This window comes from Ipomoea nil, unplaced genomic scaffold, assembly GCF_001879475.1.
Source record: "Ipomoea nil cultivar Tokyo-kokei standard unplaced genomic scaffold, Asagao_1.1 scaffold0176, whole genome shotgun sequence".
NCBI classification, from domain to species: domain Eukaryota; kingdom Viridiplantae; phylum Streptophyta; class Magnoliopsida; order Solanales; family Convolvulaceae; genus Ipomoea; species Ipomoea nil.
Genome location: NW_017616604.1, coordinates 791,526 through 852,473, shown reverse-complemented (window position 1 = coordinate 852,473; position 60,948 = coordinate 791,526). Strand labels below are relative to the sequence as shown.

Here is a 60,948-nt window from a genome sequence, read left to right as displayed (position 1 = left end):
GGTTTTCATTAAAATAGTTAAAAGGATATAATTTGGTACATGATTCCTTAAATTATTACCATGATTAATTAATAGATTGATCCTTGGTTCAACGAATCTGGACCTTAATCCCTTTTCAGATAAAAATATAAAATAAAGAAAGTGGGCCCTTTTACCATTCAGATTCTAATTACGATTTCCTAGATCTATATATAGGGAATTAGAAAGCATTTAGAACTCTTCCCACCCATATCACTCGAAATTCCCCAAGAGACCAAGCCAAGGAATTCCCCGTCACCAAACCTAGGGAAAGATCAATTGGAGGAGAACCCTTGGAGAAGGACCTTAGGAGTTAAGGAATATTTAATTAAGGATAAGAGGTAACCCATGTCTTACAAAACCTATTTTCCTTGCTATATCTTATTTATTGGCTCCCTTGATAATCGTATGTGTGATCTTGTAATTATGCTTTGATAGAGCTCGTCTTAGGGTTTATGTTATGATTGCTTGATAATCTTGATGTTCTTGATTTTCGTAAGTGTTTATATGCATGATCTTGGGTTTAAGCATGTTTAAAGCTTTTCATTAAGGTTTTATATGATAGCATCTTGATGTTCTTGAGGTTCTTAATGTTCTTGAAATACTATGTGTTTATTCTTGAGTCTTGGGATGATTAGAGCTTGGGTTTAGGACTTAATTATGTTGTTTCTTGGATTATTCTTGATGTTCAAGTCCATATTGTTGTTGTTGAGTGTTGGGAGGTGTTTGGACTTGAATTTGAGTATAATGGATGAATTCCCGAGATGGGAAAGATAGCCAAGGAACACGTTCCAGCGGGTAGTCGGTGGGGGGACGAACCCCCACTCGACCACCCGCCGGAAAATGGGCCTTGTTCCAGCGGGGGTTGGACCACCCGCCGGAAGTCCCGCTGGAACATGGCAGCCCACCGGCGAGAGGTCGTCCTCCCGTTGTACCGCTCGCTGGTACGGCCGGTGCGTTGTGTTATTTTTCCCCATTGGTCGTTTCCCCGTGCCCCGTTATGTCTCTTTGATGTTTGTGAGTTTAGCATGAAGTCTTAAATGTCGTAATGTGATTTGTAAGTCGAGTCTAAGCATGTGGTCTAAACTGGTGTTGTGTGAATTATGTTATTCCCCGTAGGTTGCATGTTTAGGTTGATACCCCGTGTCGTTATGAGTTTATTCGTATGTTGTACCCCTTCCCTGGTTACCCTCTTATTGATATTATGGTTGAGTCTTGATTGTTATGCACATGGTGATGGAAATAGATGAGATTGGTGGAAAAGATATGTTGGAGGCATTGGCACTGCGAGTGCTTGATCATTGTGCTATAGGCACATATCACTTGATTATTGTGCTATAGGCACAGATCATGTTGTGTATTGGCACTACCAGTGCTTGATCATTGTGCTATAGGCACAGATCACTTAATTATTGTGTTGTAGGCACATATCATGTTGTGTATTGGCACTGCGAGTGCTTGATTATTGTGCTATAGGCACAGATCACTTGATTATTGTGCTATAGGCACAGATCATGTTGTGTAATGGCACTGCGAGTGCTGAGAGATCGGTGGGATGTTGGAGGTCATGTTGGAGGGGAGCATGCACTGCTCCGGAGGGATAAGGATGTGGAGTACAGGGTGGTCTAGAGGTAAAGGTTGGAACTGTTATAAGGATGGAGAGGAGTAAAGGTTGGAACTCGATATAATGTTGGAACATGGACATGTTATTGTTGTTATTGATTGTTGCTGAGTCTTATTGTTGTCTTGGTTTTCTGTTGAGTCTTGCTGTTGTCTTGTCTTGTGATCTTAGGTTGCATGCTAGTATCTTTACGTTGTTTTATAATGTCAAGTCTGCTGGTATATCTCGAGTCTCGTTCCTAGTTTTAAAGTTAGAGTTGTTTAGGACTATATTTGTATTCTCCAGTCTCAAAATGATTTTCTTATATTTACCTATATTGTACTCAACGTGTGGGAGTGGGTTACTCAACATTATTCGCTGACGGTTGTTACACCATATGTTTTTCAGATACGGATCAGTAGCTTCGGAGTGCGCTAGACGGATTCACAGACTTAGCTTTAGTTAGTACTAGTTTAGTTGCTATGGCCTGTGTGCCTCGATTTTATTTGGATATTGATTGTGATTTATGCTTAGTATAGTTAGTTGTAGCCTGTGCATCTAGGTTCTCAAGTTTAGATGTGGCATAGCACCCCGATACTCATGTAGTAGTTTCCGCTTCGTTTAGGTATTAATGATAGATTCGCCTTTATTTCATAAGCTTTAAATGTTTTAAAATAGTCTGAAAATTAGGGGTGTTACATTAGGTCCCTACCTCAACGGTTCAGAACGAAGGTGACAGCCATCCAAGAGAATTCTGGTTGGGAGAACAAAACCGTGGCCGAGTTAATAGGCAATTTACAGACCTACGAATTGGAGATGTTGTCTGATCACAACGAAAAGGAGAAAACTATTGCCTTTACTGTTGGAGAAATTGATTCTGTCTCAGTATCTGAAGAGTCAAATGATGATCCTGTTGTTTTACTAACCAAACAGTTTTCTAAAATCTTGAAACAGGTAAAATAAAGGAATAATTCACGTGGAGGCAAATCACAAAACTAGAAAGGACAAAGTTCAAACTCATCAAAAAGAACTTGCGCTTCAAATCACAATCGGGGATCATCCTCAAAGAGTTCTCAATCAAAAGAAAAGACCAAGGGAATTCGCTGCTACGAATGTGAAGGATACGGGCATGTTTAAGCCGAGTGTCCCACATACTTAAAGGAGAAAAAAGTCAATGTCTGCATTAACATGGAGTGATGATGAACCCGAGTCAGACCACTTTGAATCTAACTCAGAAATTACAGGAAATTTTGATATTTTTGGACCATGATCCACAATGCAAACTAGACTCTGGTCTATGGTATAATTTTCCGATCTAATTGTGTTATGCCAAACAATACAAATCTTGGCTTGATCCACAACCCAAAACATTAAAATAATAATAATAATAATAATAATAATAATAATAATAATAATAATAATAATAATAATAATAATAATTTGACTTTGCCGACATCCCAAATTTTTTTTTTTTTTCAATTTATTTAGTTCAAAATTATTATACGTATCAATTTATATATTTATTTTTATTATAATAAGTTACAAGTTAGAAATTAGTTAATTGCATCTTCCTATTATAATTACTAGTATTTGTCCCGTGCGATGCACGGCAAATATGTTATAAAAATATACCCTATATGAGGTTTATTCATATATAAAAATTTTGTTATTTAATAATCATGTGTGAATTGCTACGATAAAATTATGAACATAAATATATTTACAATTTAAATAAGAATTGGTATTTAAGGTGGGCGATTACTACAAATCTTAAACTATATTAAAAATTTAGTACATAGTATTTAATATTACAAATTTTTAAGAACTTAGTAAACTACAATAGTAATTGAATTACAATTTTCAGAGTCACCACGGATAAAATTTTTTAGACCTTTGAGATTTCTAGAGTTAGAAATCTCAAAGGTCTAAAAATTTTGATCCGTGGTGACTCTAAAAATTGTTAGAAATCTCAAAGGTCTAAAATTTTTGATCCATGGTGACTCTTAAAATTGTTAGAAATCTCAAAAGTCTAAAAATTTTGATCCGTGGTGACTCTGAAAATTGTTAGAAATCTTAAAGGTCTAAAAATTTGATCCGTGGTTACTCTGAAAATTAAAATTCAATTACTATTGTACTTTACTAAGTTCTTAAAAATTTGTAATATTAAATACTATGTACTAAATTTTTAAGATTGACCTCAATAAAATAATCTCAATTGAAGTTTATTTGTGAGTTTTTGGATGGATTGGATGAGGCAAGAGAGATGAAAATGAATTAAAGTTAATTTGAATTTTTATGCACCATGTAATAAATAAATAAATAAATAAATTTTAACTATAATATAACCATATGGTTTGGTGAGCAATTGCTCAACCAAACCATATGACTATATTATAGTTAAGATTACTAGTTTTATACGTGCATTGCACGAATGAGTTAATACCCAATGTTTATAATTAAATAAATATTTGAAAGTATATCAATGCAAGATTATATATGAGAAATTCATACATAAGTAATTTAATGTCGATTTTGATTATTGAAATATGTAACTCATAGTATATGAATACAATGTAATATAGGAGATTCATTATAATTGTTACTAAACTTTTTTAAATAGTAACCAAATGTTTTTGTTGCAAAAGGTTCTAATATATTTAATGAATGCGCAATATACAAGATCAATGAATGAATCAACAGTACCATTCCTTTAGGTGTTTTGCTCAGTGTTTATTTAGTTCAACCATTATTGTTGAATAAATTATTATAGATAAAGAAATTCATAATTTAAGGTGCTCAGTGTTTATTTAGTTCAACCATTATTGTTGAATAAATTATTATGCATAAAGAAATTCCTAATTTAAGAAAGAGTTAATTCCACCGAAGGTCCCTTGTCTTTAGTGGCAATTCCAAATTTAGTCCCAGACTATCGATTTTGCCATTTTACATCCCAGACTATTATTTTTTGGACACTTTTAGTCCTTCTCATGATTTTTTCTAGTTTTAGTATGGGTATTTTTGTCCCTTCATATTTTTCTTTTGTTATTTTTCCAGTTTCAAACAATTTAATTGATTTAGAACTTTAGGTAACCTCTGATTTTTAGTAACCATATTTTTAAACCAATTTTTAGTAAAATCCTAAACCAATTAAACTGGTTGAAATCGGAAAAATAACAAAAGAAAAATATGAAGAGATAAAAATGCCCGTACTAAAAATAGAAAAAATCATGAGGACTAAAAGTGTCCAAAAAACGATAGTCTGGGATTTAAAATGACAAAAACGATAGTCTGGGACTAAATTTTGAATTGCCACCAAAGACAAGGGACCTCCGGTAGAATTAACTCTTTAAGGAATTTAGTTGTAGTAAAAATTTAAAAATTGTAATTATAATGTAACCGAAAGATATTGGACAATTGGTAAATACAATGTAACCCAAAGATCAAAATGCTAAAGAAAATGTTTGATTATTCAACATTTGAAGCATCAATTAGTTTCAAACCAATGAAAATACAAATATTGCAATTTACGATATTTTCACTTAGCGTTTTTTAGAATGATTTTTCCAAAAACACCTTTATATTTTTTTTAAAAAAAATTACGGTATAGCCATTTTGACTCCTTGAATAGCAAGAGCCAGTTTCGCTGGCTCACTGCTTGCCCATCAACGGATGGGCAAACTTAATTTTAAAATTGGAGCCTTAAGGCTCATTTTATAGGAGCCTCAAGGCTCCCATGCCACTTTTCCCACCGATGTGGGAAAGTGGCAAAACTAAGGGGAGCCAAACGTTCGGCTCCCTACATGTTTTTTTTTTTTTTTTTTTTTTTTTCAGTTTTATTTCTTTTATTAAATTATTATTATTATTATTATTTTAAAATTATTATTATTATTATTATTATTTTATTATTATTATTATATATACTAGTTTTTTACGCGCATTGCGCGATTGGGATAATGCCCAATGTTTTTTTTTTTTTTTTTTTTTTTTTAAATAAGTACTTTAAAGTATATCAAGGCAAGATTATATTGGAATTGTTCGTGCATAGATAATTGAATGTTAAATTTATATATTTAAATAGGCAATTCTAAGTTTACAAATGCAAGATAATATAGTCAAGATTGATTATAATTGTCAATAAAATAATTGTATAGGTATGGTTGAAACCAAATACGGGACATAAGGGAAAGTAAATTAAAATTAAGGCATAACATATTAAATATATACTAATATTGAAAATTTAATTGATGATTGCCAAACAAGGACATTGCGAGGTTGTTTCCTACTTCAATTTGTTGTGTGATTTGAATGCTTTTTTTGTCGATAAATCCCTCAAGTAGTTAATATGATTGGCTTAATTATATTTTTTTATTTTTTAAAACTATGATTGGCTTAATTATATTTTTTTATTTTTTAAAACATACCCTTAGGTCATTTTACATGTTATTCTAAACAACAACTAATTTTTCCAAATATCTTTTTACCAACTGTTAGTATAATTCGATGGTCAAATTCGCTAATATAATCCGCTAACGCTAACTGCTGATTGTCAAACAAGGACATTGCGAGGTAATTCTCACTTCAATTTGTTGTGTGATTTGAATACTCTCTTTGTCAACAAATCCCTCAGATAGTTAATATGATTGGCTTTATTAATTATATTTTTTAAAAATTTTCATGGTATTAATAAAATACTTGGTAAACAACTATATAGCATTATTTTGTATTATAACTTTGATATTTAATTAAAAAATAGTGCACAAAAAAATAATAGACAATGTAGTGAATATAATCAATTGATGAATTTGAAATTTGAATGTAAAGAATTTTTACTTGGAGAAATATAAAGACAATAGAACTAATAAAATTATGTCTCTTAATTAATTTATTGATAATGAATAGTTTTGTTTTTTAGTAATGACATTGTAGGGACAATGTAGCGAACATAAGCAATTGATGAATTTGAATGTAAAGAATTTTTATATTGGAGAAAAATAAAGACAATATAACTAATGAAATTATTTCTCTTATTTAATTTATTGATAATGACTAATTTTTTTTAATAAGGACATTGTAGACACATATATAATTCTTAATTAACGAAATGCATATGTATTATTTTTTGTTGTAGCTATTAAATTATTATTTAATTTAATAAGACTAAAATAGAGTACTAATTATGCCAACTTTGATTAGGATGAGGTTCGAACCTAAGACCTTTCTTGTTGAAATGAATGAGTAAGTTAATGGTGAACTAACAGAAAGTAACGGAAAAGGTAATATTTAAAGGAAAAGTTAACGGATAATCATATACATTACGGATAAATTAGTAAATCTTAAGGAAAAAATTAAAATCTGATCAATCTGAGCCATTCATTTGATTAAAAAATTTGACCGCCATTTTTTCTACCCATTATAGGCCTAACTCTCTTGGGCACTTATTAGTATAGTAGATAGTTTTTTACGCGCATTGCGCGATTGGGATAATGCCCAATGTTTTTTTTTTTTTTTTTTTTTTAAATAAGTACTTTAAAGTATATCAAGGCAAGATTATATTGGAATTGTTCGTGCATAGATAATTGAATGTTAAATTTACATATTTAAATAGGCAATCTAAGTTTACAAATGCAAGATAATATAGTCAAGATTGATTATAGTTGTCAATAAAATAATTGTATACGTATGGTTGAAACCAAATACGGGACATAAGGGAAAGTAAATTAAAATTAGGGCATAAAATATTAAATATATACTAATATTGAAAATTTAATTGATGATTGCCAAACAAGGACATTCCGAGGTTGTTTCCTACTTCAATTTGTTGTGTGATTTGAATGCTCTTTTTGTCAATAAATCCCTCAAGTAGTTAATATGATTGGCTTAATTATATTTTTTTATTTTTTAAAACTATGATTGGCTTAATTATATTTTTTTATTTTTTAAAACATACCCTTAGGTCATTTTACATGTTAATCTAAACAACAACTAATTTTTCCAAATATCTTTTTACCAACTGTTGGTATAATTCGCTGGTCAAATTCGCTAATATAATCCGCTAACGCTAACTGCTGATTGTCAAACAAGGACATTGCGAGGTAATTCTCACTTCAATTTGTTGTGTGATTTGAATACTCTCTTTGTCAACAAATACCTCAGATAGTTAATATGATTGGCTTTATTAATTATATTTTTTAAAATTTTTCATGGTATTAATAAAATACTTGGTAAACAACTATATAGCATTATTTTGTATTATAACTTTGATATTTAATTAAAAAATAGTGCACAAAAAAATAATAGACAATGTAGTGAATATAATCAATTGATGAATTTGAAATTTGAATGTAAAGAATTTTTACTTGGAGAAATATAAAGACAATAGAACTAATAAAATTATGTCTCTTAATTAATTTATTGATAATGAATAATTTTTTTTTTTTAGTAAAGACATTTTAGGGACAATGTAGTGAACATAAGCAATTGATGAATTTGAATGTAAAGAATTTTTATATTGGAGAAAAATAAAGACAATATAACTAATGAAATTATTTCTCTTATTTAATTTATTGATAATGACTAATTTTTTTTTTAAGAGTTAATACCATCTGAGGTCCTCCGAGTATAGTGATTTTTCCACGTTTAGTCCTAAACTTTCAAAGTGACCAACTGTGGTCCTTCGACTTTTAAATTTAACCATTCGTGGTCCAAGTTAACCACCTATGGTCCTTTAACTATTAAATTTTAACCAACCATGGTCCTTTCAAGAGGACCACGGCTGGTTAAATTTCGAAACTTGAAGGACCATAGGTGGTTAACTTGGACCACGAATGGTTAAATTTGAAAGTCAAAGGACCATAAATGGTCAATTTAAAAGTTTAGGACTAAACGTGACAAAACCACTATACTCGGAGGACCTCAGATGGTATTAACTCTTTTTTTTAATAAGGACATTGTAGACACAAATATAATTCTTAATTAAAGAAAGGGAAAATGACACTTTTTCCCCCTGTGTTATATGCTTATAGCACTTTTTCCCCCTGTGTTATATGCTTATAGCACTTTTTCCCCCTGAGTTATTCATGCATTCACATTTGCCCCCTCAATTATTATAGAAGTGGCAGTTTTCCCCCCTGATAATATTAAATGGACATTTCTACCCTTAAAACAAATATTTTATTTATTTCTCTTCTTCAACAAATTATTGCTTATACGTAGGGATGACCGCAGTTCGGTTCGAACTGAACCAAACACTATAGCAATCAAATTAAAAAATTTCGGTTATGATTCATAACATAACCCAATATTTGGGTTTCCGTTTATTAAAATCGTGAACTGGAAAAAAATAGATCCTGAACCGTGAACCGGAGGTTCAAATCGGAACAACTACTAGCAATAGCTTAAATTAGAATTATAATATTTGCAAATAGTGTATGTTTTTTTCCGCATTTATATTGTCTCTCACATATAAGTATATATAATCGCGATTTGAGTTTTATTTTGAACTGTCGGTTCACGATTTTGGATCCAATTTGAACGGTTGGTTCAAACTTTCTTTTAAAATTTTATTTTTTATTTTTAAAATATTCTAAATTTAACACTTAATGTATTTTATTTTTTCAAATCGTGGTTATAATTTGTTGGAGAAGAAAAATAAATGAAATATTTATTTTAAGGATGAATATGTCCATTTAATATATCAGGGGGAAAAACTGCTACTTAAATAATTTAGGGGGAAAAAGTGCTATAAGTATATAACAAAGGGGGAAAAAGTGCCATTTTCCCTTAAAGAAATGCATATGTATTATTTTTTGTTGTAGCTATTAAATTATTATTTAATTTAATAAGACTAAAATAGAGTACTAATTATGCCAACTTTGATTAGGATGAGGCTCGAACCTAAGACCTTTCTTGTTGAAATGAATGAGTAAGTTAACGGTGAACTAACAGAAAGTAACGGAAAAGGTAATATTTAACGGAAAAGTTAACGGATAATCATATTCATTAAGGATAAATTAGTAAATCTTAATGAAAAAATTAAAATCTGATCAATCTGAGCCATTCATTTGATTAAAAAATTTGACCGCCATTTTTTCTACCCATTATAGGCCTAACTCTCTTGGGCTCTTATTAGTATAGTAGATAGTTTTTTACGCGCATTGCGCGATTGGGATACTGCCCAATGTTTTTTTTTTTTTTTTTTTAAAATAAGTACTTTAAAGTATATCAAGGCAAGATTATATTGGAATTGTTCGTGCATAGATAATTGAATGTTAAATTTACATATTTAAATAGGCAATTCTAAGTTTACAAATGCAAGATAATATAGTCAAGATTGATTATAATTGTCAATAAAATAATTGTATAGGTATGGTTGAAACCAAATACGGGATATAAGGGAAAGTAAATTAAAATTAGGGCATAAAATATTAAATATATACTAATATTGAAAATTTAATTGATGATTGCCAAACAAGAACTGTTGGTCCCGAAAGGGTGGCGAGAAGTCTAGAGGGGGGGTGAATAGACTTCTCTAACTTTTTCAAACTTCTTCTGCAAACAACACTTTGTAACTTCAACTCTAAGTAACAAGCATAAACAAGTATAACAACTTAGAGTGTGCACAGCGGAAATGTAACGGCAAAGTGTTATGCTTTAAATTGTGTCGTGCTCAAGAGAGATTTCATACATGCATCACGTTAGAAACACTTAATATAGCTGTAGGATGATGCATATAAAATTTCACTTGCATGCAAACGAGGGAACTATCAAACCCAGACAGATAAAGATACGCAATAAACCGTAACGGGTTAGTTCACAGATAATATAAGCATGCACGAAATATATATGAGCAGTAAGTAAATAGAGAGAGAGATTTATAGTGGTTCAGAGGTGGTGTAATCCTCCTAGTCCACTCTTCTCCTTTCACTTCAAGGAGGAAATTCACTATTCTTCGATCACCCAGATACAATAGTGAATAAGTGCCCAGCGACACTTCTCCGAGTGCTTCGCACAAAGCTACACTCCACCAAGGTTTTTCGCAAGCTCCTCTTGTTACTCCGCCTTCCCGAGTACTTCGCACCAAGCTGTACTCCTACACCACGAGAACTACGCACAAAGCTACGCTCTCACCGGGTTTTCACAAGCTCCCCTTGTTACTCTGCCCGTTACAACCGAGTGCTACGCACAAAGCTACACTCCAACTGGGTTTTTCACTCTCCCTAGTTACTCTACCCCTTTTCTACACTCAGTAGAAGATTTACAATGAAATACAAAGATTTCTTCTATCAGACTTGAATTCTATCTTATATAGCTCAATATACCACTAGATGATTGATTGGATAATTTTCTTTGTTGTTCAAGTGTTTTCTGAATCTCTGTTAGATTCGTTTCATGTCTTCAAGTCTGCTTGGGCAATTTATAGCAGATGAAAGCTATTTGCCCGTTGATCAACTTTCGATCTCGATCGTCCATTTTGAATTGTAGTTGATCAATTAATTTTGCCAACTTGGTCTGCAAAAAATCATTTCGCCGTCTGTCAGAAGATTTAAATAAATTTGTCGTTGCTCCTCTTTAATCTGACAAAGCTTTTTCCTTGGTATGGGTAGCCTCCAAATTTGAATTTCTCTGGCATGATTTTCGTTGAATTATTGATCTGATGTGCCAAGTTGATCAAATAATTTATCTGTTGATTCTTGCTTGAGTAATAAAAAGATCTCCTTCGTATATCAGCTTCTTCTTCTCCTTCGACTTCTTCTGCAGAAACAGAGCTTCAAAAAATGTTTCTGTCTAATTCTATCATGATGTCATAGCTCCTTTTGATGAAGTCATGTCCCAATAGTATATCATGTTCCACCTTGTATCATGGACTATATATCATGTTCCACCTTGTATCATGGACCATATATATCATGTTCCATTTTATATTATGAACTAGCTATCATGTTCCACCTTGTATCATGGACCATATATATTATGTTCTATTTCATATCATGAACTAGCTATCATGTTCCACCTTGTATCATGGACCATATATATTATGTTCTATTTCATATCATGAACTAGCTATCATGTTCCACCTTGTATCATGGACCATGTATCATGAATTCATAAAATCACTTTGACTGGAAATCGAACTGTGGACCATTTGCTTTGCTTGGCAAGGCTTCTTCCATCTTGACTGGGTATCTAATTGATACAATCCAAGACTTAAATTCTTTAGACTTATCTCCTCCACCTGTTCTCCACTAGCTTTATCACATTGTGATGTCATTACCCAATAGTCGTGACGTCATCACCCGATAATTCTCAACTATCACGATAAAAATTGTTCTTTCATGATAGTATAACCTGATATTACTATCATGATGACATCATCTCCTTATATTGCTACTTCACGATAGCAATTCATCTTTACACCAAAATTGCTTCTAATGAGAATCAAACTGTGGATCATCTCACATTAGGCATGCTTCAACAAGTCTTCTACCATCTTGTCCACCTCAACCTTTGGTAATTTGATGCTTCATAAATCTGTTAAGCTATGATCCCGCTTTCATTTATTCTTCTTTAAAACTGCTTTTTCGTAGACTTCATGTAGGCTTCATGGCAGTGGTGCACTATACTTGGTGAACCAGAACTGACTCAAATAAAATAAAATTGGGGTCTACAAAATACATTTGGCTCATCAAAACTTATACAATATATTCCTAACAATTTCCCCCTTTTTGATGATGCCGAAACTTATACCCATGTCATTTGGCTATGTCAAATTTTTGAAAAATAATCTTTTTGTCCAATTTTATTGCGACTAGCCATTTGACGGGTTTAACACGTTTAAGACCTAGAGATTTTAATTTTGGACAGTCCTAAACGTATATTGAGACTATAACGCGGGGTTGCGTATTGAATTTTATCTTTTAATTTTTCTTCCCCCTTTCAATTTTATTTTCTCAATTATACGCCTCACATGCAATTACTAAGTCCAATTTAAAATCTTGAGACTTTAAAGCAATTAACATACTAGACAAAGTAAAGAAATAAACCATATGCTAGCAATTTATATAATGTTCCAAAAAGCATAATTCGAACAAGCTAGCTATTATGTACACCAAAAATTGAGGCTTCAAAATTTTACCTCTTGCCAATTAAGGCATTCACGTGTGCCCTTAATTCCTTGAAGTCTCGTTTCTTTCCTTCGAGTTGGTATGGTGCGGTGACTTGCTCGGTAACATAATTTCCATAAGCTTCTTGAACATTGTCACCCCGTAACACTCCGGCTTGGTACCAAGCAACGCATTCTTCAAATGATCTTCCATCCACCATTTCGTTGCTTGTGTGCCCAAAGAGTGTCTCCAATTCTCGTATAAGCTTCAACTTCTTTTCTTCATAAATTGATCTTGAAGGTGTTGATCTTTGGCATCCTTGTTGGCTAGGAAAATCCATGCTTTGAGGGGTCATCAAATAATCCATTATTCTCCTTTTTCCTCGGCCTTGAGCTCTCGGTGTGGGTGTGACTCCTCTCGGTGCTCCTGGAGGTCGAACAAGTTCAACTAGTGGTCGTTGTGATGACGGTCCAATCAAATGGTTCACCAAATGACTTGGAGCTCCTCTAGCTCTTTCCCCCTTTTCGGCAGCATCCACGTAATGTTGGAAACTCGCCGAAGCTTTGTCTTGGCTCTTTTGGACTCCAATTAAAAGATCATTGTTCACGCCAACTTGATGTAGTAGAGCCTTCAATTGGTTCTCTACCAATCGTAGCCCCGATTCACACTCCGTTCCTTTCTTCCCTAAGTCAAGGAACATCTTCAAGACTTCCCTATTACGCTCTTCTTGCTTAGTAGACATTGTGGCCATATCACCTTGGATTGATCCTTGTCCAAGTAACAAGGATTCGGCCCTTTCATAAGCTTCCTTGTGAAAGTCATCTAATTTGGTTTCAACATCACCAAATTGATTTTGGACTTTCTCAAACTCTTGAAAAACATCTCTTCTCAACTCTTGAAATTCCTTTCGTACATCTCCAATAATACTATCTTTCAAAGTATCAATATTAATGGATGAAGAATGTACCTCCTTGTGTGACTCTTCTTGTGGTTGTCTCGGCATGGATGATTCCGGTGGTTCCACGTATGGTGCATCCTCAAGACACAAGGGCTCGTCAATTGTAGGAATGAGTGGTTCGGTAGTGGCAATAGGAATCGGTTCGGCACGGCTTAGTGGCAAAGGTGACACTTCAATTTGTAGCACATTTTCTTGTTCCTCCATTCGGCTTTCATCATCAACATTTGCTTCCAAATTTTCATTCACCGAATTCGTCACATCCGTAGCCGTGTGGGGTGAAATAGCATCAAAACTAAGGTTGTCATCCCCAATATTCGAAGGAAATGGGTCCAATTCTTGCAATCCTCCTCCTTCGGTCTCCTTCAAGTGTGATGCTTCCCCATGTGTGCCGTGCACTTCTTCTCTTGAAATGACCAATGCTCGGGCAATATCATCACAAGCAAATCCATCTATTGTCTCAACGGCATTTTCGGGATCTTCTTGAGCCACTTTCTTGCCCCGACTAATAGCAACTTTCTTAATAAAGCACTCATTAATCACCGAAAGCCTAGTCGCGGTAGCAAGATTTCTTGTTCCAATCCATTGTAAAGCAAACTTCTCCAATTCTAGAGTATCCGGTCCTATCATTGTAGCAACCGAATTATGATCACTTAACCTCCAATTTCTCCAAACTTTCACATGTTCATACTCTTTCATCAACTCACTACTTGCCCCATAAGTTGGAATGTCATCTACACTCCCAACTTTACTTGGTAAAACCACTTCTTCATTCGGGTTTGGGGTGTGGGTTATGGGTGCGGGTATGGTGACAAATTGATGGCTACAAGCATCATCACTACCCCTTCCATGAGTATTGGATTCCCCGTGACTAGTAGCTCGGTTAGAAGGAGGCTTTTTGGCTAAGGAATGGGTTGATGCATTTGCCGGTTTTCGTTTTCGGATATTGGCTAGGGAAGGATCAACCGGGATTGGGGTTCGAAAAAGATAATTTTGGTTTTGTATGGGTTTTGATTTGGATAGGGCAACACCTTTCAACTTCAACAACTCCCCAACAACAAAACCGTATCCAATATCATTAGGAAACCATCCATTCACCAATGGTTTTGCTAGGCCAATTTGATCAACTATTCGGCCATATATAAACCGTCCCCAATCTACGGCAACAACATTCACAATGGCATGCATCAAAGGCACATTTTTCTTAGTAAAATAATTCCTACTAGAATATTTGCACTCAATAGTTTTATGCACTATATCAAGTAGCATTCCATATTCGTGCTTCAACATAACCTTAAAGCCATTAGTACACGTCTCGACTTGTGCGGTTTCGTGTCTAATTTCACTCCAAAAATCATTTAAATCAAAGCCGCGATCTTCCACTTTCAACAATTTTTCCTCCAATCCAAAATGAGTTCTCACATCATCTAACTCAATTTTTAACACAGCACCTCCAACAGTAGAATTTATAACACCATGTTCGACAAATGCGTGTCTATAAAATTCTACTACTTCATTCAAATAGAAACCATCATACTTGAAAGAGCAAAATTTCAATAACCCACTACTTTCAAGAGAGGTTAAGATTTTTACCCCCAAGTCTTGGTTTTGGATGAACTTGTTGTAGTCCTCAAGGTCCATGATCATCCCTCGAATTACCCGAGTGAGTTTCCTCGATCCTTCTGCTCCAATTGGGTTTTGAGCTCCTTCCATCTTGATAGAACAAAAATTAGGGAATTTTGAGATGGGTTTCGGGTAGGGGTTTCGGCAGTCCGAAAAAAATGGGTAGAAGGAAATGGGTTTTTGGTTGTGAGAGGTTTCAAGGACAATGGTGAGGGTGGGTAATGAGTATTTGGGTGTAGAATGGATTTTTGTGGGAAATTTGGGATGGGTAGGTTTGATTTGATAGATTTTTAAGCCTTTTCTTCTTCTTGCATGTGTGCGGTGAGAGAGGGAGAAAGAAGGAGATGATCTTCTTTCTTCTTTTTCTCTTGGAGGCAAAATAAATGCCTTTGCAAAATTACCATCTTGCCCTTTAGTGGATAGAAAGAGATTGTAGAACAATTGAGGGCAACTTCGAACTTTCACTGATTTAAATTTGCCAACTCAGATTTTAATACTTCATTTGTGGGTACATAGCGCCAAAAATTAAGCTTTAATTCGCTGCCACCTGTAGATGTTCATGGAGCAAAAATTTCTTCGACACAAAATTGTTAGTGCAATAAATCTGTTCATGCTAACAATTTAATTTCGACATCTGATAAATCTGAGAATTAAAATTGATCGACCAATAAAATCAATTTAAACAGATAAGATCAAAATTGATGCTAGATACATTTCTAAGAAATTTCATCAAATTGACTTAAGCAGGTGAAAATTAAAATTAAAGCTGATGACCATTCAGTCTGACAACTCAATTTGCATGCACTGTTATCAACTTTTAGCATAGCTTAGCAGTACATTCCCCCTAAGTCATATAATCCCTTACTATCATGATGCATTCCCCCTAACTTTTATATCCCTTTTAGCAATTAAAAACAAATAACCAATTTCTACGTACCTAAGTTCGTAAGATAAAATTACTAACATGTACACAAATAAATTGTAACACATTAATTAAATTAAATCACGTTGAACACATAGGTAACAAATTTCATGCAATTTCATGCAAATCACGTACACAAGTTTTTCGAATTTAAAAGTTTCGAAATACTTAGCTCATTTCGATCATTCCCATTTCGTGCCTTAGAGTTGCAAAACGAGATTCACACAACGGTTTTGTGAGAATGTCGGCAATTTGATTTTCTGTGGGAACATGATCGATCTTCAAATCTTTCTTCTCGACGTGGTCTCGTATGAAGTGATGTCGAACGTCGATGTGTTTGGTTCGCGCGTGGAGCACATGATTTTGGGTTATTGCAATTGCGCTAGTATTATCACATAAAATACTAACATTTTCGCATTTAATCCCATAATCCAACAATTGTTGTTTCATCCACAAAATTTGTGCACAACAACTCCCAGCTGCAATATATTCGGCCTCGGCAGTGCTCGTAGCTATGGAGTTTTGTTTCTTGCTGAACCAAGAGACCAATCTTCCCCCTAAGAACTGGCATGTCCCTGAGCTACTTTTTCGGTCTATTTTACACCCTGCAAAATCTGCATCTGAATAACCAGTTAGTGTAAAATCTCCTTCTTTGGGATACCATAATCCCACATTGATTGTTCCTTTGAGATATCAAATTATCTTCTTGGTTGCAATCAGATGACTTTCTTTGGGCTTTGATTGGAATCTTACACATACGCCAACCGAGTAGGATATGTCTGGTCTGCTTGCAGTTAAGTATAGTAACGATCCAATCATCCCTCGATACATCGTTTGGTCGACGTCTTTTCCTTCATCATCTTTATCCAATTTTTGAGATGTACTCATGGGAATTTTGACTGAGGATTTTCCATCTATGCCAAACTTCTTGATAAGATCTCTTGTATACTTGGCTTGATTTATGAAAATTCCTTCTTCAAGTTGCTTGACTTGCTGTCCCAAAAAGTAATTTAATTCTCCCATCATACTCATCTCGAACCTGTTCTGCATAAGCTTAGAAAATTTCTCACATAAAGATTTATCAGTACTTCCAAAGATAATATCATCAACATAAATTTGTACTAATAAAATGTGATTATTTTCTTGAATTCTAAAGAGGGTTTTATCGACTAGACCTTTGGTGAATCCACAACTAATTAAGAACATTGACAAGGTGTCGTTCCAAGCTCGCGGAGCTTGTTTTAACCCATACAATGCCTTCTTTAATTTGTAGACTTGATCACCAACGTCTTTTACCTCAAAACCGGGTGGTTGTTCGACGTAAACTTCTTCTTCAAGTAAGCCATTAAGAAATGCGCTCTTTACGTCCATTTGATATACGATGAAATTCTTGTGCGCTGCGTATGCTAGGAATATCCGGATTGCTTCGAGTCGTGCGACAGGGGCGAATGTCTCATCAAAATCAATGCCTTCTTCTTGTGAATACCCCTTCGCAACTAATCTTGCTTTATTCCTAACAATGACGCCATCTTCATTTGCTTTGTTCCTAAAGACCCACTTGGTGCCAATTACATTTTGGTGCGTTGGTCTTGGAACAAGTTTTCATACGTCGTTGCGCTTGAATTGATCTAATTCCTCTTGCATGGCATCTATCCAACTTGGATCGGCTAATGCTTCGTCAATTTCCTTTGGCTCCAGTTGTGATAGAAAGCATGAGAACATTGCATCTTGTTGTTGATTCCTAGTAGATGATCGCGTCTTTACTCCGTCACTTGGATTTCCAATGACTAAGTCATGTGTGTGACTTCTTAGCCATTTTCGATTTGGTTGGAAACTTGTTGGATTCTCAGAGTTTCCTTCTTGTTGGAATACTTGTTGTGATTCCACTTGTTGTGAATTGTTGACGGGTGCATCTTCGGATTCATCTACTGGAGTTCCTTCTTCTTGAATTCTGGATGCAATTTCGGTTGTAGGTGTGCGTGATATTTCGGGTATCACATTGGATATTGCCTCAATTTGGTGAGTACCCATATCACTTGATTCTTCTACTTCCTGTGTTAGAAGAGTTGGGTTATGGTTGAGAGAATTACTCTCAACCTTAGTATTTGAATTTTGAAATTCGTGGCCTTTGCTTTCCCTTAGCTTGTATATATAGGCTTTCATCTCCTGTACAGAAGAGACATCAATATATACAAACACACAGTTACTCTGCATACACGTTTATCACATGGTATCAGAGCTCCGGCGAGGGTGAGAGGTGGGTTGCGATCGGAGGACGACGGCGACGCCGACGCCTCGCCGTGAAATCGCGACGCCACCGGAGCTTCTACGCGCCGTCACGCGCCACCGCGACAGTCGATCGCCGATCCACGCGCCGGCGCGTGAGGAGGTTTCCGGCGACGGTTTCCGACGCCGATGACACCGGCGTGGTCGCAAGGAGGAGCCCAGTCAGGCTGTGCAGCGCGTGAGACAGTTTGGTGAAGGGTGGTTGGAAGTGTTCTTCAAGCTTGTGTCGGCTTTGGCTCGTACTATTTCCCAGGTTCTTTTGTTTATTTTTTTTCGTTATGGCGGATGCAAGAAATATTACGTGTAATATTATATCGACCCCGACCAAATTAGTTGATGTGGTGCTTGCACCAGATGGGTCTAATTTCGGAGAGTGGAGGTTTTTGGTTGAAATTAATTTGGGGGGTATGGGTAAGGATAAACATTTGACTGGGACGTGTCCAACAGAGCAAACTGAGGCTCAAGAGTGGAACAGGGATGATAAAGCTTTGTTATCCCGCATCATAAATTGTATTGATAGGAAGGTCATTCTGTCTATGCAACACTGTAAAACTGTCAAAGAGGTTTGGGATTTGGTAAATAAATGGTTTAGTGGGACAAACAACCTGAGGAAATTGTATCAGTTGTCTCAGGATGTTCATCGTCCCTCCCAAAATGGACGAGACATCCGAGATTATTTTTATGATTTCAAGAGTGCGAGTGAGGCGTTGTGTACTGCTATGCCAGTCACAGATTTGGACACAGTGAAAAAGCAACGTGATCAGTTGCATGTGTTTAGCTGGATTTCGGGGTTAGATAAAGAATATGATGTGGTGAAGTCTCAGTTGCTAGGGCATAAAGAGTTAGAATCGATAGACCAAGTTTTCACTATGGTCCAGAATGCCTCAAGTGCAGGTAGCGGAGTCTCGGAGAAGCAGGTTTTTGTAGCGCAAGGGGATAGTGGAGGTGTAGGTTCTGGTAATCGCGGGGGTCGATTCCCAGGACGTGGTGGTTTTGGTAGAGGACGAGGTCGAGGTCCAAGAGTTTGTTATAATTGTGGGGAACCCGGTCATTTACGCAACCAATGTCCAAAACCTCTCCGACCACAAAGCTTTGCCAATTCTGTCTCCAAACCAGAGGGTAATGTGGTTGTAATGACAGATGAAGAGTTGGCTATGTTCAAACAGTTAAAAGTGTCCGCCTCACAAACTCTAAACAGTCAGGAAACATTACCGTCTTCTTCAGCCACATTCGTCCAAACAGGTAATCCTACTGCTTGTGTCTCGTCCTCATCCCGACAGTGGGTTATTGATTCTGGAGCCAGTGATCATATGTCAGGTAATCTGAACGTCTTTTCTGAATATTCTTCCTTTCCACCTGGTACTACAGTTACCCTAGCGGATGGTTCATCCGCTTCAGTTTCGGGTAGAGGTAGTACCAGTGTAACCACGTCGTTGCCTCTCTCTCGTGTGTTATACCTTCCGAAATTTCCGTTCAATTTACTGTCGATAAGTCAAATCACTCGAAGTTTAAACTGTTGTGTTGTGTTCTTTCCTGGTTATTGTTTGTTTCAGGATCTTTTGACGAAGGCGATTATTGGTAGAGGAAAGGAAGCTGGTGGGCTGTATGTGCTGGAACAGTTCCCTCCTAGTCCCGAAGTGGCTCCTGTTAGTCTATTGGGTAGTACATCTCCTTCCAAATTACATTGTCGGTATGGTCACCCGCCTTTATCTATTTTAAAGAAGCTGTGTTCAAACTTAGAGTCTTTGTCTGTTTTGCAATGTGAATCTTGTGAGTTTGCAAAGCATTGTCGGGTACCATATCCGCCTAGAGTCAATAAAAGGGTAGAGTCTTTATTTTAGTTGGTTCATTCAGATGTATGGGGACCGTGTCGGGTTCCGTCTAAGTCCGGGTTCAAATACTTTGTAATCTTTGTGGATGATTTCTCGAGACACACTTGGTTATATCTCATGAAATCTAGGGAAGAATTGTTTGAAGTCTTTTGTAAATTCTGTTCTATGGTTAAGACTCAATTCAATAAAATGATTCAAGTTTTGCGTAGTGATAATGGGACTGAATATTTTTCCCGTACCTTTTCCGAGTATATGAGCCAAAATGGAATAATACACCAGTCCTCTTGTGTGGGCACTCCTCAACAGAATGGTGTGGCAGAACGTAAAAACCGCCATCTGTTGGAGGTTGCCCGGGCCTTGTTGTTTCAAATGAAAGTTCCCAAAGGGTTCTGGCCGGATGTTGTCCATACAGCTTCATTCTTGATTAATCGATTACCCTTGACAGTACTCCAAGGCCAGGTTCCGTGTCACCTTGTCTATCCGTCCACTCCGTTGTTTTCCCTTCCACCCAGGGTGTTTGGGTGCACTTGTTTCGTTCAGGATATCCGTCCTCACAGGGGGAAACTTGATCCTAAGTCTTTGAAATGTATATTCTTGGGGTATTCTAGCACTCAGAAAGGGTATCGGTGCTATTCTCCTGACTTACAGAGGTACTTAGTGTCTGCTGATGTGTCGTTCTTTGAGGATGTGGTGTTTAAAGAACCTCTCACCTCATCTGATTGTAAGTCAGTGTCGGATGATTTCCTTACATACACTGTTACTGTTCCTTCCGTGGGTTGGGGTGAGGCAAGGCCTCCTGTTACACAGGTTTATCACCGGCGGTCAAGAGAAGTTCAAGCATTGTTAGGTCCATCAGCCAATCCTTCCTCGCCACCGTCGTCGTCAACGGATTCCGATCTTCCAATTGCTGTTCGTAAAGGTACGCGTCGTTGTGTTCATCCCATTTCTTCGGTTGTGTCATATGTCCATTTATCCCCCTCTTCACGTGTCTTTATATCTCAGTTAGAGTCAGTTAAAGTGCCAACATCTTTGAAACAAGCTTTGGGTCATGATGGTTGGAGACAAGCTATGGGGGAAGAGATGGCTGCTCTTGAAGAGAACCAAACCTGGGATTTGGTGGGTCTTCCTTTCGGTAAGACAGCTATTGGGTGTAAATGGGTTTATGTAGTGAAGATGAACCCTGATGGTTCTGTTGCGAGACTCAAAGCGCGCTTGGTGGCTAAGGGGTATGCACAGACGTATGGTATAGATTATACCGAGACTTTCTCCCCGGTGGCTAAGTTGGCTTCGGTACGTGTTTTCATATCTTTGGCTGCTACTAATCACTGGCCGTTATATCAATTAGATGTCAAAAATGCGTTTTTGCATGGTGATTTACTTGAAGAAGTTTATATGGAGCAACCACCAGGGTTTGTAGCTCAGGGGGAGTCTGGGAAGGTGTGCAAGTTAAAGAAATCTTTGTACGGTCTGAGGCAGTCCCCGCGTGCGTGGTTCGGGAGGTTTAGCAGTGCGGTTATGAAATTTGGAATGCAGAGGAGTGCTTATGATCATACTGTCTTTTATAAACATACTAACCGTGGGTGTGTTTTGTTGATAGTGTACGTGGATGACATTGTGATCACAGGTAGTGATGCAGACGGGATTGGTGTTCTCAAGTCCTTCCTTGGAGCTGAGTTTCATACTAAAGATTTGGGAATACTAAAATACTTTCTGGGTATTGAGGTTGCTCGCTCAAAGAAGGGCATATTTCTCTCACAGAGAAAATATGTGATGGACCTTCTTGGTGATACTGGACTGCTTGGGTCGAAACCGTGTGATACGCCGATGGAACAAGGGGTCAAGCTTGTACCGGATGAGGGGGAGGTGTTTGAGGATCCAGAAAGGTATAGGAGACTGGTAGGGAAGTTAAACTACCTCACGATTACTCGTCCGGATATTGCGTTTCCGGTGAGTGTGGTGAGTCAGTTCATGAGTTCACCTACACGGACTCATTGGGAAGCAGCTGTTCGTATTGTGAGATATCTGAAGAGCGCACCTGGGAAGGGGGTCCTTTATGCTGATTACGGACATACAGGTGTTGAGGCATTCTCTGATGCGGATTGGGCTGGCTCGCCTAGTGACAGGAAGTCAATGACGGCATATTGTGTGTTTTTGGGAGGCAATTTAGTTTCGTGGAAGAGTAAGAAGCAAAGTGTTGTGGCGCGGTCAAGTGCAGAGTCCGAGTATAGAGCTATGGCTCATGTGACCAGTGAGATAGTTTGGGTGCATAACATTTTAAAAGAGATGGGTGTAGAAGTGAAACTTCCTGTGAAGCTGTGGTGTGACAATCGTGCGGCTATTCACATTACGAATAATCCGGTTTTCCATGAGCGGACAAAACACATTGAGGTGGATTGTCACTTTATACGAGAGAAAGTGCAACAAGGGCTGATATCTGCTGAGCATGTTCGTAGTGGTGATCAGTTAGCTGACATATTCACGAAAGGGCTAAGCGGGAGTCGAATGTCGTATATATGTAACAAGCTGGGCATGTTTGATATTTATGCTCCAGCTTGAGGGGGAGTGTTAGAAGAGTTGGGTTATGGTTGAGAGAATTACTCTCAACCTTAGTATTTGAATTTTGAAATTCGTGGCCTTTGCTTTCCCTTAGCTTGTATATATAGGCTTTCATCTCCTGTACAGAAGAGACATCAATATATACAAACACACAGTTACTCTGCATACACGTTTATCACATCCTGCAACACATTATCTTCCAACATATCGTTAGAAATAATTGAATCACAATTACCTTCACCTTCTTTGCCATTTTCATCACGATTACCTTCCCCCATCATTATGTTTTAGAATAAAAATCTCATTTTGAAAGTCTAATTCTATATTCATCTAGTTTAGGAATAGCTAAGAATCAGAAATATTAAGAAATATATAAAATATATAGTTCATAACCAAGATTCCCAAGGTTTATTGATATTGAATTCCTGTGCATATAAAATTTATGTGATGGGGGCCCGCTTAGCTCAGGGGTTAGAGCATCGCATTTGTAATGCGATGGTCATCGGTTCGATTCCGATAGCTGGCTTTTCATTTTTGATTCCCTTTTTTACATGATTGATAATGTCCCTTTGAATTGAAATCAAAGAATATTGAAATAGTGTCAATTTCTTAAGTGTTTAGGTTATAGGAACTTCCAACTATATCAGGAAAAGGATTCCTTTTTTCATCAAACACAACGTGAATCGATTCTTCTACCACCATGGTTGATTTGTTGAATATTCTATATGCCTTGCTGGTGGATGAATATCCTAAGAATGTTCCTTCGTTTGCCCGCTCGTCAAAAGTCTTTAATTTGGACTTTCCATTAACAAGTACAAAACATTTACAACCAAATGTATGAAAGTAGGTGAGATTGGGTTTTCTCCCTTTCCATAATTCATATGGTGTTTTGTTATAAGACTTGTGGATTAGACTTCGATTTTGAGTATAGCACGCCGTATTGATTGCTTCTGTCCAAAATCTCTTTGGTAGTCCGGCGGCTGATATCATGACTCGTGCGGCTTCCTTCAGTGTTCGATTTCTTCTTTCAGCTACACCATTTTGTTGCGGCATTCGTGCGGCAGATAATTGATGTAAAATTCCTTGTGAATTGCAGTAAGATTGAATTACTCCGTTTACGAACTCTGTTCCCCGATCAGTTCGAATTGTTGCAATCTTCATATCTTTTTCGACTTGTAGCAGCTTTAATAGCTCTGGCAACTTTGATAAGACTTCATCCTTTTTCTTGATGAATATTGTCCATGTGTACCTAGAAAAATCATCAACAACAACCAAAGTGTATTTCTTACCACTTATACTTACTGGGTCTACTGGACCAAATAAATCCATGTGCAGTAGACTTAAGGGTCTTGATGTTGACTCTTGAGCTTTGGATTTGAATGATGCTTTGATTTGTTTTCCTTTTTGGCATGCGTCACATATTTGATCTTTCTTGAACACAATATTGGGTAGTCCTTCGACTAACTTCTTTTTGGCAAGCTTGTTGATGGTTTTGAAATTCAAATGATTTAGCCTTCTGTGCCATTCCCAACTAGCTTCATTCGAATTATTTGCCATCGAGCATACAGAATCTTTTGTTGTATTCCAATCTACAACATACATGTTTTTCTTTCTTGATCCGGCTAGTACGACTTCTTTCGTGGATTCGTCTTTGACTTGACATTTGCCCTTGTAGAATTCTACGAGATATCCTTTGTCGCAAAATTGACTTGTACTAAACAAGTTAAATTTTAATCCTTCGACATAAGATACGTCATCAATTCGTAGACCACTTTTCACAATTGCGCCGGTTCCTTTTGTCATTCCATATCGATCGTTTCCACCGAAAACTACTTTTGGTCCTTCGATACTTTTGAACTCAACTAGACTAGCTTTATTGCCGGTCATATGTCGAGAGCAACCGCTATCGAAATACCAAACTTCCTGCAAAAAAGATTAATTTCTTTTAGGTACCCATACTTGTTTGGGTCCTTTTGTGTTAGTAATTTTTGGCATCCAAATCCACCTAGATCCCACTGATCCAAGAGTAGGTGATTTGTAACCATTAAAAACTTTATAATCATAACGCACTTTCGAATAATGATTCGGTGCGGGTTGGGAAGCTGATAGTTGCTTGATTCTATGAAATAGAGCAAATCTGGACTTGGTCCATGGTTTGATTTCAAGCGACCAATCTTCTTCTGAGGGATATAATCTCCCAGCCCCAATTCTCGGAATTCTTCCCATATTCCTATGAGGTTTTATTGCACTAGACTCGTTGGTTCTCCTTTGAGATACAAATTTTTGCCTTTTAAAATTTTGTTGTCTTGCCATGATATCATTGTGTTGATTCGGCCTTGCAACAATTTTCTGGGCATTAATTTTGTTTCCAACTCCTTGTCTCATTGTGCTATGTTGACTTTTTACAAATTTTACCACTGGAACTTTATTAATTAAAGTAGTAGTAGAATTGGTCAACTTTTGAGGGGTTTTAGAACATGATGGATCGTAGCCTAGTCCGGCTTTATCTCCAGCGGGTTTTTGCATGTTCACCACTTTATCCATTATTTTGGATGAATGCGTAAATGATGCGATTACTTCCCGAAGGTTATGTTCTCTAACCTCTCTAGCTTTGCACTCTTCTTGAAGTCGAACATTTTCGGCTTTCAAATTACTCATTTCATTTAGAGCATTCTGCAATTTTTGTGACATTTCTTCCTTTTCAAGAATTAACGTATTATTGCGCTCTTTGATTTGAGTATGAGTGGCCATGACTTTTTGACAATCTTCCATAAGACTTTGAAAAGATTTTTGAGTCTCGAAAGAGGTGTCAACGGAACTAAAGGAACTAAAAGAACTAGAAGATACCTCTTCGTCGGTTTCACGCGCCATATAGCATTCCTCATGTTCAGATGTTTTGCCCATTAGACATAGTAGCGCCGTATCTTCTTGTGATGAATCACTCTCGTCACTAGATGATTCTTCGGATTCACTTGCTTCTAACGGATCGCTTATTAGTGCCTTCCGTTTGTCCTTTTTGAATTTCTTCTCTTTCGACTTGTACTCAACCTGTGGAGAGTTAGAAGTATTCGAATTTTTGTTCACCTTGGGATGTGGACATTCGGCCATAAAATGTCCAGGCTTTCTACAATTGTAACACACATTTGTGTTATCTTCGACCGTTTCCCTTCTTGATCTTCTATTCTCTCGAAAAGAATTTCCTTGTGGTGATCCTTTGTTCTTTCGCATGAATTTCCTAACAAATAAGGAAAATTGTTCGTCAGATAAAAAATCATTATTTATGACTGACCTTGATGTAGACGGTTGATCGGCCATTAATGCGGATGTTCGTTCATCACGTTCTTCTTCAACTCGTGTCTTCATCTCGAACTCATACGCCTTTAGATCACTAAAGAGTTTATCCGTAGATAATGTCCTTAGATCTCTATGATCGCGCATTGCGGTCACCTTCATATCCCAATTTGTAGGTAGTCCGCGTAATACTTTGAGCGATATTTCCTTCTGGGTAATGGTCTTTCCCAGATCCGTGATTTCTCCAAGTATTTTGATCAATCGAGCTTCCATGTCGGTGATGCTTTCGTTCGGTAGCATTTTGAAATCTTCGAACCTTTTCATGGCAATGGTTAGCTTGTTGTCTTTTTCTTGTTCATCGCCTTCACCGATACTAATGAAAGTATCCCATATTTCTTTTGCCCTGGTGCACTTTCGAATCTTTGGGAATATGGTGTCATCGACCGTTTTGAACAAAATGTCCTTGGCAATATTGTCCAAGTTATTTCGTCCTCTATCTTCCTTTGTCCACTCCATTTTTGGCTTTGGAATATATCGTAGAGCATTTGGATCTCGTGGGGTAGCGGTATTAGCTTCCATAAATTGGATAGGACCATTTGTGATGACTTCCCACATTTCATCATTTAAAGCAGATAAGTGCACCTGCATACGTATTTTCCAATCATCAAATTTATCAAGTGAGAAAAGCAAATTTTGAGCAAGAACCATATCTCTCTTCATCTTGAAGTTTTCGAGATCTGTCTAGCAGTCAAGAAATGACTCAAATAGACAACCGCTCTGATACCACTTGTTGGTCCCGAAAGGGTGGCGAGAAGTCTAGAGGGGGGTGAATAGACTTCTCTAACTTTTTCAAACTTCTTCTGCAAACAACACTTTGTAACTTCAACTCTAAGTAACAAGCATAAACAAGTATAACAACTTAGAGTGTGCACAACGGAAATGTAACGGCAAAGTGTTATGCTTTAAATTGTGTCGTGCTCAAGAGAGATTTCATACATGCATCACGTTAGAAACACTTAATATAGCTGTAGGATGATGTATATAAAATTTCACTTGCATGCAAACGAGGGAACTATCAAACCCAGATAGATAAAGATACGCAATAAACCGTAACGGGTTAGTTCACAGATAATATAAGCATGCACGAAATATATATGAGCAGTAAGTAAATAGAGAGAGAGATTTATAGTGGTTCAGAGGTGGTGTAATCCTCCTAGTCCACTCTTCTCCTTTCACTTCAAGGAGGAAATTCACTATTCTTCGATCACCCAGATACAATAGTGAATAAGTGCCCAGCGACACTTCTCCGAGTGCTTCGCACAAAGCTACACTCCACCAAGGTTTTTCGCAAGCTCCTCTTGTTACTCCGCCTTCCCGAGTACTTCGCACCAAGCTGTACTCCTACACCACGAGAACTACGCACAAAGCTACGCTCTCACCGGGTTTTCACAAGCTCCCCTTGTTACTCTGCCCGTTACAACCGAGTGCTACGCACAAAGCTACACTCCAACTGGGGTTTTCACTCTCCCTAGTTACTCTACCCCTTTTCTACACTCAGTAGAAGATTTACAATGAAATACAAAGATTTCTTCTATCAGACTTGAATTCTATCTTATATAGCTCAATATACCACTTGATGATTGATTGGATAATTTTCTTTGTTGTTCAAGTGTTTTCTGAATCTCTGTTAGATTTGTGAATCCCTTCTTGTCTTCAAGTCTGCTTGGGCATTTTATAGCAGATGAAAGCTATTTGCCCGTTGATCAACTTTCGATCTCGATCGTCCATTTTGAATTGTAGTTGATCAAATAATTTTGCCAACTTGGTCTGCAAAAAAATCATTTCGCCGTCTGTCAGAAGATTTTGAGAAATCTCGCCGTTGCTCTCCTTTAATCTGACAAAGCTTTTCTTTGGCATGGGTAGCCTCCAAATTTGAATTTCTCTGGCATGATTTTTGTTGAATTATTGATCTGATGTGCCAAGTTGATCAAATAATTTATCTGCTGATTCTTGCTTGAGTAATAAAAAGATCTCCTTCGACTTCTTCTGCAGAAACAGAGCTTCAAAATAATGTTTCTGTCTAATTCTATCATGATGTCATAGCTCCTTTTGATGAAGTCATGTCCCAATAGTATATCATGTTCCACCTTGTATCATGGACTATATATCATGTTTCACCTTGTATCATGGACCATATATATCATGTTCCATTTCATATTATGAGCTAGCTATCATGTTCCACCTTGTATCATGGACTATATATCATGTTCCACCTTGTATCATGTTCCATTGTATATCATGAACCAATATTATGAAATAATAAAAACACTTCGGGTGGGAATCAAACTATGGACCATTTGCTTTACTTGGCAAGGCTTCTTCCATCTCGGCTGGGTATCCAATTAATACAATCCAAGACTTAAATTCTTTTGACTTATCTCCTCCACGTGTTCTCAACTAGCTTTATCACATTGTGATGTCATTACCCGATAGTCGTGACGTCATCACCCGATAATTCTCAACTATCACGATAAAAATTGTTCTTTCATGATAGTATAACCTGATATTACTATCATGATGACATCATCTCCTGATATTGCTACTTCACGATAGCAATTCATCTTTACACCAAAATTGCTTCTAATGAGAATCAAACTGTGTATCACGATAGCAATTCATCTTTACACCAAAATTGCTTCTAATGAGAATCAAACTGTGTATCATCTTGCATTAGGCATGCTTCAACAAGTCTTCTACCATCTCATACATCTCGACCTTTGGTAATTTAATGCTTCATAAATCTGTTAAGCTATGATCCCGCTTTCATTTATTCTTCTTTAAAACTGCTTTTTCGTAGACTTCATGTAGGCTTCATGGCAGTGGTGCACTATACTCGGTGAACCAGAACTGACTCAAATAAAATAAAATTGGGGTCTACAAAATACATTTGGCTCATCAAAACTTCTACAATATATTCCTAACAAGAACATTGTGAGGTTGTTTCCTACTTCAATTTGTTGTGTGATTTGAATGCTCTTTTTGTCAATAAATCCCTCAAGTAGTTAATATGATTGGCTTAATTATATTTTTTTATTTTTTAAAACTATGATTGGCTTAATTATATTTTTTTATTTTTTAAAACATACCCTTAGGTCATTTTACATGTTAATCTAAACAACAACTAATTTTTTCAAATATCTTTTTACGAACTGTTGGTATAATTCGCTGGTCAAATTCGCTAATATATTCCGCTGACGCTAACTGCTGATTGTCAAACAAGGACGTTGCGAGGTAATTCTCACTTCAATTTGTTGTGTGATTTGAATACTCTCTTTGTCAACAAATCCCTCAGATAGTTAATATGATTGGCTTTATTAATTATATTTTTTAAAATTTTTCATGGTATTAATAAAATACTTGGTAAACAACTATATAGCATTATTTTGTATTATAACTTTGATATTTAATTAAAAAATAGTGCACAAAAAAATAATAGACAATGTAGTGAATATAATCAATTGATGAATTTGAAATTTGAATGTAAAGAATTTTTACTTGGAGAAATATAAAGACAATAGAACTAATAAAACTATGTCTTTTAATTAATTTATTGATAATGAATAATTTTTTTTTTTTTTTTTTTTAGTAAAGACATTGTAGGGACAATGTAGCAAACATAAGCAATTGATGAATTTGAATGTAAAGAATTTTTATATTGGAGAAAAATAAAGACAATATAACTAATGAAATTATTTCTCTTATTTAATTTATTGATAATGACTAATTTTTTTTTAATAACGACATTGTAGACACAAATATAATTCTTAATTAAAGAAATGCATATGTATTATTTTTTGTTGTAGCTATTAAATTATTATTTAATTTAATAAGACTAAAATAGAGTACTAATTATGCCAACTTTGATTAGGATGAGGTTCGAACCTAAGACCTTTCTTGTTGAAATGAATGAGTAAGTTAACGGTGAACTAACAGAAAGTAACGAAAAAGGTAATATTTAACGGAAAAGTTAACGGATAATCATATTCATTAAGGATAAATTAGTAAATCTTAAGGAAAAAATTAAAATCTGATCAATCTGAGCCATTCATTTGATTAAAAAATTTGACCGCCATTTTTTCTACCCATTATAGGCCTAACTCTCTTGGGCTCTTATTAGTATACTAGTTTTTTACGCGCATTGCGCGATTGGGATAATGCCCAATGCTTTTTTTAAAATAAGTACTTTAAAGTATATTAAGACAGGATTATATTGAAATTATTCAAGCATAGATAATTGAAGGTTGAATTTGCGTATTTAAATAGGTAATTCTTCTCCCAAAGGTTGAGTCCCCAACCCCAAGGGCCCCCCACACTCCGACCCGACAGAGCATTGTGGGAAGTTGTAACGGTGACTCAATGGTTCAGCAGACAGGGCCAAATGCTGATACGCACAAGGAATCTGCCCACTTTGGACATAATTCCCGCACTGCCGCCGTCGAGGTTCAAACCTTCGTCTCTTCTCCCAAATACTACCCACTAAACCATTGAGCTAAGCCCGTGCGGGTTAAATAGGTAATTCTAAGTTTACAAATGCAAGATAATATAGTCAAGATTGATTATAATTGTCAATAAAATAATTGTATAGGTATCGTTGAAACCAAATACGGGACATAAGGGAGAACAAATAAAAATTAGGACATAAAATATTAAATATATACTAGTATTGTTTGAGGAGATTCCGACATTAGGATTTGTGGTTAAGTTCTATTAAGACTTTAATATTAGAATTAGATTAATGGTGTAGTTATAATTCTATATTAGACTTTAATATTAGAATTAGACTAACGGTGAATTAACGGAAAAGTTAAATGGATAATCATATAATTAAGGATAAATTAGAAAATCTTAAAAGAAAAAATTAAAACCTGAACAATATGAACCATTCATTTGATTTAATAATTTGGCGGTCATTTTTTCTACCCAATGTTAATAATTAAATAAATTCGCTGGTCAAATCCGCTAACGTTAACCGCTAACTGCTGATTGTCAAACAAGGACATTACGAGGTAGTTCTCACTTCAATTTGTTGTGTGATTTGAATACTCTCGTTGTCACAAAATCTCTCAAGTAATTAATATGGTTGACTTTATTAATTATATTTTTTTAATTTTTTCATGGTATTAATAAAATACTTGGTAAATAAATATATAACATTATTTTGTATTATAACTTTGATATTTAATTAGAAAAATAGTGCACAAAAAAGATAATAGATAATGTAGTGAATATAATCAATTGATGAATTTGAATGTAAAAATTTTTACATTTGAGAAAAATAAAGACAATATAACTAATGAAAATATTTCTTTTAATTAATTTATTGATAATTAATAAATTTTTTTCACTGAATAAAGACATTGTAAGGATAATGTAGCAAATATAATCAATTAATAAATTTGAATATAAAGAATTTAATTGATTTAATAATTTGGTGGTCATTTTTTCTACCCAATATAATGTTAATAATTAAATAAATTCGCTGGTCAAATCCGCTAGTATAATCCGCTAACGTTAACCGCTAACTGCTGATTGTCAAACAAGGACATTACGAGGTAGTTCTCACTTCAATTTGGTGTGTGATTTGAATACTCTCGTTGTCACAAAATCTCTCAAGTAGTTAATATGGTTGACTTTATTAATTATATTTTTTTTTAATTTTTTCATGGTATTAATAAAATACTTGGTAAATAAATATATAGCAATATTTTGTATTATAACTTTGATATTTAATTAGAAAAATAGTGCACAAAAAAGATAATAGATAATGTAGTGAATATAATCAATTGATGAATTTGAATGTAAAAATTTTTACATTTGAGAAAAATAAAGACAATATAACTAATGAAAATATTTCTTTTAATTAATTTATTGATAATTAATAAATTTTTTTTCACTGAATAAAGACATTGTAAGGATAATGTAGCGAATATAATCAATTAATAAATTTGAATATAAAGAATTTTTATATTGAAGAAAAATAAAGACAATATAACTAATAAAATTATTTCTCTTATTTAATTGATTGATAATGAATAATTTTTTTTTTTTTTTAAAAAGGCATTGTGGACACATAATTCTAAATTAAAGAAATGCATATGTATTATTTTTTGTTGTAACTACTAAATTATTATTTATATAATTTAATACGAGTAAAATAGAGTACTAATTATGCCAACTTTGATTGGGATGAGGTTCGAACCTAAGACCTTTTTTTTTTTTTATTGAAATCAATGAATAAGTTAACGGTGAACTAACGGCAATTCTTAAAATTTTAACGGAATTAGTAATGGTGTGTGGGTATTTTAGAAAATTTTAGTGTAAAATTTAAATCTGATCAATCTTTTAATTAATCTGGGCCATTCATTTGATTAAAATCTGTGACCGCCATTTTTTCTACCCATTATAGGTCTAACTCTCTTGGGCTCTTTAAAATTTACTTTGAATTTTAGCGGCGGTTTATAAACCGCCGCTAATGTTTATTTAATTTTTTTTTCGTAAATGTTAGCGGCGGTTTTTAAACCGCCGCTAATGTTTATTTAAGATTTTTTTTTTTTTTTTTTTTTTTTTTTTTTTTTTTTTTTTTTTTGTATTTTCTCATCTAATAGGGATTGCTACTAAAATTTATAATTGTCATTAAATTACTTTTTTTGCTGTAAACATCTACTTTCATATGTGCATTGCAAACACAAATAAATACACATTTAATTTAGATGAAAATCAAATGTAACTTGTATTGCCAAATACTAATGTTTAACAATATTCAAAGAAGTTTACATATTAAAAGAAAATCAATTCAACATCCAAGCTCATTGGTGGCAATTTTATCATCAAAAGAGAGCTAATTCATCTCCTCTGCAGTGATGGATTCCTCATGTGGCTCTTTCATATCCTTCTCTTCCAGCTTCTCTTGCAACATAAAGACCTGCAACCATTTCATTTGATATTTCAACATCATTAGTCAGCCCCTCTATTTGTTTGCATAATCCTGCAACTGATAACAGAAGACAAATAAATAAACTATTCATCGTAGGATTCAAAATCCAAATTAGATTGCTAACAATTACGACATTCAGAGAACACACACACACACACACACACACACACACACATATATATATATATATATATATATATATATATATATATATATATATATATATATATATATATATATATATATGATGTAGGCAGACACATACATACATCTTAATATGGATTTGATTGGATGGATGGTTAATAAATTAATGTCATGGCTGGTTCCAAGCTGAACCGAATAAACTGCTCAACCATGAAACAACACATTTCGTCGATCATATCTCCAAAAAAGATAGACGATGAATATATTACAAAAAAAAAAAGAATAACTACCTTCACAATGTTGTCATTCTTACTGAGAATTTTTACTAAGAAGTCCATGTAAATAGAAAATGTGCAATTGTTTGCCGTTTTATTAGTTATATAATTCCAGCCTTCACAGTCAACTGGACATCGCGGTCTTTTTCCATTTTTGTAAGTGATGACTATAGAGAGTGTATAAGCAGTTGCAGACAAGGTAAGTCACAATGAAGAGAGTTGCCTTAACAACAACCAATGACCAATCTGCAGTCCTACATTGCCCAGAAACTGCAGAACCTTAACAATGAACCCCAGGACAGATTAAGAATGTAAAGGATTTCCTAGCTTCAACATTAACTTGGTGCTACAAATTTAGATTCTTTAATCTTCCAAAGCAGAAAGTTCATATAGAAGATTGTATGAAACTACTTACAGTTGCATATCATGTAGAAGATTGTCCATTAACATGATGACTAGAGGATGAATTTTGCTTTCCACTCCCTTGTGAAGATTGTAGCTTGCTTCTTTCATCGGGTACCTACATTTCATAGTATAAATTTCAATACTCGACTCTAAATAGTTAAATGAAATCAATGGTGTTTGCACAACAATATAGAAATGCATACAATCCGTTTTTCTTAATGTATAAATCAGTATTTGAAAAAAAAAAGTATGCACTTACTGGTTTAGATGTTTGGTTAAGGAAGATAGCAAATTCTTCAGGAACTTTGCCAAAAGTTCTTTCCAAAATAGCAACAAGAGCCCCTCCCATGGCCTTTTGCATATCACTTTGAACTTGCAACTTATCACTTTGAACTTGCAATTGAGCTTTAGTTGCAGCTAACTCTTTCTCCAAAGTGGACACATACTCCTTCATTTGATTATCCTCATTCATCCTTGATGTATTTTTAAATACCTTAGATGGGCATGGTCCAAAACCTAACCCACGAACACGTCCATTGTGTTCTTTTCCAAAGGTTTTGCCAACAGGATCATCTTGTGAAACAAATTGTGATTGAGAAGGCGAGCATTGATCCATTTCATTTCTGATCTTTTCCTGCATTAAACAAATATAAATTTGCAGTGTAACATCTAACCCTTAAAAATAAATTAAAACATACTTACAGTGATAATTCTACATTCTTCATTAACAGATGACCCTCTTTTTACTTTGTGGGTATCCATCCATAGTTCTGAGCGATTAACAGTGTGCCCGAGCTCAATTTCCTTGCATGAAAATTAAATTGTTAGTAGTTAAGAAAAAAAAAAAACATTCAACTTAGTTAATTGCAAAAAAAAAAAAAAAAAAAAAAACAAATTGAAATACCATCTCAGCCCTTCTCCTAGCAAAGCTCTTTGATCCAGAAGTATGTGCAATTTTTTGGTGTTTCCTACTTTCAACATTTTTTTGGCACATCCCCTAATAATAGAGTATAATACTAATACATTAGGCAAATATGACAACAATAATAAGCAAACAGATATTAGAAACATTACCTTAGATTTGTCAGACAAACGATAGTTGACAAAACTTGACCACTGGTCTCTATGAATTCCAATTGGACACTTACTAATCAGTTCATCTCGGTTTAAGGAAGAATCATAGAACTCTATCCACAACCTAGATTTGAAGTCCTTCCATTTACTCCCAATATTTTGAAGTGTCCAATGTTTTGCAATCACATCATTTTGGAAGTGAAATTTTGGCTTCAAATCATGGCAAATGTAATTATTAGCATTTATCAAAAGTTATAAAATTTAGTGCAAATAGAATCACTTTATGGTACAAAATTTGGTGCAAGTAGACTTATCATTTATACACACAATACTTTGTAGAGGAATAAAAATCAAAACTTCACCTAATCTTATGGACAATAGTATACTATAGAATTTTGATGATTATTTATTACCAAAAATGGGAAATGTACTGTTCTGCTAGGTCCTCCAAAATCCTGGAAAAAGAAAGACTTTTTTTTTTTCTAAAAATATTTTATTCTATGTAAGTTACACCTCTTGTGAATTTAATGTTGATAATTTAAGGCACATGGTATGATTGTCATCAGATCAGACCACCTAAGTATCCTCACCAATACCTTTCGAATTAATTTCCTCCTTACAAGTTTTGCCATTTGTATCTTCTCTATGCCACTATCTAATATACATTTGCAAGGCTAACCTGCAGATTTGACAACTGCAATACCACATGAAAGCATTGAATCCATCTATAGTTCTATAGTTGAAAGACATGAAATGTATAAGTTTTACATTTTTATTCCATATTTGATTAATTGATGCCTCTAAACAAATTTTTTTATCATAAAAAATTAGAATAAAATTATAGTTAAGGGATCAATTATAGTTGAATTTAAAAAATTGAGAATACAAATTAAGAAAAAAAAAAGGTAAACCTGAATAGGCAGAGCCGCAGAGAAGAGAAGAATACACATTAATTGATGGAAAATAAAAGAAAATGAAATGAAGAGGCAGATAATACAAATGCACATATCATATCAGGGATGATTATAAAGGAACGTAAATCTGAATAGGCAGCCGCCCTTAATAGATAAATTATATTTCACAATCATCAATCATAGAGAAGAATACACATTTATTTTTTTGAATGTAGCAAATAATTGAAAGTATTTTGTTACCTTGATTATTTTGGCAAAGGTATCTTCTTTATATTGCTTTGGCATCAATCTCCAATCAGTAAAATTGATTGGAAATGAGCTACTTGCCTGTGCCAACCCTGAAAGTGTTCCAGTATATAATCCTGCTGCTTCAGTGAATGGTGTATCAAACTTGTCAAATGGGACAATGACTTTTTCACCCAAGGGAAGTGTCCAAACTTCTTTAACTTTCAGTTTTTTTTTATTCACAAATCTTTCTTCATAATGGAACTAAATTAATGTATTGATTTATTCAGACTTTTTGTACATATCAATCAATAAATATAATAATGTAAACTTACTAATCACATCAACTTCCCACGAAGTCCTTGTTTTCCTTTTAAACGAAGATGGTGCATCTTCATTTTGCTCTTGTCGTGTTTCAGTATCTTGAGTTTGCTCTTGAGGTGTTTCATTATCCTGAGTTTGTTCTTCAAGTTGTGCGTCATTCAACAATTGCTCGTGTGTTGATGAAGAAGGTTGTTGATGAGACATTGACCGACTCATATCCATGAACCTTTTTGATCTTGGCATACCTACACATTAAATGAAAAATTAAGGATTATAATTGGATGTCAGCATGTCACCTCCTTGAGGAAACACAAATACTGCTTACATTTTCAGTTCAAGAACACAACTTAAGGTCTGCTAGGTCAGAAGCATAAATGAACCCTCAAAATTGTACAGTATGTAAAACAATTTACTGAATCTTTATTAGCAGAAATGCAAGAAGAATAAAATATTTAACCAATGTTGATAGAAAGGTTAAAAAGTTCTAATCTCATCTAAAAATACTAGGTTGTCCTAAACTGACAGTTCACACCTAGCAAACACAGTAACATCAAGAATTAGCTGGATTGAATATTGCAGAACACATACAATCTGGACTCATAAGACATGGATTATAAAAAACAGAACTGCATACTCAAGAATTAGACAGGGATTATAAAAAACAGAACTGCATACTCCTAGAAATTCCTATGTTTGGTTTAGGATTAGTGATAAAAAGTGGAACAATAATCAATCAAGTAGTGACGACGAAGTTACTACTTTATCAAGCTTCGTTATTCGCCGTCCTTCAGAGGCCAGGTGATCTCGCTGCAATGTAAGGTTCAGTTAGTATTGAACAAAGAAATCTATAAGTGACCAATTATGTTAAAGTATGGACAATAGCCAGCTTAACATGGTTAATATTAACTATGAGTCTATGATGTTCAAAATCTTGCCTAATGTTCAGAAATTCACATGAGTACATGACAAGCATTTAATATGAAAACAAGAGTAACAAATAGTTGCATCAAAGTGAAAATCTCTTGAGCTCAATGGCAGATGGACCAAATTCTGTTCCTGTTTCAAATACTTTAACATATTAATGCGGCTAATTTGCCAAATAAAATGAAAGGCGGGTATGTGTGCAAGGACTATACACACGCATACAAACATACATAGAAACGGCATGTTTGTAAGTTCCCTGCATCTTTTTCTTCGACTAAAACAATGAGAGACTATATTAAGTAAAAAGTTTTAAGTGCTCAACTAATAGAAGAGATGATTATATGCTTTGGATGTGAAACTGCCCTTGTTTATTAACTAATCTTTCTTAGGAAATCGAAATAAACACTGCCCTTGTTTATTAACTAATCTTAGGAAATCCAGATAAACAAAGTTACCCAGCAATATGAGATTAAGATATTAGTTTCAGTTTTCTACTTGATAGAGAGATAGTGGTATTTCACACAACAGAAAAACAGTGAGTTATAACCACTAGCTATAAATGAAGATTTCAAACTTGCCAAATCAAAAAAAAAAAAAAAACAAAAAAAAAAAAAAAAAAAAAAAACAAAACAAAACAAAACATGGAAGAAAGAAGTAAGAGGCCATTGCTATTCTAAATCCTCACTTCTAAAAATTACATGTCACATATGCACAGAACTCAAGCCAAGGACCACTTTGCTTATCAGAGGTGCAAACATCTCTGTTTGTTATTTTGAGATCAAAAGATCTAACAATTGCATGCTGAGCAGTGAAACTGAACTGACCCATCCATCCATCATTACCCTCAATAACCAGTTTTCAGTTTCTTATAGAAGCACTCCCATCAGTGTTTGGTACCATTTGTACAGGAAAATATCAGAAATGAAACTGAGTGAACCAACCTCCTCAAACGTCATTTCTTATAGAAGCACTCCCATCAGATTTTGTTAAAAAACATGTCAATAAGCTTAAATTCCAAAATACAAGTGAATAAGCTAAAATTAGGCTAACACAACCATAGTTTCGCATCTATAAACACACTCAATTCATCCATACAACACAATTTGAAAAAAAATGCATACATATTACCTTATGGAAATCCTCTCAGATGCTATTACACGTCTCATTCTCACCGCAGCAGCCTAAAATCGACGTAATGGAGTGGTGAAGTGAGGTTAGGGCAATTTTCAGAGACTTCCTTGAGCTAAAATGGCAGAATGAGTGATGAGAAGTGTTAGGGCGAAGTGAAGTGAGAGGGTTAGGGCGAAGTGAAGTGAGAGGGTTAGGGCGAAGAGTCACTTGAAGTGAGAAGGGATAATGAAACGGTGAAGTGCGGTGAATAGTCACTTGAAATATATATATTAGGAATCACTTTTTTTTTTAACATTTAGTGGCGGTTGTTAGTTGCGGTTGATGAACCGCCGCAAGTAATTGTCGCTAATAATTAATTATATAGATTTATAATCTCGCTAACAACTACGAAGTAATTATTTAAGCTCCTTTATATTAAAATTAGCGGCGGTTTTTATAACCGCCTCAAAATAGTCATTTAGAGGCGGTTATGTATAACCGCCGCTAAATATGTGTCGCTAAACGCCCAGTTTGTTGTAGTGAGTGGATGTGTAAGACGGTATCCTTACACCGGATATCATTCTCACAAGGATTGGGGAAAGGAGTAGAGCTTTATTGTTCCAAGCATAAAATACTAATGTTCCTCATGGAATTCTAGCCAAACCGAAGGGTTGATTTGGATACAAACACAATATCAAACAACACACTATAATGAAAACAAATGATAAGAAAGTAGAGGTAGATAGGAACTAAAGGTAGGTCAAGATAGTGAAACCAAATTGGGGGCCAAAAGATGATAAATGTCATATAACAATAGGGAAGCATTTCTCAAGGTCATCCCACACTCCTAGAACATTCAAGGACATTCTCATGACTCAAGAATGTCTAAGAGACATTTCATCAAACACTTAGTGTTCTTGACATCACATACTCCCCTTTTCTCAAAGGTGAAGCATATATGGTTGATCAACTCTTTAAACTTAGACTAGGTTGTCACTCCCTAATCGAGACTCAAATAATCATGTCAATCAACAACATCAAGGTCAAGTCTCAACTTTCCTTAACCAATTCAAAATCATCCATCAAACACCTAACCTACATCCCTATCTCCCTCCAAGGAGAACTAATCACACAACCATAATGAAAATAACACAAGATATAGAAATAAAAGAAGTACAACTTATCTATAGAAATGGAAGTGAAATGATGAAATCCAAGCTTCAAATTCAAGTTAACAAGCTTCCAAAATGTTTAATAACCTAAATATAAGCCTAATCTAACCCTAAAATATAAAAGAAAATGAAGGAGAGAAGCTAGGGTTCTAAAATGGGTCAAAACCATGTAAAAATGGTTGAAAACGGAGTTAAATACAAGCAAAGAAGACTGACCACGGGTGTGGCCGATCCCGTGGCCAGAAACGCGTGCCCACTGGAATGTGGCTACCTTCAGGGAGCTACTCTGTGCACCTGTTTCAACTTCTAGGCTATTTTTCACCCCTAAAACATTTTAATTAGCGTTTTTGGTCTTCATAAAGTTGTAGCCCTTCAAGTTATCTTTCCAATGACATAAAAATCACTTGATTTGGACATTCCTACGCAGAGATATGACCAAAACACCGAGCAGTGAACGATTTGTGCGAGAATTTCAATTTCCTGCTCTTTTGCTCAACTTTTGCCTTTGTTTGTCCAAATGACCAAGACCACTAAACACACCCCAATTTGGCTCTCTAAGAGGTGTTGCCCCCATCTTCATATCTTCTCATTTGGCTCCCAAATGACTCTACATGCATCCGAAATGCCCCAAAAATCATTCAATTCATCTAAATTATCAAAAATTACACATAAACACAACAATGAATCAAATGATGGACACTTTGGACAAAATTATAACAAATAAAAAAGAAAATAAACTTAAATGCAAGGTGAAATTATCAACATTTAGACTCTTATCAGGTTGCTCAGTGGTAAACATGTCAAGGACGTGAACTCGTCCATTCCTTCTCTCATGACAACTTTGCCTAATGAGAATGAAGATAATCTCACTCCTGTTCGAGATTTGAGGTGCTCCATGAAGTTAAAGAATCAAGTCACTGATTTGGACATTGCCAATCGGATAGTGAATCAGCAACTTGATATGGCTCGCACTGAGCTTGTTACTGTTTTACTCAGAATGAGTCTTGCTGATGCAGACACTACCCCTACCGCTGAGGTTGGAGATGATACTCCTACGGTATAGTTTGATCTACTTTGACTATTACTTTGCCAAAAAAGGGAAGTAGTTGTGGTTTAAGGGGAGTATCCTTATCTTTGTCTTGGCTACTACTTGGGTTACTTTTTAGACATCTTATGATTACTTGTTACAGACCGCACTGCTTTATGTGCATTTGGTCTCTTGGTCTGTAATGTTATGGTTTGAACAATTGTCCTTCGGAAAGGAATTTATATTTTCAGTATATGTAATTGGCCTTTACTTGGTTTACATTTGGTCTTAATTGTATTTTATTTTTATCGAGTTATTTTGTTAAATAATAGCCAAAGGGGGAGTTTGTTAGTGTTTAAATGTATAAACCCCAACATGTAATTGACTAAATTATTATGGCAAAATTAAATAGGTTAAAATTTTATTGTCTGTCAGTGTACTGAGTGAAGACCTAGTCGATCAGACACTATGCCAGAGCGCTTGGAATCTATTCGTTGAACTACACCGACCTATCTATAATTGATTATCTGGCCAAGCAGTTACTACACTTGAAGTGACTTTACAAGAAAGTCATTATCTCTGATATACCTCAAAAGGTAAGACAAAAATCTTTTACATAGATGATCTTTTAAGATTATATTACTTGTCTACCAATTAAGTAAGAGTGTATATATATGATGGAGATGATTCAAGAAATAAGAGAAGCACTACTACGAAAGATTCTTGACATTTGAATAACTGAAATACTCTCTCAACATTCTGAAAGAGATATTCTGACACATCTTCTTCTTAAGACTTATGATCTGAGTTCTACAAAGAAGAACGTACTTGAGAAGAAAACTGTGATGCCGAAACTGTGGACATAAAGACTATACAACTGTGGGAGAGTGTAGAGTGAGTTAGAGAAGCGAACTGCAACAGAGAGGCTCTCCCAAAAGGGATATCTTTGACTTCTAATTGCACAGATCACCATCTTCGACGATTTGCTATAACCACTACAGATTGGGTACTGACCGTGTGTGGACCACATTGGGTGAGATTGTTCCATCTCTAACCTTCTGTATGACTTGATGTTTGAGACAGTGGATTGGACGCATTGATGGTTGTCCCCCAGATGTAGGTACGGATTGTATCGCACTAGGTAACAAATATATGTGGCATTTACTTTCTGCCAGTTATTTTCGGCACCTTACTGTTTACTGTTGCAATATCTAATAGATCATACATTTAGGGTTTTTACGATAACAGTAGCGAACTGTTTAAGTAAAAAAGTTAATCAGTCAATACAAATTATCACACTACATAAAATCACAAATTTGACAGTCATCCAATACATAAAACAATACTCCCTCTGTCCCATTTGTCAATCTTATTTACTATTTATTGGTCAAACCAACTATTTCTTCATTGCTTATTTTCTTTAGTAACTTTTAATTATTTTTAATTTTTTTTGTGTGTTTTATAGTACTTTTAATGTAATTTCTAAATATATAAATTTTATATACTAATACTAAACTTAATATTATGAAAAATTGAATTAAAAATAACTTCACTCAAACCTCGTTAAACGAACCAGCCAACCAAAATGGGACGGAGGGAGTATATACTTATGCCTTTATAGGTCATTTTACATGCAATCTGCTAAAAATAAACAACTAATTTATCAAAACATTTCTAGCTACAACCAGATAATACTATTAGCAGGTCAACACAACTAATACATATAATCAGCTATCAACTATCATCTAATTACCGAACACTCCAAATATTAAAAAAATCGATTAATAGTTTCACATTAAAGTAGTTGTTATTTCATTATTTCAATATATAAATGATAAAATTTTCACTGAATTATGTAGACCCCGAGCTAGCAGTATATATTTTACAACAATTACTAACTGCAAACTGATTTTGTATACTGGTCGGGAGGTGTAGAACGCAAATATCCACCATTGTATTCGTGATTTTGCAATAATAGTTTGCTTTGATGGTTGTTTTCAAAACAAAAAATACAATATAAAATTTAACAGGAACTTTGGTCAATCAATTAGAATCAATTAGAATCAATTAGAATCACGCATTGTGCATTGATGATACGGTACACCTAATTTACAATATATATTCAACACAGATGAGAAACTGTGCCTATTATCATTGTATTTTAGGAGAAGGAGGATTCAGTTATGTTTTTGAAGGTGCACTGCGCCAAGGCACTATTATTGCAGTGAAGCACACTAGGAGATATATCAAATCAAGAATTCATTTTCGACGAAAGTGGCAATAAGAGGAAGCATGGATCACTACAATTAATAATAGGATTTTGTATTGCAAAAACTATGCTTAGGGTACTATCCAATGATGGTGTTTCCTTCTAAAATTGTTATTGCACCCATTAATCCAACATTTCTCCGCAGGTCCTAGTTATGCTTTCTTGGAATATTTACTTTTAAGAAAAAATTGATAATCTTGTGTTGATATATACGCCTGAATACCAAATAATATTTTAATAAATTCCAAAACACAAATTTAAAAATACACATTGGGCATTGGACTATTCATGCAATGCGCGTGTGATAACTATTTCATACTATATGTTCAACAATTATGCGCGTGTGATGAGGTTCGAACTTAAGACATTCTTTAAGAAAAATCAATAAGTTAACAACTTAACAATAATAAATAGTTAATAGAATATTTTGTTCCTAAAGTTGGTTGGTTCTCATGGGCTCATTGGGGGATTGGTTCTCACCTCAGACTATATATATATATATATATATATATATATATATATATATATATATATATATATATATATATATATATATTTCAGCTATTATTAAGAAAATTAATTTTTTAATTATTTTAGTTTATTTTTGTTGGTGTTGCTTGAGTTTTGGATGTCGAATGATTATCCATTCATTAATGAGAAGTTAAAAAGATAGTCTCATCCTAAACAACTCATAACCATAAATTAATCCATACATGTTGGATAGCCTTCAAATTAATTGACCAAATCCACAGAATAACATATCCTTTGATCTCCACTAACACTATAAATAACAATGGCCACACCTCTCAACAATCGCCCACCAAAAACACTACAAAGCAAGCCAAGAAATAAAACAGAGTAAAAGCCATAAAAAATATATAAAAACGTATTATAGAAATGGCTGTTAATCAAAAGCTTGTTACAGTGTTTTTTATGTTCATGGTTGTCTTCTCCTCTATGCATGATGTTTATGTTTATGCAGACTCAGATATTTTTGGCGGTTGGTTAAAGAAGGTTGATGATAACATAAAGCCTATTCAATTTCATTCGAGGAAATTAATGGCAGTTTATGATAAGTCCACCACTATTAAACCCATTGATACTCGTGCTTTTCATGCAAACAAGATGAAGGCAGACTCCGACATATTTGGGGATTGATGCATGACCAACTTACCAGACATATATAATTCAGACTTTTCAAACATCAAGCGACATGGGCATGCAATAAGGGCAACCAAATACTAAAGAGTAAAGAGTACTTCCAAAATCATTGGGCATGGTCTCGGAGAAAATAATAAAGTAATGGATTGTGATTCAAATCTTACATTTTGTAAAATATAATATATTATTTTTTGTTTCACCACCAAAAATAATATCTGTACGGATCATTAATGAAATTTCATATTCCCATTGCATTTTGATTTGATTTGATTTGTTACGTTGAACTTCTTAATTACCTAATGCATGTTCAATCTTTTACCCCAAAATTTTTGTGTATGAAACAAACAAATAGACGTACCATAGAAGTATTTAATTTCTGCCTTATATCCTTACTAGCAAGTTTTACATTGATTTAATGCATACCGTTTATATTTAATTAAGTAATTTAAAATCAATGCAAGATTATTTAAGAGAAGTTCTAGTTGAAATTTCTAAATACTTATTATAGGTAGTATGGATTTTTTTTTTTTTTTTGGGTAATGATTATAGGTAGTATGGATTAAGTAGTAGTTTTGTTAATTCGCTTTTCGATAGGTTTGTCATTGTCTTCATTGCTTGTCCACCTCCTTTTTTGTTTGTAGTGTCTCACGTGTAATTGAGTTACTGGTGTTAATTTGTAAAAATAATAAATTTAGTCTGGTCTAGTTAGTTTTGTTACATTAAATAAATAAATGCATGAAATCCCTAAGTTGTCCCTTATACTGTATTTATAAAGTTGTCATTTTTTATGAATTGGACCCACTAATTTATTATCAAAGGCTAATTCATCAAATGAAAAGTTGATTCCTTTGTACATATATTTATAAAATTATCATTTTTATGAATTGGACCAGCTAACTTATTATCAAAGGCTAATTTATTATTATTTTTTTTTTGGTAGAGATTATCAAAGGCTAATTTATCACGTCAAGAGAGAGATTAGGAGGGATGATAAAACTAGTTAAACTACTCATATTTATATGTGTGTAAAACTTTAATGATTTAATTAAGAACAATTTTGTCCAGAAAAAAATAGTACAATATTTGTAAAGATGTAATAATAATTGTAAAATATTAATGTGTCTTTTTCAGAATAATCAAAATAAGATTAATTAAATAAAAAAAAAAAGAAAAAAAAAACTTAACCAAAATTTTCTTTTTTTTTTTTAAATACAAGAAAATTATTTTCAAAGGTTCCTTTTTTGCAATATTATTTGATGCTCAATTTTGAAATGCTATGTATATAGTCTAGCTAATTAATTGACCAAAATTCTTTTTAAATTTTATATTACATTTTTAATACACTCTAACATATTTACAAACCTAATATCTACATCTACACCTACAAACATAATAATAAGAGCCAATAGTGTTAAGCCCCTAACGAGAACTAAAAAAAATGTTGGTGTGATTGTTTGTTGAAATGAATAGTTCATATTATTTTGATTTTAGTATTTTTTTAATTATTTTTCATACTTACCCTCTATTATATCATTTAGTTTTCCTAAATAACCTTGCATTCTGTTAGATATTTATTATTCTTTAACTTACTCATTTATTTTTATAAGGAATGTCGCAAGTTCGAACCCCATCACAATCAAAATTGACATAATTGTTAAACATATACTATGAATATGTCAGTGCCTTAAAAAAATATAATATAACAGCCAATATGATTGCTCACGGTCAGAGTTTCTTACTCGTATACTGGTCGAGAGGTGTGGGATGCAAATATCCACCATTATATTCGTGATTTGATTTTGCAATAATAGTTTGGTTTGATGGTTGATTTCAAAAATAAAAATACAATATAAAATTTAACATGAAATATGGTCAATAAATTAGAATTGTTGGAAAAATAGTATTAAAATGATGTTTTGAGTGATTATTTTGTGGTACAAATATATGTGGAATCCACTTCCGATTTGGGTCGGGTCAAAGTGAATTCGGGTTCTTCGTAATGAGACGAAGAATTTGATATAATGTACGCTCAAAATGAGTAATAGGTGAATGAGAAATTGATTCTCAAAGTGGACCTATTTGAGAGAAGTCAAAAACTTAAGTTTAGATGCTAATTAAAAATTAGCATTTTAGTATCTTTCGTTGCATTGCACGAAAGTTTGTGTTAAGCTTAATTGTTATGGTTAAGCTTTGATAGCTTAAAGGATGATTAAGCTTGAAAGGTTTAATTAGTGAATTGGACAAAACTTGAAGGCTTAGCTTAATATCTTACTTTCGTGTTATGCCCTCATGCACTGGACACGAAAGTTGAAGGATGATTAAGCTAAGCTTGAAGGCTTATCTTATACTTCCGTGCTATGTCCTCATGCATGGACGAAAGTTGTGCACAAATTGTGCTTAAGCTTTGGATTCCAAAGCAGCTCAATTCGTGCCGCACCGTTTCGGTACTTTGCGGACCATTCGGGTGTGGTTTTCGGTCCCAATTCGTTAACCTTTCGGATTTGTACGGACTTCTCGGTCACTCAGATATTTGAAACGGGTCGCTACAATCGGTACGAATTAATCGGATATTAAGTTCGTGACCGTTGATATTATTTCGATAATAAGTACGACCGTTTCAAACGTTATAATTCAATTTTTAAATTGAATTTATGTTGGTTAATGTGTCATGATGATGCTATTTAGTATCAATCTCCTATATAAACATGTTGTGGGAGCAACCTTTTTTAACACAATGTTAGAAAGAAAGTGAGAAACAACACAAGAACACACACAAAGAAATTCTCTTTTCCTCTCAAAATTCTGCTGCTACTCCATTCTTGAAGCTGTGTTTTGCCCGTGCTCTAGTTCGCCGGGTTCGTTTGTTTGGGTGCTCAAACGTCGAACCGTTGTACGTTTTATCCTGGGAAACCTAGGCCACAACGCTCCTAGCACTTTTGGGAGGTGGCAAATAAGGTTTTAAGGAAAGACAGGCACTTTGCCTAACTCGTAAGAATCTTTCTTCCTTCTCCTTCTTTCTTGTTTTGGATTATGCTCTAAGCAAAAATCCGTTCTTTCTTGTTGTTTTGGAATTATAATCTAAGGATTATATTTTCTTTTAGGTTGATATATAATGGTATATCTTTTTCGTGGATATACATGTATATATAACCGTTGGGTCCGTTTTATATATATTTGTGTGTATATATATATATATATATTTCGGATATATATCCAATAATATTTTATATATATTTCGTGTGTATATATATAAATATTATTTTACGGATATTAAATCGATTGTGGTTCATTATCACCAACAATCTTAAAACCTTATATACTTTTGATAATGAACAAGTCGATGGATTCCAAAAGTGTTGGATCCGTGAATGTTGCTCGTGATGCACATTCAAATGGTCGGAACGGCAACGATGTTGCACATTCCGTGATGCCAGTTGATGGCAGCAACGTTGGGAATAATATTTCCATGGGAGTTGCAAAAACACACGATGGTGTTCCGGAGAACTTTGGTTCACGATCCGGTAGATCAGACCTGTGGCTAATGTCTCACAATTGGTACCTATTGTGTTGTCTAGTGGATTGGCTAAAAGCCACGAAGGATCCTATGATGGTGTAATAACTACATGGTCTGAGGACTATTGTAGTGTGACCAATGACTTCAACCGTAATCAAAGGAAACTTAAGCGGAAGCTTAGCTTTCAAGAAGATTACGAGAAGAAGGAAAAATGCCACTATGAAGCGAACCGTCATCCTGGTGAGAAGGTTGAGGACAACTTCGCTATGTTTAAAACATGTGGTTGGTTGGACGAGTGAGGTCAAAACCATAGGTACCCCCGATGTGCGCTATGGACCACCCTTTGTGGAGTGGACGGTTGAGAATGGAACAAGGCACACGGGTTTGAAGGATCACTACGAGATAGGAATAAGGAAATGTGTTTCCAATGTATTTTCCTATTTATTTATTTTGAATAAATGTTGTAGTATCCTTGGAATATTTTTATTTGAATAAAAAATATAATTGTTCCATTGAGTTGAATCTTGGTACATACGAATTATTAACTAGAATAATGTCAAATGTATGAAATGATTCAATATGGGTGCGTAGTGCATCACAGGGCATTATGTGGAAAATGCTAAAATGGCTTAACGGCCAAAATGAAATGTAACAAGTGTGTTACATGTTGAAATCCCGTAACGAACTTCGGTTCAGGTTCATGTAGAACGATACGGATTTCAAGGATCGATTTGTCAAAAATTGGAATAACTATATAATCGAGAGCATCACAGCTCAAGTGTTGAATATTTTAAATAATATTCTAAGAACGATTATATGAGTTTGATTCAACTAGTTGGAAAATTTGGTTGATTTGTTCTCGTTAATTGTGTTATAATTAACTTGATAAAAAATTCCAAATTATACTAGTATATTTAATTTGAGACAAATTGTGTTTTGGTGAATAGTGCTTTTGTACCACTAATGGAAAGTGCAATTTAATTTGGAACTTGGAAGTGCAAATTAAAACACTGTAACAGTGCTATCAAGCACTAGGTAGAGTGCTTAATTAGGTACTTTCAGCCACTTGGTGGCTGCACCTTTAGGTGTTGAAAACTTAAGCATTTGGTTCTTTAGTAATACCAATAAAGGTGCTAGATTATGATTGGTCCTAATGCTAATCTACTTAGCTTAAACCTTTCGTATAATATGTGGCTAATTAAATTTAGCGTTGTAAAAGTGTTATGTGATTAGCACGAAAGGAAGTTTGGTTAATTGTGTAATTAACTAATAATCCTAGTGCCAGGTAGCACTGTAATTATAAATTAAGCAACGAAAGGTTGTTGTGAGTTTATAATTTAAAGCAATAAATATTGCTTTGGAATCGATGCGTTAGTTTAGAAGCAATGATTCATGCTTTGTGTAGCATGTTTCGTGCTTCATTACTAAGCACTGATTCATGCTTCAATTTCGGAAGCACTGATTCGGGTTTGTGGCCTTTCAGTCAAAACCGAATGGATTCGTGAGGGCTAATCTGTTAGCACCTACGAGATGTGTTAGCGTGTAACACATGTGTATTCTTTAAAGAATAAAAAGAGAAAAACCAAATTAATCGTGGATTAATGCGGTTACGAACAATCGATGTGGTGAAAAAAAGAAACACCTATTGGTGATTTCAGCGCAAGCGTTAGTGTCGTACTCGAGCGTACGGTACGGTATTCACCTCAATCAAACGTTGTTGCCGAACATAAAATATCAAGACGTTGATAAGTTCGGGTCTACCTCAAAGTATGAAGGGTGAGACAACACTTTGGACAAGTAAATACCTTTTAAATAAGGTTGCCCACGTGAAATTCTTACGAATTTTGGGTACGTAGGAAGTTTCCTACTAATGCCCGAAATGTGGAGGTGTCTTGCCAAAGGTGTGTATTGGTTCTTAGTACACGAGTCCAAGAGTTTGGATGTACATAAGAACACGAAAGATTGATTCAAGAAATTCATCGTTCTTGGAAGATGTATTTTTGTGAAGGATCAATAAAGGACCTAGCACGTTGAAAGGAACTTTCGGCGTAGCTATGGTTGAAGGGTGTGAAAGAGAACCCGAGCTCAAAGCTAGACGTAGCAAGAAAGCTAGGATTGAAAAATCCTTTGGTCCATATTTTCTGACGTACATGTTAGAGTGTGATGCGCACAATCTAACTTGTTTACTAGAAAAGAAATTGGATTTTCTGACATGGTTGTTAGAAAACGAGCCTCGAACACATGTAGAAGTGGTGACTTCTACAGATGGACCAACCCGAGAGAGGCTATCGAGAGTGAAGTAGATTCTATCTTAAAGAATCATACTTGGAACTGGTTGTTCTTCCTCCAGGTTGTAAAACCTCGGGATCCTAAGTGGATCACTAGTCGGAAGACAAAACCGGTTGGTCATATTAAAGTAAAATGGCCAGGGTTGTAAGTGTAGATTACATGCAACGTGAGTGCCACGGTTACTTCGATATGTATTCTCTGGTGATGAGAATGAAATCCATTAGTATGACACTTGCCATAGCCGTCTAACGAGACTTGGAAGTTCATCAAAATGGATGTGTTGCTTTCTTAGTAGACATGGAACGACCTGAGGGTTTGTGGTTCCACGATGTGAAAAGAAAGTGTGTAATTGGTGAGATCATTGTATGGTTCGAAACAATTGCCTTAGTAGTTGGCATGTGAGGTTTTGATCATGCAGTGATGACCAACGAGTTTAGTATAAACGAAAGTGAAGGCGTGTCTACGTATTGCGTACGATGGACGGTGAAATCACTGTTTGTTTATACACGATAAACTCAACGTGGGTAGTAATGATCAAATGATCAATTCTACCAGGAACATGTTAAATTCGAGATTTGACATGAGAGGTGTGGGCTTAGCAGATTTAATCTTTGAGATTAAAATTGTGAGAAGACCGTATGGTCTCGTGTTAAGCCAATCTCATTGTGTTGATTAAATCCTTGCAAAGGATGTTAATCAAGTGGCTTGGACACCGTTAGATACTAACGTACAACTAGCCAATAATCACGAGTATTGTACTTCTCATGGAGAATACATTCAGATTATTGGTAGTTTAATTGTATCCAATGGGTTGTACTAGGTCGGACATTGCCTTTGCGGTTAACGAACTCGGTAGACATACGAGTAACCCTAGTGTTACGCACTAGAAGGCAATAGTGGAAGTTATTAGATACTTATGTACGCTTGTGACTTTGGACTGCACAACGTGCACAAAATGGGCACACTCATGAGAACAGAGCATGGTTGGGAGGTTCCTGTGTGAGATATGTCATCGTCTACACAAACGGCAGTCGGTTCAAAGACATCGCGTTCTACCGTACAACCAGTAGAGTAAACATATCTTTACAAGGGAAGGTTCAAAGGGTATAGTGATCCCTACCTATCCTATGCAGGGATCGACCGTTGAACACAGTTTGTTTCCGATTTCAAAATACCCTGAAAATCAATTTTCATTCATGTGGGGGATTGTTGGAAAAATAGTATTAAAATGATGTTTTGAGTGATTATTTTGTGGTACAAATATATGTGGAATCCACTTCCGATTTGGGTCGGGTCAAAGTGAATTCGGGTTCTTCGTAATGAGACGAAGAATTTGATATAATGTACGCTCAAAATGAGTAATAGGTGAATGAGAAATTGATTCTCAAAGTGGACCTATTTGAGAGAAGTCAAAAACTTAAGTTTAGATGCTAATTAAAAATTAGCATTTTAGTATCTTTCGTTGCATTGCACGAAAGTTTGTGTTAAGCTTAATTGTTATGGTTAAGCTTTGATAGCTTAAAGGATGATTAAGCTTGAAAGGTTTTATTAGTGAATTGGACAAAACTTGAAGGCTTAGCTTAATATCTTACTTTCGTGTTATGCCCTCATGCATTGGACACGAAAGTTGAAGGATGATTAAGCTAAGCTTGAAGGCTTATCTTATACTTCCGTGCTATGTCCTCATGCATGGACGAAAGTTGTGCACGAATTGTGCTTAAGCTTTGGATTCCAAAGCAGCTCAATTCGTGCCGCACCGTTTCGGTACTTTGCGGACCATTCGGGTGTGGTTTTCGATCCCAATTCGTTAACCTTTCGGATTTGTACGGACTTCTCGGTCACTCAGATATTTGAAACGGGTCGCTACAATCGGTACGAATTAATCGGATATTAAGTTCGTGACCGTTGATATTATTTCGATAATAAGTACGACCGTTTCAAACGTTATAATTCAATTTTTAAATTGAATTTATGTTGGTTAATGTGTCATGATGATGCTATTTAGTATCAATCTCCTATATAAACATGTTGTGGGAGCAACCTTTTTTAACACAATGTTAGAAAGAAAGTGAGAAACAACACAAGAACACACACAAAGAAATTCTCTTTTCCTCTCAAAATTCTGCTCCTACTCCATTCTTGAAGCTGTGTTTTGCCCGTGCTCTAGTTCGCCGGGTTCGTTCGTTTGGGTGCTCAAACGTCGAACCGTTGTACGTTTTATCCTGGGAAACCTAGGCCACAACGCTCCTAGCACTTTTGGGAGGTGGCAAATAAGGTTTTAAGGAAAGACAGGCACTTTGCCTAACTCGTACGAATCTTTCTTCCTTCTCCTTCTTTCTTGTTTTGGATTATGCTCTAAGCAAAAATCCGTTCTTTCTTGGTGTTTTGGAATTATAATCTAAGGATTATATTTTCTTTTTGGTTGATATATATTGGTATATCTTTTTCGTAGATATACATGTATATATAACCGTTGGGTCCGTTTTATATATATTTGTGTGTATATATATATATATTTCGGATATATATCCAATAATATTTTATATATATTTCGTGTGTATATATATAAATATTATTTTACGGATATTAAATCGATTGTGGTTCATTATCACCAACAAGAATCACGCATTGGGCATTGTTTCTACGGTACACCTAACTTACAATATATATTCAACACAGATGAGAAACTATGTCTATTATCATTGTCTTTTAGAAGAAGGAAGATTCAGTTATGTTTTTGAAGGTGCACTGCGCCAAGACACTATTATTGCAGTGAAGCACACTAGGAGATATATCAAATCAAGAATTCATTTTTGACAGAAGTGGCAATTAGAGGAAGCATGGATCACTACAATTAATAATAGGGTTTTGTATTGCAAAACTATGCTTAGGGTACTATCCAATGATGTTGTTTCCTTCTAAAATAGTTATTGCACCCGTTAATCCAACATTTCTCCGCAGGTCCTAGTTACACTTTCTTGGAATATTTACTTTTAAGAAAAAATTGATAATCTTGTGTTGATATATACGTCTGAATACCAAATAATATTTTAATAAATTCCGAAACATTAATTTTAAAATACACATTGGGCATTGGACAATTAGTGCAATGCGCGTGTGATAACTATTTCATACTATATGTTCAACAATTATGCGCGTGTGATGAGGTTCGAACTTAAGACATTCTTTAAGAAAAATCAATAGGCTTACAACTTAACAAAGGGAAAATGACACTTTTTACTCCTGAGTTATATACTTATAGCACTTTTTCCCCCTCAATTATTTAGGTAAGCACATTAGTCCCCTCAATTATTCTAAAAGTGGTGCATTTTCCCCCTGATATATTAAATTGATATTTATACCCTTAAAGTAAACATTTTATTTATTTTACTACTCCAACAAATTATTGCGTATACGTAGGGATGACCATAGTTCGGTTTGAATTGAACCGGATACTAAAGCAATCGAATTAATAGTTTCCGGTTATAATTCAGATCTAGAACCCAATATTTAAATGTCAATTTATTAAAATTATGTATCAAAAAAATTGAATCTTGAACCATGAACCGGCGGTTCCGGATCCGATTCGCGATTTTGAACCGTCTTTATTTTAAAATTTTATTTTTTATTTTAAAATAGTCTAAATTCAACAATAAATGTATTTTATTTTTTCAGTTCGGAACATGAACCGCCCGTTCCGGTTCACGATTTTAATAAACTCTAAATATCGAATTTCGATTCTAAATTGTAATTGCAATATTTCGGTTTGGTTGCTATAGTGTTTGTTTGGTTTGAACCAAATTATGGTCATAATTTGTTGGAAAAAAAATAAATTAAATATTTAGTTTAAGGGTAAATATGTCCATTTAACATTTCAGGGGGAAAAACAGTCACTTCAATAATTTAGGGGGAAAATATGCTATAGGTATATAACTCAGGGGGAAAAAGTACCATTTTCCCACTTAACAATAATAAATAGTTAATAGAATATTTTGTTACTAAAGTTGGTTCGTTCTCATGGGCTCATTGGGGGATTGGTTCTCACCTCAAACTATATATATATATATATATATATATATATATATATATATATATATATATATATATATATATATATATATATATATATATATATACAAAATATATATAGGCTTCGAATCCGATGCACCCCCTTTGATAAATGAGGTCATGAGAACTCATGTTATTTATTGATTAATTTTCCATCAATGGTTCAGATAATTAGAGATTATTAAAAGAAGAACGGATATATATATTAACCAAAAGGATTAAACTGTAATTGTACTTATTGAACTATTTATGGCATTAATAGTAATGGAATCTTAAGCATTAAATTAGGGATATAATGTATGGTAATTGAAGGGATGGATCGTTAAATCTTCAGCATACACGTAGTAAATTTTAAACGCGTGAAAGGTACTGATAGGGCAGAAGGACGAGAGTCAGAAAACGCAGCACCATCATCAACCAAGAAACGCACTTCAGTAATGGCTGTACAAAGCACAGGTAGGTGCATTCCTTCATATTGGTGTGTGCGTAATACTTGTATTTGCGTTTTTTACTATTTTTGTTGTGGTGACGAACGACCTACGAAATAGTGGTATTTGTGAACCTCTGGAAACAGCAGTTACATGTAAGCGTGGTTGCATACCAGCTTCTGCAACCCTTCCGACTTTATTACGTCGTGTATATATAATGGGAGCTTAGGGGCCGAGTGCGTAGAGTAACAATAGTCAGAGCATTATAGATGATTAGGCAATATGTCGGTGCATATTCGTGTGTTCGCATGTGCGTAATACCAACATTTTCGTTCCTTTTTTTTTTTTTTTTTCGTTTATGCGGTAACGTAATTGCATATAAGCTTGTGCAACCCTGCCGGGTTTATTAGGGCGTGTATGTATAGAGGGAGCTTAGGGGCTGGGTGCGTGGAGTAACAAAATTCCTCTCATTATGGCTGAGTATGCACCAAACGGTGCGTAGTCATGTATTGGTCTGTGCATAGTACCAATAGGGCCGTTACTAATTTGTTAGTTGATGGGAAGAGCGGACTATCAATTAGGGCTATCTATGAACCTCAGGAAACAGCTGGTATGTGGTAGCGTGGATGCACATAAGCATATGCAACCCGTCCGGGTTTATGACATCATGTATATATAATGGGAGCTTAGGGGCCGGGTGCGTGTAGTAGCAATCGTCTGTGCATTATACTGATGTTATGCGGTGGGACAGTGGTTGTGTTTATTTTTTGGTTCTGTTAGTTTACGGGGGTGACACACGTGGATTTAAAACACCCCATGCGAGGGCGTTAGTTGAGGAGAATGGTTAGTAGGCAACAGCTGGTAAGTGGTAGCGTATCACTGGTGAGCTCATGAGGTTGGTGCACAGACAGACATTAGTATGTGTGTACATGTGTGCGTCGACTAATAACAGACTGTGCATTGTGGATGCGTATGAGTAGGGAATCATTTTCCGTATAAAATTTGTTGTTTGTTTGTTTAGACGAGCTAAATGTAGGGGTAAGTAAGTGCATGCAGGACTGATATCTGAAAAATGTGGAAGGACATGAATTCTGATTCCAACTTTTAATGTTTTTAGACTATTAGCAGGATGCGTAAACCAACATCAGTATGTGCATAGTAGTGTATATACGGTGTGTCATCGTTTTTTTTTTTTTTTTTTTTTTTGTTATTGTTTTCTGTGTTAGCTTTCTTCGACAACATAAGTAAATGAGATGTAGGGGAGAATGAAACGAATGTTTGACAAAGAGAAACACACGTGAATTTTGAACACGCCCACAATATTGATTTCCTGTATTGAACTTTATGAATATTTGGGTATTCGTTATTGATCGTAAGGATATTTACTTTGGAATCGAGCAATGACCAGAATTTTGTGACCAAATTAAAATGTTATGAAACTGTTATTGTATGGCAGGTGCACCAAAAATAGAAGAAGTTGTTGATGACCAAAACTGCGTAATGGATGTATCACAAAGTGGAACGAACACGTGGATCCCGGGGGGAACAACGCCTCATCAACCTCATCGGGCGCAACGTCCGAGCCATCCGCCTCTGGGGCTGGTTGTGCGACCTCAGGCGGAACTTTGGCAGCATTGGTCTGTGGCAAAGGTGCCACCACATCGACTTTAAAAACGGGCTCTTCCACAACCACGACCACCGGATCAATCGCACCATCAACTGCGAATGGCAATAGCAAATCACCGGAAACACACAAAAAAAAAAAAAAAAAAAAAAACCATTTCATTAAAATACAACTACACGACATCATTGAATTCATAGCAAAGACAAACACACCAATGAAATACCCCAGAACGCATCCACTCAGATGGAAAAAAAACACCCACGATGCACAAGCCCAAACCGCGAAACCAAAGACCAGTGAATACCAACTCCATGAGCAATTACCCATGCAAAAATACACAAACCCCAAAAATGATGACACCTACCTCCGAAATGTCACCCTAAAGGGGAAAAAAACAAAACAGCTAAGCATCCCCAAAATTGAATAGATTGTGTGAAACAATCATAAACAATACTACAAACAAAACACTCTAAAACTAAACAACCAACTAACTTGCACACTGTAATATATTACTACGCACAAACCACCACACCTAACTACGTAACCCCCGATAATAAAAACAAAACAAAAAAAAAAAAAAAAAAACACACGCACCGACACAATAACAGTGGCGCACCAACCTAAAAGAAAAAAAAAAACAAAAACAAAACAAGCAGTAGCAATTTCCAACAACACTTTACACCTAACTTGCACACGGTAACAAACACAAACGCACAAACCACCACCCGTAGCCGCGGTCCACCCCAAACTCCTAACAAATAATAAATAAATTAATAAGCACGCACCGACCCAATACTAGTTGCGCACCAACCGAAATGTAAAAAACCAAAAAAAAAAAAAAAAAAAACCTAGTGCCAATTAGCATCTACAATACACCCTAACCTGCACAAAGGTACATACTACTACGCACAAACCTCCACACCTAACTACGCAAGCCCAAAAAAACAATAAACACGCACACACTCAACACCAGTGGTGCACCAACATAACTGCAAAACCAACACAAAACCAGCAGTAGCAAATACCAACAACACTTTACCCTAACTTGCACAGGGTAACAACTAGAACGCAACAACCACCCCACCCAAAACCAGTAGCCCACCACCCTATTACAACTCCAGACACTAACACACAAACTATTGGACCATATGAATTTACCCAAGCCAAAAAAATCAAAGCCCAGACACCATTCACCTACTGTGGAATGACTTACATTAAAAAAAAAAAAAAAAAAAAAAAAAAAAAAAAACAGATACAGTAAGACAAAAATTGGTTCACAATGTCTAAAAAAAGCATACACAATAATGCAAAAAAAAAAAAAAAAAACAACCTTAACCCTTACTTTCTCCTTTTTCTTCAGATATTATCACTTGTAAACCACACAATCTGATATATTAACTTAACAAAAATCACATTCAAGCTCAAGATTCCACACTACAATAAAATAGCAACTTTCAACACAAATTCCAGGTCCAGGTAGATATCAAGGTGCAGGAAGAATTAAGCGAAGAATGTTTTTCATACCTTGATGAGGTGCATGAACTCGCTGCAGTGATTGTTAATAAGATCTTTTCTAGGGCCGCTAGGGTTCGCCAATTCCTCCATCACTCCTCTAGTCAGCTCCAAAGCAGTAATTATCCTCTGCAATTACAATCACCGACATGTTGCCGTACATTCTAACCCCCTTTTAACTTAGTCATTTTCAGTATGAAGGTTGTGCATTACCTTCTCAACATTTTGAAGCCGTTGTAATGATGTGTTCTGGCTTTGTGAATCCATCGTGCTCTGTAACAAGGACCAAACCAAAAATATAAGCAAAATTTGTAAGAATAATGCTTTCTTCCCCAAATTTGTCGAATCACCAACTATTATACCATACAAAAATTTCAGTAGTCATTGCATGGGTAACTCATTAACCTCAGCAACTCAAAAATCATATTTTAGTGAATAAATTTAGTGAATTTTACTGAGAAATTTTAAATAATATTAATAATTGGAAACTCTACCTCAGACGCATGTGAATTAGGGTTTCAGAATTACGAGGGATCAGTCATCAGTCATCAATGTCGGAGAACTATCCGCCGCCCCCAACCCAGAAATCGTACACCCCTCACAACCACATCCGCCGCCCCCAACCCCAAACCCAACCGAATGCACGACCACCACCCCGGTGAAAACAAACAAAAAAAAACTACCCAGACGAACAAGACAACAAACGAAATCCCACCCCAAACCCCCTACTGAACACTATCAAACCCACAAACCGCCGGAAAAAACCCACGAAACAAACAACAAAAAGAGGAAAAAAGGTATAAGAAATCGATTCAAAAAATACCTGAACTGGAAGCGGAAAATATACCACGAAGTCGCTTGGACTGCCTCCTGCTGGAACCAGCCATGAACACCGCCGGGAAAACATGAGAAGCGAATGGACGATGACCGGAATCGGAGAAGACGGATGATTCGAGAACTTGTGTGACAGAGTAGGGGAGAGAGACAACCTAAAATACCTATTATGACTGCCTTAAACCCAAAATAACCGGCGAAATAAGTGAGATGCAATATTAATGACAAATACAAAATACAAAAACACCCCTATCAATCTAATACTAAGCGCCCACGTGGTTTAAAATATCACATCATCAGCACTGTTAATATCTCAAAATCAACGATCAGGGAGTGTGCTCATGAGCTCGGCTGAATAGGGGGTGTGCACCAGATTCAATATATATATATATATATATATATATATATATATATATATATATATATATATATATATATATATATATATACACACATAGGTAAAAGTTCAGGTGTGAACTTCAGTTATCATGTGAACTTGTGCACTTATACTGGCTGTGCATTTGAGCCTATATAGGTATATAGGTAAAAGTTCAGGTGTGAACTTCAGTTATCATGTGAACTTGTGCACTTATACTGGCCGTGCATTTGAGCTGATCAATGGTCATGAATTAATGTGCACGTCGACCAGGTGCACCGCATCCCATCTAGTAATTTGTACACAAGGGGTATTTTGGTCTTCTACTTAAATTGTGTTACCATTGGTCAATTTGGGAGGTGTATCCGTGTGCGGGTGAAATTAGTTTTACCCCTTTTCCTTCACTCAGCGCCTCAGCCTTTGGGAGTGGTCTCCTCGCCGGACAGTTCGCAGCCCTTATCGTCGAACGACAGCCTCGCTATGGTGTCTGGTGCTCGCGATCGAGGGGAGAAACGGCGGCCTTCCTGGTCGTTACCTGGGGTTCGGGAGGTCCGTCTGGCGTTGTTACGACTGATAGGGATGGTGGACGACTAACGAAGCGGCGGGTCGCAACGGTAGAAGTGGCGGAAGTCACGGCTAGAAGACGATCGCAGACTGGTGGTCCATGGCCGTCCTCTTGTCGGCGCCGCTCAGCTCGTCTTGTTGGTAGGGTTTCTGTGTTTGTCTGTAGTTTTTTTTTTATTTATTTTTTATTTATTTATTTTATTTTAAATATTAGAGTGTTTATTTTTCAGTTTTGCATACTCTGTGTTTTCGGTGGGGGATGGGGGGGGGGGTAGGTAGGGCGGTGGTGGCAGTGCATTATACGTTTTGAACACTGTGTGTTTTATGTGGTGGTGCATGGTGGGTGGCTGGAATTGCAATACGTTTGGGACGGTGTATCGTGCGGTGGGGGGTTGGGTTTGCTACTGTGGGGGTGGGTGAAAGTGCATTCTACATTGCACTCCGAGACTAAATGCAGATGTTTTCAATGAACTATATTGAGGGTGGGTGGAAGTGCATACTGGTCATGCACCTAACCAATATTAACAATGGCATTAAATACCCTCCATATGCAATACTACCAACATGCATATGAGAAAGATTTGTAGTTATATGACTTGTATCTTAGATACTGGCGCAATGCATTCTGCATTTTTAGGTTGCTCGAATTCAAATGCACCCCCTGCCCTTGATTCATCCAAGCCATTCATTTAGTGGGTTGGGTGTAGTTTAATCAAAGGTAACAATTTTTAATTATAGAAAGATTGGAGAATAATAGAATAGGAGCATCACTGTCTCACAACCTCCCAAGAGATCCAGTCCTTTTATTTTATATAATTTATTTTGGTATTTTAACTAAAATTTTTTTTAAGACCCACTAAATCAATGATTGCATTGTCATCCAAACCAGGCATATCCAAATATTTAATAACTAGAGACTTACAACACATCTGCATCTTCAGATTATTTGTCACTTTATTGTTATAATGTTCAAATAGTTAAATGTTGGGTTAAATTTTTTACATTTAGTTTCTAAGTTATATTTTAAAAAATGTAAACATGTTTCATTTAGCTTCTGTGTTGCACTAGTATATTCTATAGTTACAATTAATTTGGGATTGAATTGTAGTTCGTTGTTCACGTTTGTTGGTAATATACGCAATCCATTTAACCATTTCACAGTTTACTATATGCAGTGTTGCCATATTTCACGGTGTACTATATGTAGTAAACCGTAGTGTTGTGATTTTAAAGTTTTTCCATTTTGTATAGCAATTAATTGGGGGACTAAATCTTCTGTTTTAATTTCGTTTCTTCTGAATTTTTAAAGACAGATTGTCAAGTAGTAATGTAGTGAAAGTTAAATTTACAATAATTCTATGTTGTGCTCTGTGATTGTGTTATCTATGGGGTGGTATTATCCGTTGGTTGTCACGTTGTGCCCTCTAACACCGAATGCATTACAGTTGTGCATTCTAAATGGAATGCATTCTGTTTGTGGTATCAAATTTTAAATGATCTGTGTGTGCACTCTTCTGAATGGTATAATCAATGCTATGG

The 60,948-nt window shown here is 35.2% G+C and overlaps 1 protein-coding gene, 1 long non-coding RNA gene and 1 other non-coding gene across 3 annotated transcripts; 1 reads left to right on the top strand and 2 right to left on the bottom strand.

Moving 5' to 3' along the window:
- The first annotated feature begins 23,344 nt into the window (after positions 1–23,344).
- TRNAT-UGU lies at positions 23,345–23,417 on the top strand. The gene has a single exon. It is a non-coding gene; the product is annotated as a tRNA-Thr (tRNA).
- A 10,358-nt stretch (positions 23,418–33,775) lies between these two features.
- On the bottom strand, positions 33,776–34,988 carry LOC109177640. Its single transcript, XM_019327059.1, has 6 exons — positions 34,905–34,988; positions 34,703–34,804; positions 34,494–34,634; positions 34,260–34,393; positions 34,011–34,115; positions 33,776–33,874 (listed from the first exon to the last, which is right to left on the bottom strand). Exons 1-6 carry the CDS (start codon positions 34,905–34,907, stop codon positions 33,850–33,852), a joined length of 510 nt encoding a protein of 169 aa, XP_019182604.1. The 5' UTR covers positions 34,908–34,988; the 3' UTR covers positions 33,776–33,849.
- A 22,744-nt stretch (positions 34,989–57,732) lies between these two features.
- Positions 57,733–58,200, bottom strand: LOC109178193. The gene is made up of 3 exons (XR_002053681.1): positions 58,130–58,200; positions 57,849–57,908; positions 57,733–57,764 (listed from the first exon to the last, which is right to left on the bottom strand). It is a non-coding gene; the product is annotated as an uncharacterized LOC109178193 (long non-coding RNA).
- Positions 58,201–60,948: the final 2,748 nt, after the last annotated feature.

What these genes read in the sequence shown, in the direction of transcription:
- LOC109177640 (XM_019327059.1), bottom strand. An exon ending in TTAACCAAACATCTAAACCA is followed by an intron (nt 34,116 to 34,259) that starts GTAAGTGCATAC and finishes TATGAAATGTAG; the next exon opens with GTACCCGATGAAAGAAGCAA. An exon ending in CTTCTACATGATATGCAACT is followed by an intron (nt 33,875 to 34,010) that starts GTAAGTAGTTTC and finishes TTCATTGTTAAG; the next exon opens with GTTCTGCAGTTTCTGGGCAA.